The sequence below is a fragment of the Leucopleurus acutus genome, assembly GCF_964270905.1.
Source record: "Leucopleurus acutus genome assembly, chromosome: 6".
Lineage (NCBI taxonomy): Eukaryota > Metazoa > Chordata > Mammalia > Artiodactyla > Delphinidae > Leucopleurus > Leucopleurus acutus.
The window spans coordinates 112,090,460-112,155,145 of record NC_139149.1 but is presented as its reverse complement, the minus strand read 5'-3'; the positions used below and the strand labels follow the sequence as shown (position 1 = coordinate 112,155,145).

At 45.3% G+C, this 64,686-nt stretch overlaps 1 protein-coding gene and 1 pseudogene across 3 annotated transcripts; both read right to left on the bottom strand.

The window, feature by feature from the left end:
• Positions 1-10,518: 10,518 nt before the first annotated feature.
• On the bottom strand, positions 10,519-56,422 carry ATG16L1 (autophagy related 16 like 1). 2 transcript variants are annotated; one of them, XM_082841218.1, is made up of 18 exons: positions 56,181-56,422; positions 52,269-52,362; positions 47,909-48,014; positions 47,123-47,196; positions 46,010-46,261; positions 42,062-42,127; positions 39,573-39,659; positions 38,859-38,915; positions 37,865-37,967; positions 34,840-34,945; positions 30,155-30,225; positions 29,401-29,472; positions 15,452-15,572; positions 15,080-15,185; positions 12,997-13,146; positions 12,806-12,853; positions 11,853-11,954; positions 10,519-11,038 (listed from the first exon to the last, which is right to left on the bottom strand). In XM_082841218.1, exons 1-18 carry the CDS (start codon positions 56,293-56,295, stop codon positions 10,945-10,947), a joined length of 1,824 nt encoding a protein of 607 aa, XP_082697344.1. In that variant the 5' UTR covers positions 56,296-56,422; the 3' UTR covers positions 10,519-10,944. The 2 variants fall into 2 exon arrangements, with proteins under 2 accessions (XP_082697344.1, XP_082697345.1); XM_082841219.1 differs by lacking the exon at positions 38,859-38,915.
• On the bottom strand, positions 44,266-45,039 carry LOC309963080 (large ribosomal subunit protein uL22-like; annotated as a pseudogene). Its single transcript has one exon. The product of its transcript is annotated as a large ribosomal subunit protein uL22-like (transcript).
• Positions 56,423-64,686: the final 8,264 nt, after the last annotated feature.

Genomic DNA, 64,686 nt, shown 5'->3' with positions numbered 1-64,686 from the left:
GTGACCACATACCTTGGGCAACCAGCTGGGACGGTCCCAGGAGGTGAGGAGAGGGTCTCTGTGTCCTCGGGGGTGAGCAGGCAGCCAGCCCTTGCTCTGTCTAAACAGATGACCCCACTTGGGCCCTGGCTGACTGTGTGGGGAATTTGTAGGGAATCTGGAGAGGGTGCCCACACCCAGGTCTTAATGTCTAGAAGCCAAATCCCATTTAAGGAGTAGAGTGGCAACTGGATTAGTGCTGAGACTGGAGAAATGGTAGTTTCAGCAGTTCAAAGCATTAGACAAGGGCCCAGAGGGGCTCCCAGTGCAGGAGCTGTCAAGCTTGAGTGGGGAAGGTTTGGGGGAGGGATGACAGCTAAATGAAAGCTATTTTATCTTAATCCACTTTGGGTTCTGGAAATAGACTGATTATCCCTTCACTCCTGGTTTCACCAGGAGAAGGGATTTTCAAGAGCTCAACCAAATTGATTAAACTCAGCAGGCAGCTAAGGCAACCTTGGGGGTGGGGATATAAACAAAAAGGTCAAGGAGAAACGTCAGCCTCAAGATAAACCCTGGTGTTATGCAAGCCAAACAAGTCATGTCCCTCTCCTCTACCCCATGTGCTATTGATTACATCACGAGTCCTGTCAATTTGCCCCCAGTGTCTCCAGAATCTTAGTCTCCCATCCCCAGCGCTCCCTCTTGAGTCCATACCAGCCCCTTTGTTTTCCTGGTCTGACTACATCCTTCTCCATGCTGCAGAGGGGGCTTCCAAGCCCTGAGCAGTCACCCTCCCGCTCAGCATCTCGCCTTGCTCTCAGCTACAGGCACACAACTTTAAAGCCACACGCTTGAGCCTCCGCCCGCTGTTCCCCATCTCCCTGTACTGCCTCCCGCTGTTTGCTTTTGCCTGGAACCATCCTCTTCTCCTTTCCTCCTTGACTCTTTTCATCCTTCAGATTCCAGCTCAAGAGTCACTTCCTCAGGAGAGCCTTCCCCAACCTCTCCGACTAGGTTGGAGGCACTATTGCATTCGATGCTTGTACAGGAGATGATTTTATGGTCTCTCTTCCCATACTTGACTCTAGGCTTCAGGACGTCAGGGACCCATGCCATTGTGTTTCCCTTATTTTTGTATCCCAGTGCCCAGAACACTCAGCGAATGATTGCATGGGATGGTGTGGCCACTAACACATACATGTACTGGACTTGAGCTGGTGTCTGGGAGTGAAGCCAGTCTAAGCAGAAAGTGACGTTTGGGTTGTTAGCATCTATCGAAACACTCCAGTGGCTTCCCACCTAAGTCTGGAGAATGTCTGCAAGGCCCTGTGTGATCTGGGCCCCCTTCTTCCCACCTCGCCCACTTTGCTCCAGTCCAGTGGCCTCTGCTTTTCTTCAAACCTGCCTCAGGGCCTTTGCATTTACTGTTTCCTCTTCTGGAACACTTTTCCCACAGATAGTCACTTGGCTCACTCCCCTAATTCCTTTGGGTCTTTACTTCAATGTCACCCTATCTATCTATATCCTATTGTGTACCATCTCACCCAACACTTCTGTCCTCCTTCTCTGCATTACCTTTCTCTGTAGCACTTATCAGCATCTGACATACAAGATAATTTATCTTGTTAATTGTCGGTCCCCCCACCCCAACATAAGTTCCAGGACTGTAGAGATTTATGACTGTTTTGTTCCTATCCCATCTCCAGGATCTAGAATAGGGCCTCCGTGGACTTTTGAGCAAATCAATGAGTCACTGGATTGCAACAGTATAATGGCTGGCAATAGCTAAAGTTGGGAAAAATTTTAATTTCTAAGGGAGAAAGCTTTTAAAAATTTTAACGTAGGAATGCCAGCTAATAAATGCAAAGGGAATGATAGAATTGGAAAAACATCATTTGACGAACTCTGATGGTATTAATCATGCCTTTTTGTTTTCTGTAATTCTGATGCTTTGACATCTGAGGCTTTGCTGACCCTGGAGAGACTGCCAGCCCAGGGCTAGCTCTTTCCTAGAGAGAATAAATGACTGCTTTCCATATGCAAACCAACCAACTCAGAGCCCATACACCCCAAAGGCCTCCTTTCCTCCTTTGCTGGGCTCTCACACTCTGAGCCACTACTGCCCTGCCCTAATCACCCTGGGGCCAGGTATCAGACAACTGGAGACAGCCCCTGCACTCCAGGGCCTGCTGAAGTAAATAGCCAATCTTAAGTCTGCTTACCCTAGCTCACCAGTTCTTTCCCACGGAAACCACAAAAGAACTCTTGCCCATGTTTTCTCCTTGATCCTCCTACCTCCTGACTGGCCCTGGTGCTTCCCCGCATGGCCTGCCCCCTCTTTTTGGTAACTGTAACAAACTATCTTTTCAACGGCAATTGTCTCCAGATCTGTTGACCTTGCCATAGCTGACTAATAGTAAAACTTACATTTTAAAATACTGATGACATTATTGACTCAGACAAGGGTTCTTTATTGGTGTGAAAATCATTAGGTGAAGTGTTGAAGGGGAAATGGCTACTCCTGCGGCACCAAAGTGATGCCATATGGATTATGACTCTTCACAAGGTGCAAGCCAAACTATACAACAGGGGATCAGCCACAGTCTAATGTCAATCTTTGCATCACAAATGGTGTTAACCAATGTGATGTGTCACCTTGCAGCAGCTGGAATCCATCAAGCCTTTAGACATCACTTCTCGTTTTTAGGAAATACAAAGAATAGTTAAATGAGACCACAAGAGAGCTACCAGATGAATGTAGAAAGTGGCTGATCTCTTTCCTAAGTAAATGTCATAGAAAAGAGATGCATTGGATTAAGACACTTAAGGGACTCAACATCCAGATGTACTGTGTGGTCCCAAATGGACAAACAGGATGTACAGTACATTTCTGGCCCGTTGGGAAAATCTGAATATGCTCTAATAATGTATCAGTAATATGTCATATGAGCTCTGACACGTAGGATGGAAATTACTGGACTAGGAAGGTAGAGATTGTGACTGAATGAAGAAGGCCATAGGATGGTATGTACAGTATGATCACATTTTGCAAACACACAAGTCTATGTATGGATATACATGCACACATGTGTGTTATCGTACACATTATATGCATAATCTACGAGGACAGACACCAAAGAGCTGACACTGGTGGTCTGTGTGAAGGGAATGTTAGGTTTTGTTTTGAAGAAATCTTTTCTTGTCCCTTAAAAAAAAAAAAGGAAGAAAAATGACTGGGGCCCTTCATCCAGTGTCCCCATCAGAAGGGCTGCCCTGAGCTGTGGGTGCTCCTGGGACCCCCGTTCTCCTGCAGCTGTGTTAGCTCCAGGCCCCCAAGGGTGCAGGTCTCAGTCACTGACCTGCCAATGCTGGGCAGGTAGGAAAATCTGGGGTGGACTGCATGCCAGACCTCACTCTTTTGGGAAACGGTAGTCTCTGGTAGTCATTCCCAGCCCCTGGTCTGTAATGCATTTTTCTCTGCTTGGTGGAGAAATGAGAAAAATAAGGACACTGTTGTCAGTTTTTTCATAGAACCAAATTATTCAGTATAAAGGACTGTTCTTTGTTCTAAGGTTATGAAGTTCTAAATTTTTATATTTGAAGTTTTAAACTTTTAAATATTAAAATGTCCTTCTTCTTCCTCCCAATCTTTATTGAGATATACTTCACATCCAACCAAATCTACCCATTTTTAAGTGCGTGGTTTGATGATTTTAACCACCAATATGATCAAGACACATTTCCATCACCCCTAAAAGTTCCCTGGCACCCATTTCAGTCAACTCCTGGTCCCAGGTAACCAATGATTTGCCTTCTGCCACTAGTTTTGCATTTCCTACAACTGATTATGAATTTAGGCATACAGAGAAAAGCTGGAAAAGTATAATAAACACCTACATAGTCAACATGGAGATTCGACAATGAACATTTCGCTGCATGTGCTCATCTATCTCTATTGCTTTTTTCCTTTTGAACCACTTGAAAGTAAATTGCAGACATCATGACAATCAATAAACGTCAGAATGCAGCCGCTAAGCATAAGGACAAAGTGTCCTTCCTTTTATAGAGATGAGTGTAGATGGCAATTTAGGAAAAAAAAACCCTTACTTGGCCAAAATAAAAAGTTATCCACCTCTTTCTACAATTCTTTTAGAAATCTACTGGTCTATTAATGCTCAAAGTCTAAGAACCACTCACTGGCTATACAATACTTGTTTCTCTGGAGTCAGCATCCAGTGAGAAGCAGCTGTGAGTCCTGTGTTTCATTTCCAACATCAAACGCAGCACCAGCTCGAGGGGGTGGGGGGTCGGGATATGCAGCTAAGAAGCTTAGGGGTTTTGGGGCTAGGTTATCATCTTAGGGGCTTATTAGGGCACACGCATGAGGAAAACTGGTTCAGTCTGCTAACCGTCAACTACAAAATGAAAACCTTGCCTTAGTTTTACTGAAGCAGAGAGCACTTGACAAGTTTGAGGCTACTGTATTTATGCAGAGTGCCAGGGAATCAGAGCTTTTAAAAGCCACCCTCATTTCAACATGTACCTCTTAGTCAATTGGCCTTAAGAACAGAGGGCTGTTGTTATGGGCTGGGCTGGCTAATGTCTGAAATCATAAATGCAACCCAACGGGCAGAGACCCTTGAAAAACATTTAGTCTACACTCCATCCCTTGCTTTGATCTCCTCTACAATAGCCACAGAGGTTGTTGAATGCTTCCAGGGACAGGGAAATCACTACCACTTTTCTTTGAAATGGCATGAAGTGTGAGAAAATTTTTTGTAGGACGGAAATCAGCCTCCCTTCTACTTCTCTGTGTTGTTCCAAGTTAATTCAATCTCTTCCACACGTCAGTCTTTCATGATTAGAACACAGGTGCTCAAGCCTCATGGGCACTGAAACCCTCTCACACCCAGACAGATTTCAAATGTCCATCTTGAAGCATCACACTGACATCAGTACTTAATGCTCCAGGTTTCTGTGCAGAAGCAGCAAGTTGTACGAACGGCCCCAGACTGGAGTCCTGGGCTCCGTCGCTCACTGACGAATCCACTGCGATCTTGAGAAACTAGCTTGGCCTCGCTGCTATTTGCTTTTCTCCATCTGCAGAAGGGGAGCCCCGAACGGCCCTGGCTTGCAGGGCCAGGGAAATGCATCAAACGTGCAGGCAAGGTCTTGAAAAGGATCCTGATGGATGTTCCTTCGTCCTCTCTGAGGCGAGAGCTTCTTCACCCTCCGGTCCTGCCGCATGGGCCCTGACGCTAGCGGGGGTTTCGATGGTAATGAACTTGGAGTTGACCACAAACTGAGCTGCTTACACCTGAAGTTGAGCAAAATTAGGCAGAGCCTTCTGGAGAAGTTTGTTACACACAATGTGTCCCCTCAGATTCACGTGTTGAAGCCCGTTTACCACCCAGTGTGACGGTATTTAGAGGTGGGGCCTTTGAATGAGGTCATCAGTGTGGTTCCGATCTGACAGGCTCTCCACTCTCCTTGTGCACAAACAAGTCTCATGAGCACACAGTTTAGTGGCAGTGAGGCCTCAGGATGAATTGAAGTCTACCCCGCCAGTGCCTGCTGCTCGGACTCCAGGCTCTGGAAGTGTGAGACACTTCTGTTGTTTAAGCCACTCAGGCTACGGTTTTTTTGTTCTTTTTTAAAAATTTCAATGATGTTTATTAAAGAAGTAATAATAGCATGAACAGGGCTTCCCTGGTGGCGCAGTGGCTGAGAGTCCGCCTGCCGACGCAGGGGACACGGGTTCGTGCCCCGGTCCGGGAAGATCCCACGTGCCACGGAGCGGCTGGGCCCATGAGCCATGGCTGCTGAGCCTGCGCGCCCGGAGCCTGTGCTCGGCAACGGGAGAGGCCACAACAGTGAGAGGCCCACGTACAGGAAAAAAAAAAAAAAAAGCATGAACAAATGCAAGGTCTATGATATCTACCCATGCAGGCTACGGTATTTCATTATGGCAGCCCAAGCTGAGCAGGACGAGGGCCCGCACTTTGCTACAGACAGATCAACTGCAATCGATCCAAAGTTTGGGGAAAAAAATGGACACTAATCCAGTTTAAGAAATACGCTTTTTTGTTGGAACTAGGTAGAGGTGGTGCTCGTACAACACTGTGAGCGTGCTAAGTGCCGTTGTCCAGTTTAAAATGGCTGATTCTATGTTAGCTGAATTCCAACTCAGTACATTTAAAAAAAGTAGAAAAAGAAATACATTTTTTACATCGCGACCCAGTACATACGCACATATATACACAACACTCCTATGAAACAATATTTACCCTTGCTAAGTGGTTTATTCTTATTTTTTTAAACTACTCTCCCTCTGACTCTTCCTTTTAGCTGGTTACGATTCACTTTGTTTTTGCTGATTCAATTCTACTAAATAAAGACTGTGCCAAGTACTACGTGAATGTCAAGATGTCAAGGATATGATTCCCCTGCTCTCTTCTCCAGGTCCTAGGGTTGGACCAAATCCCCAGAGCCTGGCACACAGCAATCTCCAGGGCTACATTCCCAAGTGGGACACAGAGCTTACATGAGGAAAGTCAACCAAATCCAGCGTGGCACATCAGCTGCCAGAACCGCCAAGGCGAGTCCCTTCCCTGTCCCCACTCTGCTCTGCAGTCCCACTGAGGCCGGGCTGCGCGTGCCACCTGCTCTAGCCAACGGGGTGTAACGGAGATGACCAGGCAGAGCGACAAGCGGTCCCACAGACACTTGACTTCTTGCCGCATCATCCTTGTTCCCCTTGCTGATGTCACATTAACAGTCAGATATGAGTGAGGCGCCCTCTACCAGTTGCCCCCAATCCAGCCGGCTACGCCCACTCACAGAATCGGGAGAAAAAGTACTTGTTTTAAACCATTCCATGTCATGGCAGTTTGTTATGCAGCAAAAAGCTCACTGATCCTGATTCACTTGTTTCTTTGCTGATTCAGTTCTACTAAATAAAAACTTTACTGAGTGCCCACTGTGTGCCAAGCACTACATGAATGTCAAGGTGTCAAGGATATGGCTGATCCCAAGACTTCTGGCTTACAACTACTTAGAACCACCTGGTTCTAAGAGGTTGTAATTGTAAACAAGGCAATCATAAAAAACACTGGAACAGTCAGGAAAATTTGAATATAGACTGGATAGTGGATAACAGGGTCACTTAATTCGGTGAGGTGTAATTACGGCATGGTGTCCTTATTAGGTTGGGATGCATGCTGATTCATGGGGAAAATGACATGCTTGAACCTTGCTGTAAAGTACTCTGGCAATGAGTACTACTGAGTGGCAGGTAGGTACACCTTGCTACACTGGTGTTTCCTTCGCCTCCTCAGGTTCTGGACCCCCAGAGACGTGGATGTTCCCATCATGCCTGCCACTCAGGGTTGGAAGAGGGCCGCTCGGCCCCCAGCAAGATGAGTAAGAGCAGGAGTGTCTGAAGAGTCCACCATGGCCAGAGCACAGACAGGATGCGAGAAGCGTCTGGAGTGAACACAGGGGAGAGTTCAGCAGCACAGATGGAAACCAGGGCTCCCTGAGGTGAGAGAATCCGATTCTGCCGAGGTGAGGGAGGCAAGAATCACTTTCTGGATCAGAGTCCAATCTTTCACTGGCACGTACCACACATCCTACGTGTTTCTACACAATCTATGCAAATACAGATATATTTCACTTTATTCAAGATTCCCAAAGTTTACTGGCTTGAAAATTTGGGATTTCTAGTGAGAATGAGCCTTACAGTAAGACACGAGAGAACAGACGCAGTGGAATAAAGACAAACACGGGCAGCTCGTCCTCGCCCCCGAAGAGGCACTCCCGCTGGCTCACGTGGAGGGCTGGATGGGGCACCAATGCCCACCTGGGGGCCAGGACTCCGGAACAGCCTCTTGCTTCGCTGGGAAACTTCCCCCCATTTGTGAAGTGGGACACACTCCAGATCTGACAGAATTTGAGCGCCATAGCTTCCTTACTACTATCCAAGACATCTCATAAATGCAAACATTTGTGGCTTCTGCAGCCTGGCAAGCAGTCCTGCACGAGGTTTCATCACTGCCACCCTTCTCTCCCGGTGCTGCACCCAGGCGGCGAGCTTCAGGTCTACATTTCAAATTGTCAGATTCCCCAAGATCACGACTGATCATGCTTGTGCTATAGATGTGAAGACACACAGTAGCTCTGCACACCTTGGTACACTCCAAACCCTGGAATTTCCCAACAAACACGCCCCTGGGGCCTGGGCTGGCCCCTCCCAGCTGAGAGCAGCTTCATCCACTTGCTCCAGTGTCCCCACAAAATATCCTGTGTGCTGTGATATGAAAGGTGCATCGGGGCTTCACAAGATAAAGGTAAAAGTGAATGTGTGCACAGTATGTGCTATAATAAGGCACAGAACGTGATATATCACACGATTTGGGGAAACAACCTAGGAAATATAAATTTTAAAAGTCTTTAATTCTCAGCCCGAGATATGCTAACGTCTGGATCAAAGCCCACAACACTTGCAGGGGAGCACGCTAGCTCTAACCAGTCGGGATCCATCTGGGAAATTAAAAACCCCCATGCCCACCTCCCACCCTGACCAATGAAACCAGCAGCACTGGAGGAGGGTCCCAGATGATCTGAGAAAAAGAGAATGAAGACCATGAGCTGGCTGGAAGCATGTTCCACATGTGGTTCCAATGGAAGCCACACCTGTAACCCAGCCTTGGCAGTCAGGTGACCTGAAGAGAGCTTTACAGTATGGATGGATCTCAAACTGAAACATCTTTGTTAAGAGCAGAGAGCAGTCCTGCTTCCCTCCAAGGTCAAAAAAAAAAAAAAACCCCAGGATAATCAGAGGCTATGACAATGTCTACTTTCAGCCTTTTTGAAGAATGAGACTTACCTCCTTGAAGGTGACTGCAACAGGATCCCCACCTTCCGCTTTTTGGAGATTGCTGGCTGCCTCTGAGACTCCAGATCATGATGGAATCCTGACTCAAGTTGCTGGGCTATCTGGTAATGGGCTGGACAGGGGTCCTTGGGGGTGGGGGTGGGATACATCAGGGAGACCCTAATTTGTTATGGCACACGGCCGCTTGCTAGATATCTAAGCTGCTACGAATAAATCACTCTTCAATGAGGAAATTCATGCCCCTTCAGCAAAGAAGAGGCCTGGCGGCTGGGAGACACATACAGTTCACTATCAATCCTGTGAACAAAGTCTGCAGCGCAGGGACAGGAAGCTCGTACTGCTGCAGTGTGGAGCAGACCGCACAGCTGCAGAAATTCCGAAGAGACCCTTTTCTGGTTCCAGTTAAGATTTGCAAATGACGTGAAACCTAACGCTGATGTTTACAGACAGTAATACCCTGGGCTTAAATGATGAACAATAAGGAAAGGCACGGGGACAGTATTAACCATCATTTACAAATGAATGAATACCAGGAAAACAAATGAAAAAAACCAGCTTTTCGCCCTTAAGGATAAAGAAGAATAAAATAACTACCAAGAGGCATGGAGTGTGAAAAGTACATAACAGATTTCTTTTTTATTTACAATCAAGTTCTGTTGGGCAACATAATTAAATAAATAAAAGACATGCCCTGGCCTGTGAATTTCAACTCCCCTCAGCACGAGTTCCCTGAACAGCAAACTGAAAAGGGGAGGCGAGGGCAGGGGAAAGGGGAGAACAGAGCCACCAACACCATCAGAGGGAGCGCGCAGCCCGTCCTCGCCCTGCTCTAGCCCTCGCTCCCACAGATGTCCAGAGAACAAGTCTGGAAGGAAGAAAATTAAAGTGCGAATGAGTAAGTGATAAAAATATTGGTGTTTCAGTCACTCAAGGAACTAGAATTTTATAAACGAGTAAGATGGTAAAGATAAACGTTTAAAAAAAAAATGCATAGGCCAGTTTCTTCCCGGCCTTACTCGCAAGTCCCGAAATCGAAAGACGGCATTCCCATGCTTCCTGGAATGGGCTTCCTGCACTAAAGCACCGAGGGGGTATTGCACATAGGCTTGGCAAAGGGGCAGCGACCCGGAACTACTGGCTCCAGGGTAATACACTGGAGGCCTCCAATCCCACACCACCGGCAACTGTAACCTCAGCACAGCCGGGAAGAAGGGGGCGGCCCACCTTCTGAGAAGCTACAGATGATCCGGGAATACAGTCTTTATTCCTGCAGCTCACCCGCTTCTCTGGAAAAAGGGTTGTGCACTTCTTCTCCTACCCACTGCCAATTTTTTTTTTTTAAACCAAATTGAGATTTATTTCTTGACCAAGAGATAGATATGTAGAACTGGGGGGGGGAGGGGAGGGAGGAAGGAGTTTTGAAGAACAGTTGCTTTCTAAGAACAGTTTAGGAGACCTAAGGAAATTCCAACTGTGATCAGGTGAGATCAGAGCAAGAGCCTCGTAGTAAAGACACAGACCAGCAGGGGGACCACAGTCCCACCGTCCCCGTGGGCTACCTGAGGGCAGGGGTAATCCCACCTGGGTTTACTGATAATCCATGATTAAAGCAAGTTCCCTGGGAAAATGACCCCAAGGTGACAGGACCTTCATCAGGCCAGAACCGACTTTGGAAGGACGGGAGAAAGCACAGGGGAGAAGCAACACCCGGTGCAGGGGGCGTCTGCGGCACCGCCGCCCAGGGAAGAAGCCAGCAGGTGCCTGCGCTCCCCCCGCTGAGGTATGCAAGATCAGAGCCAGTAGTGTTTCCCACTTGAATCAAGGCAAGAACCTGAACCTCTGCTGAGCGACCGCAGTATCAGGTTTTTCTCAGTGTTACTCTTTCAGGCCACGGGAGCTCAGCCACGACCCTCGGGAGCCCTGCTCAAAGGCAGGCTACTGCGCCCCACGGCTCGAGCTCTTCTCTGGAGGTCAAAGCCACAGCCCAGGCGCCACCTGCCAGGACAGAGCCGTGGGGCCCGCGTGCCCCTCCAGCTTCTGATCCGCTCTCTCCTGACGAGGTGCCCTCAGTACTCTGACCACAGCACAGCTTTGCTTCCTTTGTCCACGCTGACGACATGGGAGCCGGCAGGCGACCAGGCCACGGCGTTGATCGCTGAGCTTCAAAGGGAGAGGTCGGAACACGGGTGAGACATTCGTGGGCCGAGCGCAGGGCTCCCTCGCCATCAGGGCGTCAGGCTTGTCCCAGCGCCCATTTTACTCGCTGGTGTGGTTCCCACGCACAGACAGGCACTTAGAGAGCAAAAGAACTTGGAGGAACCCTGCCTTGATTCTAGGAGGTAGTTTGGAATGAAAGGAATCAGGCCTTATCAAGTCTACCCTAAGGGAGTAGCTCTGAGTTAAGCAAAGAGCCTCTGACGAGCACCTCAGGGCAACTGGCTGAGGAGCGGGGAGGCACCACCACAGCGAGGACGGTGAGGGGTGGTCCCGGGGGGCCCTGGGCCTGGGTTCTAAGAGCAGCTGGGCTTGGGGGACACAACAAAGCCGAGAGGAAAAGGGGCCTGGATGAAAGTAAAAAGCACGTGAAAATCGGCGTTTACAAGCAGTCGACTTCCTGAGGGAAGGGGCTTAGAAGGGGGAGAAGGGGAGCCAGAGAGGAAGGAGGGCGGTGAGGGGCAAGAGCAAGACAGGAGACGCCACATGACGAGAGACAGAACGCGGGGCTCTAACCTTCTCCAGTGGCCATACCCTAACTGCTCTAGCTGGAACGGTCTGAAATGTAACTAAGCAGGACACTGCTGTCTGCTGTCCGGGGAGAAGGGCCCCAGCTTCCCTCCACTAACCTGGCTCACAGTAGAGCGCGTGAGTGGACACTGCCCTCGTGGGGTCGACTCGGGTCCACGCCCGAAGAGGACGTGACCCCTGGGATGGAGTCACAGGCCTGCTCACCACCTCAGAGGGGCTGACATCTTACCTGTGATGCTTTGAAAGGACCTTCTCCACTTTCCCGGAGAGCACGCTCCAGATGTAGAGGGAGCCCTCGGCCGAGCCTGCTGCCACGTAACTGCCGTCAGGGCTGCAGGACACATGAGACAAGAAACGGCGTCTACCACCCACCCCCAACTCAGCGTCTTCCCGGACCCCCCTCCCCAGGAAGTCATGTTTACTCTTCACTTACGAGTCAAACACGTGACCATTCCTGTGTACCCAGAAACCAGAAGATGCTCTTCACAACCGCTTTGGCCAAAGCCGCTTCACCCTATCATCTGGCCTCACCAGCTAATGAAAAATGGTGCCGCTGCATTACTTCTTGGGGCCACAAGTCCCTAAGCATCTCTCAGACTCAAACATAGCACATAGGGAGGTCAAAGTCAACCCCCAAATGGTGAAGGGTTTCTTTCAGTTGATGGACTGCCTCATTATATGGTGCAGTGAAAGCAGAAAAGGAAGGAAGCATCGACTGTAGAGAAGCTTCTCCACGACATTGGCACTGACCATGGCAATGTATTTGGGAGAACAGCCATGCGTGGAAGGGAGAACAGGAAAGGGAAACCACCCCCTCTCCAGAGAGCCTATTCTGCTCTGTTCCAGGGGACACCACCCTTCCCAAAAAGCTCTCGAAGAGTTCTCATGTAAATGAGTAAAGAGAGGGGAACCTGATATACCCAGAACAAACCAACTAGCCATGATTAGTTTTTGAACTGGGACACAGCTTCACGCAATCACAGAAGGGACACTTTAGAAAGGAAGGAAACAGTGACAGTGACCTCTAGGACTGAACGTGCAGCTTCGTTCCTGGACACCTGCGCATGTGGAGGCACCGTACAGATGTAGCTCGTTTCCCCAGTGGGAAGATGCCTCTGCTCTAACCTCTGCGGTGAACCACGCTGGGGGCACGGGCGCGACGGGAGGAGCACCACCACTAACCTGAACACAACTCTCGTCCAGTCGGAGCCGCACTTGAAGCCCGGCGCGCTGCAACAGACGACAGGGCACCGTTATCCCCAGAGTCCATGCAAACTTGGGATGTGCGGGCAAGTCAGGCTTCTGGCCTTCTCACAACCCTCTGAAAAATCAGCAAGACTCAAATGAAACCCAACCAGAGTGTCTTCAGTTACCTGAATGTCTGTCTGACGGCATTTATTCGTAGGTCAATAATTTTTAGCAGGTCATCTCGGGAGCAGCTGAGGAGTTCAGTTCTTTCTGGGTTTAAGTCCAGGGCAGTAATCTTTCCCAAGAGCTCCATCTCTCGGACAATACTCTCTGATCTAGGAAGAAGATGGAAAGTCTGAGAAAACCTAACACAGAAAGGTCAGAACTTCCCCATTTCAACCAGGATGGCATGCCACGGAGAAAAGGAGGAAGGAGAAAAGGCAACTGAACTAGAATACAATACTCTTCAAGGACGGTGGAAATGCTCCCACGCCCACACAAATAATCTCAGCCCTGGCTTTTATTATCTTCCCATCAACAGATTCTATCAGTAGCTGTGAGTACTAGAACTCTAAAACTGGTAAGGATTAATTTCCTTGCCTGGTTCTGAAATGATACAGTAATTGCCAATCAGAGCTTCTGATCAGCATGAACTAAGCAGGGCTACTATTTAATTAGTATTACTTCAATTTTATCATTTCAACTTATCCAAAGGGACGTAAACCGCTTTAGCAGGTCTGGGCTGCCTTATATGGACAAATATGTGGGCTCTCCAGGCTTCCTGTCATACAAAGTAAAGCTCGGGGACACTCCAACTCATCCCGGTGACTCCAGATGTGGAACCGGGGCACCCTGGCAACCCCTTCTCCTTCCTTTTCTTCTCCCAGCTCTCCTCTGGGCTGCGGTCCACACCCAGGTCTGTGCTCAGCAGTCCTGGGCTGGGCCCTGTTGGTGATACAGCCAAAGGAGGTGCAGACCCTTCTGGACTCATTCATTCTGTTGTAAACTTTCAATGAAATGATTTCCCACCTCAAACCATAACCAAGTAAGACAGTTTATCTTACTGTTGCCGCTCCACCTCCCTGGGACTTGGGGTCTTCATCTGTCAAATTAGGGGGGAGACCAGGAGGAGCCTTCTAACATCCAGCTTAGCTCTAAAATTCCTTACTCCCGGTTCAAATTTCTGCCAACCAGTACACCTGAAACTAATCACCAATTACCTACCTCCTAACCAACTGTCCTCATCCTAACAGGACTCCTGTCCCTTCTACTGCCCCCACCTTGGCCCATCAACAGGACTCCAGCTTTCTTCCCCTTTCTGCCACTCTTCCCTCCCTCCTTGGGCAGCTCCCTGTACTGCCCTCCTGTTGCTTCACAGGTGGGCTCTGACTAATCCACTCTCATGTCTTCAAAGTCCTCCTGTGAGGACGTCTCGTTTTTTCTCCCAGCCAACCTCTCAAAACTTTGTTTTTCCAAATGTCTATTAGAAACCTCAAATTTATGTCCTTTTCTGAACATGCTCACTGCATCCTCTTCCTAAATCTGTCATTTATTCTGCATCTTGCTTTACTTCTCTCCTTCCTCACCCTCCACATCCAACTTGTAACAAACCCCATCCAAATCCCCCCTCCACTGCCTTGAGTTCAGATCCTCAATGCTTTACTGATTTCCCGCTCCCCAGTACACCCTTTAAAACTGCCACCAATGTAATCTACCACACTCTCATGAAGCAATCCTTTCCTAAACACCCAACTTATGAGATCAAGTCATCTACCAATGGCGTCCAAAGCCCGCAGCAATCTGACCCCAACCCACCCTACTGGTCTCATCTGCCCTCGCCTGACCTGCCAGACTGCCCTGTTCTGGCCTGGAATGTCCCTCAGTGGCTCTTCTGCAACGTGAAGCCTACTCACTTCTCAAGACTCATCTTGACAGACGGTCTCTAACATCCTTGGACAAGGGCTCCTGGCCCTACTTCAACACACCCTGCAGACTTGTGTATCTGTCTTCTCGATTACACTTGAAACCACCTAACAACCTCGTGTTCATCTGTTTGTAAGTACATAGGGCATGCTCAGAGGTGACTGTTGAATGTGACCGTCTACTTCAGGGTAAAGAATATCAAACTGGGAAGATAATGTGGACTGGAGCTCATTTCTGCCATTTCCAGGGACTTTAAAAACACAACCCACACACAAGACACCATCACAGTTCTGCCACATACAGACCCTCCCATCTGCCTCCCCACCAAGCTCCTGGGTGTTTTACCGGATGTCCCAGAAACGAATTTTCTTGTCAAAATGTCCACTCATCACACACTGCTCTGTGCAGACAATATCATTGCAGCTGGATCCGGCAAATACCGTCTTTATGCCTGAAAGACAACCGAACACGAATAATCAAGCAGAGGCCCCTCTGCGGCTGTGCACGCAACACTGCTGCACTCTCACCCTAAGTAATCAGAACTACTTATTTAAATGAAGCTTCAAACTTGAAAAATAGTCACTACGTCAGCGCCACTCAACGTGAGACTGGAATTTCAAAGTTTATCACACTAAATGCAGGCTTTAACGTGGAAACAAACACCTCTGAGGTTAATATCTAATCGTTCATAGACACAGAGAGACTGAATTTCCTCACAGACTTTGCTGCGTAGATCCCAGAGTTTGAGGGTCCGGTCGTGACTTCCAGAAACAATACGCGCATTGTCCAGCAGGAACTTGGCAGACAGCACTTTGCCGCTGTGTCCCGTGAGTGTATGCTAAGGGAGAGAACACAACCAGGGTAAACCTCCAGGGCACCACACTGGGAGAGTCAGCGGCAAACTGCCAGGGAGCCAGCTTCTCCAAACACCCTGAGATCTGGTCAGGAACACGCAGAGAGAAAAGGAGGAGCAGCTCAGGGCAAACACCCAGAAAGCCTGTCTTTGGGTATTGCCCGGGGTGAGGTCTCAAGAGGAAGAGGATAAAGCTCCCACCGCCAATAAAACTAAAAAAGAAAAGGTAATGAAAAAATAAATGAAAGCTCCAACACCACAGCACAAACTTCACATGACCACGCCCTCAAAATAAGGGAGGAGCAGGCAGAGGACCTGAACAGACATTTTTCCAGAGAAGATATACAGATGGCCAATGGACACATGAAAAGATGCTCAGTATCACTGGTCATCAGGGAAATGCCAATCAAAACCACACCTGTCAGAACTGCACACCTGTCAGAACTGCTATTATCAAAAAGACAACAAGTAACAAGTATTGGTGACGATGTGGAGAAAAGGGAATCCTCGTACATTGCTGGTGGAAAAGTAAGTTGGTTGAAGCCACTATAGAAAACAACATGAAGGGTCCTCAAAAAATTAAAAATAGAAACCCCATACGATCCAGCAATTCTACTTCTGGGTATTTTTCCAAAAAAACCCCCAAAACCACTAATTTGAAAAGATATATGCCCCCCTATTTTCATTGTACCATTAATCACAACAGTCAAGATATGGAAGCAACCTAAGTGTCCAATGGTAGACGAATGGATAAAGACACGGTACATATATACAGTGGAATATAAGTCATAAAAAAAGAATGAAATCTTGCCCTCTGTGACAGCATGGATGAATGTACAGAGTATTATGCTAAGTGAAATGAGTCAGACAGAGAAACACAAATACCATATGATTTTACTTATACGTGGAATCTAAAAAACAAATCAACACCTTACAGAACAGAAAGAGACTCACAGAGAACAAGGTGGTGGTTGTGTGGGGTAGGAGTGGGGGTCTGAGTGAAAAAGGTGAGAGATGAAGAGGTACAAGCTACCAGCTACAAAACGGTCACGGGGATAAAGGTACATATAGCACGGGGAGTACAGCTAATACTGTAGGAACTTTGGTGACAGGTATAACTAGACTTACCATGGTGATCATTTGGTAATGTACAGAAATAACAAATCACTATGTCGCGCACCTGGAACTAACATAGTGTTGTAGGTCAATTCTACTTCAATTTAAAAAAAAGGATATACAAAAACTGTATAATAAAGTACTCAGTAAAGGCTCTACTACAGAAAGTATACAAACACAAATAGGATATCTGTATTTAGTCTTATTAGCCAATGAAATGGAAAAAAACAATGTATATACTAACGGTATCTATTTAATATTATTAGATTTGTGCTGCCACGTTGATCTTACATGTTATAGAAAAATAACATGTTTGTCTTCTCCCAAGTGTTTAAAAACTACATGTAGACATTTCCTGAATCTGTATTCTTTATTGAGGCTTGTCACATTTTAAGCTGTTAATTAGACAACTTAAAAGGGGCGGGGGGCAATCAGAGGACCTTCTTGAAATAAGCTCTATTACAGATACCGGTCTGTATGGCTCTTGCAATTTTCTGTGAGTCTGAATTATATCAAATTACAAAATTTTTAAATCTTGGATTTTACTAATGTCTCAGAAAGTCAGTCTCCTGTTTAAAGTCAGAATAGACAGGCTCACCAGAGGCATAATTTATCAATATAAAAGGAAACATCAGGGGCTTCCCTGGTGGCACAGTGGTTAAGAATCTGCCTGCCAACGCAAGGGACACGGGTTCGAGCCCTGGCCCGGGAAGATCCCACATGCTGTGGAGCAACTAAGCCTGTGCGCCACAACTACTAAGCCTGTGCTCTAGAGCCCACGAGCCACAACTACTGAGCCCATGTGCCACAACTACTGAAGCCCGCGTGCCTAGAGCCCGTGCTCCACAACAAGAGAAGCCATGACAATGAGAAGCCCGTGCACCGCAACGAAGAGTAGCCCCTGCTCACTGCAACTAGAGAAAGCCCGCATGCAGCAATGACCCAACACAGCTTAAAAAAAAAAAAAAAAAAAAAAAGATTCTTAAAAAACTAAAAGGAAACATCAGGACTCTTTCAATAAACAATTAAAACTCCTAGGGGTTTTTCAATCAGAGGTCTCAGCTTGAAATGTCAGATCATAACCACAGACACCAGCATTCCCAACAATCAAATCTTTTCGTGACTAGCTGTGAGATGCCAACCATGGCGTCTTTCCTGGGCTGCCAAGCAACGCAGAACTGGGTCATAACCGAACGTCAGTGCCCTTTGCCCGCCACAGCACTACTGGAGCCCAATGGGAGAGAGGCGGCTGGGGATGGTGAGGATGCCGCACTTTCCCTACTTTTCAGTATGGATCAACATATTCATGTGTGGAAACTTCAAAGGCTCAGAAGATATACAGGTATTCACTAATGATTTCTTTGTAATTTTTAAATAAATAAATAAATAAATTTATTTATTTATTTATGGCTGTGCTGGGTTTCGTTTCTGTGCGAGGGCTTTCTCTAGTTGCGGCGAGCGGGAGCCACTCTTCACCGCGGTGCACGGGCCTCTCACTATCGCGGCCTCTCTTGTTGCGGAGCACAGGCTCCAGACGCGCAAGCTCAGTAGTTGTGGCTCACGGGCCTTGTTGCTCCGCGGCATGTGGGATCTTCCCGGCCCAGGGCTTGAACCCGTGTCCCCTGCATTGGCATGCGGATTCTTAACCACTGCGCCACTAGGGAAGCCCCTATAATTTTTTTTTAAAAAAAGAAAAGGCTTTTTTTGGGGGTGGGGGCTGCGCTGCATGGCTTGTGGGATCTTAGTTCCCTGACCAGGAACTGAACCCGGGCCCTCAGCAGCCAAAGTGCGGGGTCCTAACCACTGGAACGCCAGGGAATCCTTCCCCCCCACACACCCCCAAAAATGAGCAGCTTTTAAAAGACCCTAATATACTTACTATAACTGTCAACTTACTGGGTTTCAACCCTGACCCCAAAAGCCAGACCTCACAGTTTAGAGTTAACACTTTAGAAACCAATCTTTCCTCTCTGCTCAGGAGAACAATTCCACTTTAGCACAGGAAGAGAAAACTCAGGGCCACACGTACTTCCCCTTTAAGAAGAAATTTGCACGAATTCCGAGACTCCTTCTCACATTTAAAACGCTCTGAAACTGGAACAGCATCTTACAATTGCTGCCAGCCAGGTGGCAGCTGTGCTGTGGCTGTGTGACAACCTCCCACTGATCCTTCTGGAAAGATCAAAAAAGTTCCAGCAACAAAGTTTATGCTAAATACAGTATAGGAATAATGCTCAGTATAAATCATTCAATCTGCACAAACCATGGGGAGAGACCAAAAACTTGTGTAGGTACTTCTACTTCACCAAAAAATTCAGTTTTGTGTACATGCACCGTTTTCTTTCTTACTATTAATGTAAAAGTAAAATCATGTTTCACAAACATAGGGAGGAAAAGACACTGCCCGCAAATAGGCGATGCAAATGTGCTCGTTTTGCTTACTCTAAATGCACGTTAATATTCTCATATAGTTCACATGAAAACACCCCTACAAATTTATCCACCGCACTTTTAACTTCATAGCACAAGCAGTTTTTCATGTGACAGGAAAATACACGGGCTTTGGGGTCACGCTGTTTGGCGCCTGAACACCCTGGCTCTCTAACGTCTGTAAAAGACTAACATCTTCCTCACTCTGTTTAGGAGGGTGACCCACGCACCAGGCCCATGGCTGACTGCATTCTTTCTCTTCCTTTCTGCACCACCCTCCTTAAGAGTTTCTGTAATTACTCTATAATAGCTAAACAGTCTCCAAGCAATGAGATTACAACCTAATAGAAATTTCCTTGGCTAGCAGACACCTACATCCCTTTGAAAGTTTCGCGATCACAAATGATGCTGCAGTGAACATCTATGAGTACATGGCTTTCCCCTGACTTACTTCCTGGAATGAAACTGCTGGATTAATGGAATAAAGGAAAGGAATGTTTTTATTTCCTGGCTTTTCACATGTGTTACCTTGCTTTTAAAAAAGTCTGGATTTCTGCTTATTTTGTTCTTGGTGGAAACCCAGCCTGACCGGCCCTGCCTGGGGCTGAGTAGTTTCATCTCCATGCTCTCAGTGGTATGGAATTCAGCCTCCTGCAAGCATTCACTTTTATCACGTAAAAACTGATTATTAAGTCATTTTAAGTGGATCAGATTTATTTTAAATTCTTTTACCCATTCGGTGTTTTTGAATTTATTCTTAATAGTTAATATTTAACTTCTAACACTACTTTAAGGCTTTTACCTTCCTCTTTAAGAGACGGGGCATGGGTTTTGATGTCACAGCAGCCCCGAGTCTCCGAATGGGAAGGCTTAGAGCTCTCTTCCCTCAGGCTCTGCACAGGCTCCCTGGTGCTGCAGGGCAGACCCTAAGGGCCACCCACCATGTAGCAGCTACCATTAACACCAACCAAAGACAAGTGACCTCAGGAAAATGCAGAACTTGACAAGGAGGTTTCTGAAATAAAAACCATCATCTGAAAGCAAGTCCTCACTGAGGCCACTTCTCCACACCAGCACTACAGACATGAGCAGGATGGGTTCTTCAGCCCAGTTCCTCAGTTTTGCAGTAATCTTTTAGATTTTTTTTTTAATTTTTAAAAAAATTTATTTTATTTATTTTTGGCTGTGCTGGGTCTTCGTTGCTGTACGCGGGCTTTCTCTAGTTGCGGAGAGCGGGGGCTACTCTTTGTTGCAGTGTGAGGGCTTCTCACTGCGGTGGATTCTCTTGTTGCAGAGCACGGGGTCTAGGCACATGGGCTTCAGTAGTTGTGGCACATGGGCTTCAGTAGTTGTGGCTCGAAGGCTCTAGAGCACAGGCTCAGTATTTGTGGCACACGGGCTTAGTTGCTCTGCGGCACGCGGGATCTTCCCAGACCAGGGCTCAAACCCGTGTCCCCTGCATTGGCAGGCGGATTCTTAACCACTGCACCACCAGGGAAGCCCCTACATTTTTAAAAGAGTCGAAAACATCCTGTAATGAAAGAAGTCCTCTGGAATGGGCCCCTTTCAACACGAGACTATTTCTAGGACCCTTTACTAAACGGATTTAAAGCAAGCACTTGACCAGCCACTCCTGCATTCTGGTCTCACCCAACACCACCCACCTCAAGTTGAGGAGACTATGACCAGGGCTTGGATCTTGAGTTTCAGAACATGGAGATGCCCATCTATGTCCTCCAACATCCTCTGTAAACAAGGGTCTCGGTAGAAGCCAGAGCCTCCTAGACAGGGAGCCTACTTACATCCTGGGCCCTGGTAAGGGTTCATGCGGTTTCTGTGGGAATGGAGAACCTGTTAAAAGGGCCTCCTGATCTCCTTCACACATTTACCAAGTGATAGCACACAGCTGTGAGCAGACCAGAGAGGCCCTCTGAGCCAGCTGGTTCAGCAAAGGAGGCTACAGCCCTGGCACCAGCCCCTGGCTCGTCAGCACCCACAGCTTGGTGCTCCAGCACCCTCTCCAGTGAGACTCGTCCCACCTTTGCAAACCAGCTCACTTGAAAACAGTTACCAACATTATGACCTCTATCATCCAGGTCTATCTCCGCCTCCAGGGCCTTCTTACTTCAGGCCTAAAAGCTGACGCTTACCTGTTGAGAACTCTTCTACCAATTAAAAATATCATCCTCTTAGGAACCAACATGGTGGAGTAGAAGGATGTGCTCTCACTCCCTCTTGCGAGAACACCAGAATCACAACTAGCTGCTGGACAATCACTGACAGAAAGACACTGGAACTCACCAAAAAAGGTACCCCACATCCAAAGAGAAAGTAGAAGCCACAATGAGACGGTAGGAGGGGAACAATCACAGTAAAATCAAATCCCATAACTGCTGGGGGGGCGACTCACAGACTGGAGAACACATACCACAGAAGCCCACCCACTGGAGTGAAGGTTCTGAGCCCACGTCAGGTTCCCAACTAGGGGTCTGGCAACGGGAGGAGGAATTCCTAGAGAATCAGACTTTGAAGGCTAGCAGGATTTGACTGCAGGACTTTGACAGCACTGGGGAAAACAGAGACTCCACTCCTGGAGGGCACACACAAAGTAGTGTGCGCATCAGGACCCAGGGGAAGGAGCAGAGACCCCAGGGGAGACTGAACCAGACCCACCTGCTAGTGTTGGAGGGTCTCCTGCAGAGGCGGAGGTGGCTGTGGCTCACCGTGCGGACAAGGACACTGGCAGCAGAAGTTCTGGGAAGTACTCCTTGGCGTGAGCCCTCCCAGAGTCTGCCATTAGCCCCACCAAAGAGCCCAGGTAGGCTCCAGAGCTGGGTCGCCTTAGGCCAAACAACCAACAGGGAACCCAAACCCACCCATCAGCATTCAAGCGGATTAAAGTTATACTGAGCTCTGCCCACCAGGGCAACAGTCAGCTCTACCCACCACCAGTCCCTCCCATCAGGAAACTTGCACAAGCCTCTTAGACAGCCTCATCCACCAGAGGGCAGACAGCAGAAGCAAGAAGAACTACAATCCTGCAGCCTGTGGAACAAAAACCACATTCACAGAAAGACAGACAAGGTGAAAAGGCAGAGGGCTATGTACCAGATGAAGGAACAAGATAAAACCCCAGAAAAACAATTAAATGAAGTGGAGATAGGCAACCTTCCAGAAAAAGAATTCAGAATAATGACAGTGAAGATGATCCAGGACCTTGAAAAAGAATGGAGGCAAAGATCAAGAAGATGCAAGAGGGGGCTTCCCTGGAGGCGCAGTGGTTGAGAGTCCGCCTGCTGATGCAGGGGACGCAGGTTCGTGCCCTGATCCAGGAAGATCCCACATGCCGCGGGGCAGCTGGGCCCATGAGCCATGGCCGCTGAGCCTGTGCTCTGCAATGGGAGAGGCCACAGCAGTGAGAGGCCCGCGTACCGCAAAAAAAAAAAAAAAAAAAAAAAAAAAAAAAAAAAAAAGAAGATGCAAGAAATGTTTAACAAAGACCTAGAAGAATTAAAGAACAAACAGAGATGAACAATACAATAACTGAAATGAAAACTACACTAAAAGGAATCAATAGCAGAAGAACTGAGGCAGAAAAACTGAGGCAGAAGAATGGATACGTGACCTGGAAGACAGAATGGCAGAATTCACTGCTGCAGAACAGAATAAAGAAAAAAAAATGAAAAGAAATGAAGACAGCCTAAGAGACCTCTGGGACAACATTAAATGCAAAACATTAGCATTATAGGGGTCCCAGAAGGAGAAGAGAGAGAAAGGACCCGAGAAAATATTTGAAGAGACTATAGTTGAAAACTTCCCTAACATGGGAAAGGAAATAGCCACCCAAGTCCAGGAAGCACAGAGTGCCAGGCAGGATAAACCCAAGGAGAAACACGCTGAGACACATAGTAATCAAACTGACAAAAATTAAAGAAAAAGAAAACTTACTGAAAGCAGCAAGGGAAAAATGACAAATAACATACAAGCGAATTCCCATAAGGTTAACAGCTGATTTCTCAGCAGAAACTCTACAAGCGAGAAGGGAGTAGCATGATATACTCAAAGTGATGAAAGGGAAGAACCTACAACCAAGGTTACTCTACTCAGCAAGGATCTCATTCAGATTCGATTGAGAAATCAAAAGCTTTACAGACAAGCAAAAGCTACGAGAATTCAGCACCACCAAACCAGCTCTACAACAAATGCTAAAGGAACTTCTCTAAGTGGGAAACACAAGAGAAGAAAAGGACCTACAAAAACAAACCCAAAACAATTAAGAAAATGGTCACAGGAACATACATATCAATAATTACCTTAAACGTAAATTGATTAAATGCTCCAACCAAAAGACACAGGCTTGCTGAATGGATACAAAAACAAGACCTATCTATATGTTGTCTACAAGAGACCCACTTCAGACCCAGGGACACATACAGCCTGAAAGTGACAGGATGGAAAAGGATATTCCATGCAAATGGAAATCAAAAGAAAGCTGGAGTAGCAATACTCATATCAGATAAAATAGACTTTAAAATAAAGGATGTTACAAGAGACAAGGAAGGACACTACATATTGATCAAGGGATCAATCCAAGAAGAAGATATAACAATTATAAATATATATGCACCCAACATAGGAGCACCTCAATACATAAAGCAACTGCTAACAGCTATAAAACAGGAAATCGACAGTAACAAAATAATAGTGGGGGACTTCAACACCTCACTTACACCAATGGACAGATCATCCAAAGCGAAAATAAGTAAAGAAACAGAAGCTTTAAATGACACAATAGACCACATAGATTTAATTGTTATTCATAGGCTATTCCATCCAAAAACAGCAGATTAGACTTTCTTCTCAAGTGCGCACGGAACATTCTCCAGGATAGATCACATCTTGGGTCACAAATCAAGGCTCAGTAAATTTAAGAAGATTGAAATCGTATCAAGCACCTTTTCTGACCACAACGCTATGAGATTAGAAACCAATTACAGGGAAAAAAATGTAAAAAACACAAACACATGGAGGCTAAACAATACATTACTAAATAACCAAGAGATCACTGAAGAAATCAAAGAGGAAATCAAAATACACCTAGAGACAAATGACAACGGAAACACGATGATCCAAAACCTACGGGATGCAGCAAAAGCAGTTCTAAGAGGGAAGTTTATAGCTATACAAGCCTACATCAAGAAATAAGAAAAATCTCAAAGAAACACTCTAATGTTACACCTAAAGGAACTAGAGAAAGAAGAACAAGCAAAACCCAAAGTTAGCAGAAGGAAAGAAATCATAAAGATCAGAGGAGAAATAAATGAAATAGAAACACAGAAAACAATAGCAAAGATCAATAAAACTAAAAGCTGGTTCTTTGAGAAGATAAACAAAATTGATAAACCATTAGCCAGACTCATCAAGAGGGAGAGGACTCAAATCAATAAAATTAGAAATGAAAAAGGAGAAGTTACAGCAGACACACCAGAAATACAAAGTATCCTAAGAGACTACTACAAGCAACTCTACGCCAATAAAATGGACAAATTCTTAGAAAGGTATAACCTGCCAAGACTGAAACAGGAAGCAACAGAAAATATGAACAGACCAACCACAAGTAATGAAATTGAAACTGTGATTAACAATCTTCCAACAAACAAAAGTCCAGGACCAGATGGCTTCACAGGTGAATTCTATCAAACATTTAGAGAAGAGCTAACACCCATCCTTCTCAAACTCTTCCAAAAAATTGCAGAGGAAGGAACACTCCCAAACTCATTCTATGAGGCCACCATCACCCTGATACCAAAACCAGACAAAGATATTACTAAAAAAGAAAATTACAGACCAATATCACTGATGAATAGAGATGCAAAAATTCTCAACAAAATACTAGCAAACAGAATCCAACAACACATTAAAAGGATCATACACCATGATCAAGTGGGATTTATCCCAGGGATGCAAGGATTCTTCAATATATGTAAATCATTCAATGTGATAACCCCTATTAACAAACTGAAGAATAAAAACCATATGATCATCTCAATAGATGCAGAAAAAGCTTTTGACAAAATTCAACACCCATTTATGATAAAAACTCTCCAGAAAGTGGGCAGAGAGGGAACCTACCTTAACAGAATAAAGGCCGTATACGACAAACCCACAGCAAACATTATTCTCAATGGTGAAAAACTGAAAGCATTTCCTCTAAGATCAGGAACAAGACAAGGACGTCCACTCTCACCACTATATTCAATATAGTTTTGGAAGTCCTGGCCACAGCAATCAGAGAAAAAAAGAAATAAAAGGAATACATATTGGAAAAGAAAAAGTAAAACTGTCACTGTTTGCAGATGACATGATACTATACATAGAGAATCGCAAAGATGCCACCAGAAAACTACTAGAGCTAATCAATGAATTTGGTAAAGTTTCAGGATACAAAATTAATGTACAGAAATCTCTTGCATTCCTATACACTAATGATGAAAAATCTGAAAGAGAAATTAAGGAAACACTCCCATTTACCACTGCAACAAAAAGAATAAAATACCTAGGAATAAACCTACCTAGGGACACAAAAGACCTGTATGCAGAAAACTATAAGACACTGATGATAGAAATTAAAGATGATGCCAACAGATGGAGAGATATACCATGTTCTTGGATTGGAAGAATCAATACTGTGAAAGTGACTACACTACCCAAAGCAATCTACAGATTCAATGCAATCCCTATCAAATTACCAATGGCATTTTTTACGGAACTAGAACAAAAAAATCTTAAAATTTGTATGGCGACACAAAAGACCCCGAATAGCCAAAGCAGTCTTGAGGGAAAAAAATGGAGCTGGAGGAATCAGACTCCCTGACTTCAGACTATACTACAAAGCTACAGTAATCAAGACAATATGGTACTCGCACAAAAACAGAAACATAGATCAATGGAACAAGATAGAAAGCCCAGAGATAAACCCACGCACCTATGGTCAACTAATCTATGACAAAGGAGGCAAAGATATGCAATGGAAAAAAGACAGTCTCTTCAATAAATGGTGCTGGGAAAACTGGACAGCTACACGTAAAAGAATGAAATTAGAACACTCCCTAACACCATACACAAAAATAAACTCAAAATGGATTAGAGATCTAAATGTAAGACCGGTCACTATAAAACTCTTAGAGGAAAACATAGGAAGAACACTCTTTGACATAAATCACAGCAAGATCTGTTTTGATCCACCTCCTAATGGAAATAAAAACAAAAATAAACAAATGGGACCTAATGAAACTTCAAAGCTTTTGCACAGCAAAGGAAACCATAAACAAGATGAAAAGACAACCCTCAGAATGAGAAAATACTTGCAAATGAATCAACGGACAAAGGATTAATCTCCAAAATATATAAACAGCTCATGCAGCTCAATATTAAAAAAACCCAATCCAAAAATGGACAGAAGACGACCTAAACAGACATTTCTCCAAAGAAGACATACAGATGGCCAAGAAGCAAATGAAAGGCTGCTCAACATCACTAATCATCAGAGAAATGCACATCAGTACTACAATGAGGTATCACCTCACACCAGTTAGAATGGGCATCATCAGAAAATCTACAAACAACGAATGCTGGAGAGGGTGTGGAGAAAAGGGAACCCTCCTGTAGTGTTCGTGGGAATGTAAATTGATACAGCCACTATGGAGAACAGTATGGAGGTTCCTTAAAAAACTAAAAATAGAATTACTATATGATCCAGCAATCCCACTACTGTGCATATACCCAGAGAAAACCATAATTCAAAAAGACACATGGGGCTTCCCTGGTGGCGCAGTGGTTGAGAGTCCACTTGCCGATGCAGGGGACACGGGTTCATGCCCCAGTCCAGGAAGATCCCACATGCCGCAGAGCAGCTGGGTCCATGAGCCATGGCCGTTGAGCCTGCGCATCCGGAGCCTGTGCTCCGCAACGGGAGAGGCCACAACAGTGAGAGGCCTGTGTACCGCAAAAAGAAAAAAAAAAAAAAAAAAAAAAAAAGACACACGATGCACCCTAATGTTCACTGCAGCACTATTTACAATAGCCAGGTCATGGAAGCAACCTAAATCCTAAATGCCCATCAACAGACGAATGGATAAAAATGTGGTACATATATATAATGGAATATTACTCAGCCATAAATGGGAACGAAATTGGGTCATTTGTAGAGACATGGATGGATCTAGAGACTGTCATACAGAGTGAAGTAGTCAGAAAGAGAAAAACAAATATCGTACATTAACGCATATACATGGAAACTAGAAAAATGGTACTGATGAACTGGTTTGCAGGGCAGAAATTGAGACACAGATGTAGAGAACAAATGTATGGACACCAAGGGGGGAAAGCGGTGGTGGGAGAGGTGGTGTGATGAATTGGGCGATTGGGATTGACATGTATACACTGATGTGTATAAAACTGATGACTAATAAGGACGTGCTGTATAAAAAATAAAATTCAAAAATTAAAATAAAGAAATAAAATAAAATAGAAAAAAAAATATCATCCCGCACTCAACTCCTTGCTTTACTCCTCAAAGGGCCTAAAATGTAAGGAATCCTGTATGTCACTCTTCACTAATTACACAGTTTTACTGTATCTCAGTCTAGAATAATCCAGGCCAACTGAACACAGGAAAGAGCACAGGACTCAATCCAAAGTCTCATCTTTCTATTTGTTAACTGTGTGACCTTGGGCAATTCTGTGGGCTTAGCTGAGCCTCAGTTTCCCCATCTACCTACCTCACATGCATCCCCCTGAGGATTAAAAGCAGTAACATGTATAATATACCTGACTCCTGGGTCAAACACAGAAACCACTCAGGTAAAAGCCCCTTTCCTTTAGGAAAAATAATGACTGCAGAAGTATTCATCCCTGTCTTAAGTTTCTGCTAAGCAACTGATGGGTACATAGAGAAGGCATGCCACAGGATGGACTGTAACACTGCCAGGAGAATAGTCTAGGCTGTTACATGGAACTTTTTCCATGCTTACGGTGCAGGACTATAGGGCTTCAAGTGAGAACTCGTTCAAGCATTTGAACAGATGTGTACCATTGCTTAAGAGGAGTCCAGCCCTGCCCGCAGGCATCCACCTCCCTGTTCCTTCCTTGCAACAAGAACACCAGGGAGACCCTTCCGCTTTCAGAAGAGAACGTAATCTTTTGTCATCCTCACATCTCATGCTTTGCACATGGATCCTCTTCCAACTAAGAATCAAGAATTACCACCCTTTAGGTATTAGCTAGCATCTAACACTGGCCATTTCCCACACAGCTCCTTCAAGAAAATGGAAAGCCCAAGTGATAAGTGAACTGTGTGTTTCTAACCATTCTTCTAGCTGCATCCCTGCACCATCGAATCAGACCATCAGAAACTACCTAATGGACCGTTTCTATTGCAGCTCCCCACCTCCCTGTAGATTTATCTTTATGAAGTTCACCTTAACATCACGCTCTCTGCTTTTCATGTGGGTTGACACACAAGTTTGCGTCAAGCTTTTATTTGCGGGTAAAATGCCTACTAATGTCAAGTAAATCCGCCATCTTATCTTTCAATAGCCTTTATTTAATGAGCTCATGTGAAGGTTGCTTCAAGCTTAAGGAGAAAAACATGTCTCTAAATTAAGCTATGTCTTCTATTAGAACAAAAGTGATATAACCATCTAATTTTTGTCTTTGTCTTGGAATCCAAGCGTCTTCTTGGTAGGTTTGGGTTCAGATGCAGATTTCATCAACATCTGATCCCACTGTTCTTGCTTTCCCATACACCTGTTTCCTGGCTTTGAGTTGTTTTCTCTCTCTCATAAGTGTACCCACATATACTTCTATAGCCTACTTTCCAGTTCTACTTTGTGAGGTGCTTTAGTCTTGGGGTGCTTAAGAAACACAGATTACACTCTGGTGCTAAAATAGCTGAAGATAAGCTAAAACTGACACCTACCGAAAATATTTAGTTTTTATGAACAGGAGTGTCCCAAGTCTTTCATGGAAACGTGATGGTTTCCTATTGCAAATATTCTGCAACTGAATATTGGACAAAGTAAGAACGTAAAGTGGAAACATCAATTTTCCTAAGGAGGAAAGGAAAGGGCAGGGGCAATCAAGTATTGGGTTTCAGGACAACATACAATTCTTCTAATCAATCAACCTGCCATTTCCTACATCATGTGACCAGTAAGCAACCACGTGAAGTTTGGAGATTACATTAACTTTCCTCACTGGGTCTTACCCGTAACCGATAGTCATCCACAGTCCAGATGCGGCTTGCAAAATCATTTGACGCTGCTAAGAGGTAAGATCCCTACAGGAATAAAGGGGAGGAGAAGAAATGTTAGCCAAAATAGAAGAACTCAGTTCACATGATACAAATTCCCCGATAATCAAGCCCAAGAAGGTTTAGATGCCTATAACTATACACCTGAGCTGAATACCGCTATAACCAGTATTCTGTGAATTTATCACTCGCCCTTAAGTTCAGACCTTCCTCCCGAGCCTGCTCGACCTCACCTGTAAGCTGTAGATGCCTCCAGCTCAAAATGGAATTCCTCCTCCTGTGTTCACTCCTCACCACCACCCACCTTCAGTAACAGCAAGTACTAATTCTCTGCACCTGTCCAAGTCCAAGAGCTCAGAACCACCGACTCTCCCCAGCCACACCTCCCACCTGCCCCCGTTGGAGACCTGCTTGTCTCTGGTGCTTCTCGCTAGACCCTCTCCTCTCCACCTGCACTGCCTTGGCCCAAACCGGGGCCTTTATCAAGTCTGGCGACTGCCTTGCTGGGGTATCCCAGACCTGTCCCCCTACCCAGTCTTCAACACGGTCGTAATCAGCACAGAATTTATAATCTACCTACATCCTTCTCTAACATTAAGACAGAAAATAGCAGAGAAACCAGATGTTTTTAAATTTCAAGAACCAGATGTTTAAAACTGTTTCTAAAAACCTCTAAACTCACCCATTTCCGCGGATATTAGGTACTTACAGCACTATCGAATTCAATGCTTGTAATTCCTGCATTACTGCCAGACAGGGAGCCCTTGAACTCACATTTGTCTGCATACAAACAAAGGTTAAGAAAGGAAGGTTTAAAAACAAACGATGGCAAATCCAACATATCAATTAAAATGAGGCACTTGAAACACAATGGAAGCCAACTACATGGTCAAAAACAGCTTTCCTGCATCTTTACAGAATCAAGTAGCAGGACAAATGGAATAATGAGACCAAAATATCCGGCTGGTCAGTTCCAAGAGCAATGAATGTACAAGCGGGTGCAGAGCCCAGCATTTTCCTGTGGGTTCTTACGCTGTTCTTTTCAAGAAATTCAGTGTCATCAATTTCCTTTACAAAAGATAAGTGCAGGAATTTAAAAACATGTCAATTGACCCTAGAGACCGAGTTTGTTATTTCTCAGTAAAATTTTCTACTTTCCATAAATACATCTTTGGGTTTGATCAATATTTGCCAACTTAACTATCACTTTCGTAGAACCTGACCATTAGAATTTCAGAACCCAAGTAGGAAAAGAAATTTCTACTTACATAAACTGGCTGGTCCTCAGAATTCTAGTAAAGCTAGTTTGGAGTTTCGGTCACCTCTCTGTTCACTCTATATACGTGAGCCTAAGGTTCTGGCAATCCAATCGCCTGCCAGTGCTCCCCCCTCCCGCTGCCAAGTCTCCTCCACCAAGAGGCCCGTGCATATACCCCCGGGCTGTTTTCAAACAGCTTTGGTCACCCGCAATGAAACTTTAAAGATGAGCGTATGAGTCTCAATGATGATGTGATTCAGTTTCCTTTTTAAAGGGTATCTTTTTTTTCCTCTAAGAGTTTTATTTATTTATTTACATCTTTATTGGAGTATAATTGCTTTACAATGGTGTGTTAGTTTCTGCTTTATAACAAAGTGAATCAGTTATACATATGTTCCCATATCTCTTCCCTCTTGTGTCTCCCTCCCTATCCCACCCCTCTAGGTGGTTACAAAGCACAGAGCTGATCTCCCTGTGCTATGTGGCTGCTTCCCACTAGCTATCTATTTTACGTTTGGTAGTGTATATATGTCCATGCCACTCTCTCACTTTGTCATAGCTTACCCTTCCCCCTCCCCATATCCTCAAGTCCATTCTCTAGTAGGTCTGTGTCTTTATTCCTGTCTTACCCCTAGTTCTTCATGACCTTTTTTTTTTCTTAAATTCCATATATATGTGTTAGCATACGGTATTTGTCTTTCTCTTTCTGACTTACTTCACTCTGTATGACAGACTCTCTAGGTCCATCCACCTCATTAAAAATAGCTCAATTTTGTTTCTTTTTATGGCTGAGTGATATTCCATTGTATATATGTGCCACATCTTCTTTATTCACTCATCCGATGATGGACACTTAGGTTGTTTCCATCTCCTGGCTATTGTACATAGAGCTGCAATGAACGTTTTGGTACATGACTCTTTTAAAGGGTATCTTAAGGATAACCTATATAGACAAGCCAGGAAAACAATTAGGGAATCATTCAAATCAAACTCATAAAATAGGAGCACAGAATAGTATACATTTCAATTAACAGCCTTTTCTCTTAGGACTTCTAGATGCTAATAAATATAAATACTGGTTTGGGGACTTCCCTGGTGGTCCAGTGGTTAACACTCCACACTCCCAATGCAGGGGCCTGGGTTCGATCCCTGGTCAGGGAACTAGATCCCTCATGCCATAGCTAAGACTTCACATGCCACAGCGAAGATTCCACGTACCACAACCAAGACCCAGCAGAGCCAAACAAATAAATAAACTTATATATATATAAAAAATACTGGTTTGGAGCTGTCAAATACACTTAGGGCCAGGACTATTAACCTGGTGGATGAACCCCTGAATTAATTTGCAAAATATGGCACATTTAATGCCTTTCCCTGGATCCTAGCTTTCATTAGATTTTCACAAGTCAAAAAAAGGCCAACACCTACTAATTTAGGACTTTATTTAGATTAGATCTTTATAGACAAAAATATTACTGCAAATTCTAAAAGATATCTCTTTGGCTTATGCCTAAAACACTGGTCTATTTGTTTGGCAGGTGACAAAGTGCCAAAATGTAAGAAATGATCAGTAAGTGCTAGTCTACACAAGAGATTGATCTGAAAAGACCAAAGATCTTATTAAAATCTCTTTTATTTAGAAGGCACTGGGGAGACTATGTCAAGAGCATTTATGTAATTCCCAGCAGAGCTGCTGCTTTTGACAGAATAAGCAAAGACAGGTGCTCCTACTGGATGCAAAGTGGTGGTGGAAGGGTAAAAAAGAGGACCCCCGAACTATTTCATAAAAGGCCTCTTGGACTTGGTCTCTTCCAAGACTCAGTAAATATTAGCCAAGGGGGAAAAATTATAGGCCAAGTAAGCCATTTGTGAAGGAAAGATCCTATAATTAGTTATAGGATATATATATAGGACTGATATTTGTTCCTGAAAACTATAAAAAATGCTGCCAGACACTATGTTATTTCTGTAGACCTAGTAGAAAATTTTCATTTTATTAACACAAATTATGTTCTGGCACAAATTATGTCAGTATTAATGTTGGTTAGTGTTTACTTCCTCGTTAGCAGCAAAAAAGTAACACTATTACTAATCCCTGGTATCTTTAATTTTCTTATAGGTGTTTTTACTGACCAAGGAGTAAAACGAAAATATTTTTAGTGCTATCTGTATTTAATTGCAAGGCATAATCAAAACAGACTATCTGTGTAGATTTTTATCACAAAATCTCTGTTCTTTTTTTTTTAAATTAATTAATTTATTTTTGGCTGCACTGGGTCTTCGTTGCTGCATGTGGGCCTTCTCTAGCTGTGGCGAGCAGGCGCTACTCTTCGTTGTGGTGCGCAGGCTTCTCATTGCGGTAGCTTCTCTTGATGCGGAGCACGGGCTCTAGGCGCGCAGTCTCAGTAGTTGTGGTGCATGGGCTTAGTTGCTCCGCAGCGTGTGGGATCTTCCTGGACCAGGGCTCAAACCCGTGTCGCCGGCATTGGCAGGCGGACTCTTAACCACTGTGCCACCAGGGAAGCCCAAAATTTCTATTCTTATGATATGGTTTTATTATTGTTTTGTAAGTTTCAGCAATTACCATTCATAAGGTGTTTCTGGGTAAAACACAAATTTTGATGGGTTTCAAATAGCTCTACCTGCCAGGGATTTAAGTACTGAGTCATTTTCATGAAAATCAAAGGCCAGGGTAGACAAACTGGGTGCTTTATATGACAACGTGTTCCAGCAAAGGGATCAGTAGATTGCTCTTGCTCTAAATACATCAGCAGTAGTAACACAGGGACTTCCCTGGGAAGCCCGTGCTCCGCAACAAGAGAAGTCACTGCAATGAGAAGCCCGCACAATGGCAACAAAGAGTAGCCCCCGCTCTCCACAACTAGAGAAAGGCCGTGCACAGCAGCGAAGACCCAACGCAGCCAAAAATCAATCAATCAATCAATTTATATATATAAAAAAGCAGTAGTAACACAGATGCTTCTTCAGCAGGTCTATAGCTCAGAGGAGGCTGTTTTGGAAAAAGCAAGGCATCTACAGTCTTAACACTCAAGCTCAGGTCCCAGGTTTCACGACTCCCTGTCCACGTAAATCAACCGTGTAAATCAAGTAGTGTCTCTGAGTTTTCACCTGTCAAACAGGGGTGATACCCACCTAACGGCACAGGGCTACTGTGAGGATCAGAGGAAATAAAGTAGAGAAAGGTATGATGGTGCTATTTATTGTTGGAGAGTGAGCATGTATGTGCTGCAAGTATGGAAACCGGACAAAGTGGTTCCTATAAAACCCTTCAGTCTATTCTTTGACCTTGCCTTACTATTATTATTTTTTGGCTGTGCTATGTGGCTTGTGGGATCTTGGTTCCCTGACTAGGGAATGAACTCAGGCCCTTGGCAGTGAAAGCCCGGAGTTCTAACCCCTGGACTTCCAGGGGAATTCCCTGACCTTGCCTTACTAAATATACATGTATATTTAACTGAATATCAAAATGTTGAAAGTGGGCTATGCCCATGTTCAGAATTCTGGGAGAGGATTTCACTAACTCTCATTTCCTGTTTTAATGCCATCCCATTTTGAGTACTCTGAGGTCATTCCTGAAACAATGTCTAATCAAAGAGACTTCAGTCTTGATTTTAGAATCCTTGTCCAATAAGCTATTTGTTAAATACATTTTCCTAGATGATACACCCCTCTGTTTATTCTCAAGCTTAGATACGATGTTAGTCATTTTTTGCTAGGCTATGGCCACTGGTATTATTAAATGCATAAACCACAGCTTGATGTGTAACTTAATTGTAGAGTCCATGACTATAAGATTTTTTATTTTCCTTCTAAAACCTGTACTGTCTTGGAAGATCCCCCGGTCAGTACGTATTTGAGAAAACACAAACGCTAACGTATCTGTAACTCAACAGCATTCTCTAGTCTACTTGGAAACCCAGAGCAAACATCTACTTGGCTGTATCAGCTGTAAAGGATAACTGAGAGGGTAATAATGCTTTGGTCAGATGATTCCTCACACAAAATACTGTATGTTTCAAGAAGATGAACAATTCAAAGACTGCCTGAAAGCAGGGCCAACCAGATGTCACCAACACAGCTTCCTTCTGTTTCTCACTCCAGCGGGATCTCACCTCCGAACACTTCCCAGAGCTTCACCCTCCGATCCATGCCTCCCGTGGCCAGGAGCCGGGAACCCGGACTGAACTGCACAGCATTGACCTCCCCATCATGAGCGTCCTGCAAGACAAGTGCCCTGTTTCAAACCCAACCCCTGTCATCCCCAAGAAGAAAGGGCCCAATACTGATGAACACTCTGGACCCCTAACCAAAGGTTAAACACCTGTCATTAAAGAGGGGACCCAATCACAAACTTGGGTTCCTAGCCCAGGGTCTCCTGATTCTATTATCATTAAATACTTATAGTTACAGTTCTATTTTTTTAAATGCAGTGCAACCTTCTTAAAAAGCATTCAGAACCTGTGTAAACTAAATGCCTAAAGTTTGTCTTTGCATTAATTTTCCTTCTTCTAAGAATAATGTAATTTCAATCTATACTGTACTATGATCTTAAGAGCTTAAAAGTAAGCCTATGGTTAACTGCCTCTTCTGGCCCAGACTGCATTAATACCACATGTTACACTACGTATCAAATTAAGGTATAGCATGGCTTCTCATGACTTTAAAAAAAGAAGCCTTTTCTTTTTTTAAAAAGTCTTTCTTTTGGTCTCCCTAATACGAATACATCCTGATATGAGTAGATGCTGGTCCTACTGCCACCCATCAGTGTTAGAGTAGAATCCCAGGTAGTTCTTTCTGGAAACAACACAGCACTACATGTACTAGCAGTGAGGCCTCCGCCAAGTTCCTTCACTTCCCAAAGCCTCAGATTTCTCGTCTATGAAAATAGACTTCTGCAGGTTTTGTGAGCTAGGAACATGTCCGACCATGACTCGGCCTTTGACAAAAGTAGCAGGTGTTATTTTGGCAGAACCTACATTCTTCACAGGGAGATGTCTGAGAATGGCATCCACGTTGGAACACATGATCTGAAAAGGTGGTGGCATGTGTGTTCAAGATGAGAAAGGAAACCAAATAAAAAGCACCCCATCCCAGAATGGGAAGAGAGAACACTAGACATGACTATAATCTCCTCTCTTAAAAGACCATGGATACTGAAATATTTATGAATGAAATACCATGAGATTTGCTTTAAGTTGCTCCAGCAAAGTGTGGGCGTGGGGTGGGGGGCAGATAAGATTGGCAAACGTGACTGACTGAAGCCGCCCGACAGGAGGATGTCCGGGAAGTTCTTTTACTCTCTACTTCTGCTTATATTTGAAAATTTCCATAATCAAAAGCCAGGGGCGGGGGACCCTGCAATACATGAATGATAAATACTAGATCCTTAAACCTGTCATCAATCACTTGCCTAAAAGGTCATTTTGGGAATACAAAATCTGATCTTCACATTTGCTTGGGACTGAAAAAGGTGCCTGAAGTATCGAGAACGTGACTCATGAACCGACTGGAACAGAAACATGATTTCTTATTACTTTGCTTGATCTGCTTTCTCTCCACCCTCTCGTGTCCCAGGGCTGAAAAGCTGTCTGACAGGGGACCAAGCTTTTTACCTCCATACAATTCCGTTTTCTTTGTAATGATACCTTTCTACTTCGGAGGTCTCAGATTGAAAACTTGAGATCACGCACCATCACAACCATGGCTGCCTCTCGTCAATCTCCTGTGCGGCTTGTTCTGTTGGACGCTTGTCAGCTGTGCACTGCTCACTCTCAGAGACACACACTGACAGAATCCCCAATTATCAGCTGCTCCATTACCCCATACACACGACTTAAATGTGACAGGAGGGAAAAAATGGGCTGCTGGGAGTTGAGGGCAGGGAAGGCAATGTGACGTTAAGTGCAATCAGACCTTTTACCAATCATCATCGACCTCCGAGGTGCCCAGGCCTGTTAGAGAATCACAGGAGTGGAGTGGGAAGGGGCCTTAATGGTCCCCCGTCCAACTCCTCACCCACAGCAGGACTCTCTTTACAACGACCAAGGTGGCTAATCGCTCAGCCAGTTCATTGTATGGAAATAACTATTAAAGTTCCTCTTTATGCCCGGAACTGAAAGCTCCCCCCATATAAACTCCATCCCATTGTTTTTTTCTTTTTTGCGGTACGCAGGCCTCTTACTGTTGTGGCCTCGCCTGTTGCGGAGCACAGGCTCTGGACGCGCAGGCTCAGAGGCCATGGCGCACAGGCCCAGCCGCTCCGCGGCACGTGGGATCTTCCCGGACCAGGGCACAGACCTGTGTCCCCTGCAACGGCAGGCGGACTCTCAACCACTGCGCCACCAGGGAAGCCCCATCCCATTTTTACAGCAAGCCTTTCTCTCCCCGAACATCAGCTCCTCCAACTCACCCCTCGCAACACAAGAGTTAACCCAACTATTTGGGCTTTGCTCTATTCTTCCATCCCCCACCCCATTTCCTAGCCCTGAGCCAGGGACTCTACAATTCCCCAGGCCGGTTGCATGTCCGCTCAATTACCCCAGCCAGGATCCGGATTATCCTTTAGTACTAGGACCCAGCTCCCCACTCCAGGTGACAGCCATGGTATCACAGTGGCTTCTGCCCAGGAGTTTCTCCGGCTTCCAACTATGTGCTCCTAATGGTCAGAAGTCACATGGACCTGAGTATAATTTGTGAAGCCAACAGCTGCCCTACTGACCTTCCAAAACAGACCACTGACTAGAAACTCTAAATTGGAGCCAACTGGTGACAACAACTGCATGAATTATTCTCTAATTCCTCACCATCCCAAATTAGCTCTCCCCTTGCCCCAGCCCCTCATGCCACCCATCATCTCAGCCAGTCCTACGTTACAGAGGGTGGCTGCAAATAAATTCTGTTCTCTGAAGAGCGGCAAAATACACTAATTTTACTCACCTTATCAAAGCAACTTTGCTTTGCTTTGCTTATCAAAATATAATCAATCCTTTCTATCAGACAGCCAACAGGTTGTCTGATAGAAAGTTCCCTATGAATAAAACAATAATAGAAAGCTTAGCTGCAGCAGGAGAAAGGGTCCTTTGTCAGGCTCTGTTTCTTTATGAAGCTTGGTGGGCTGTGGGGATAAATCATACTTACGAAGACACACATTGCAGTCGTTGGCACCCTCACTTCTTTACTAGAGCCGGGATGAGTATCCACGTTATCCTGGGGAACTGGAAAGGAAGACACAGAGCGCCTCCTAAGAAGTAACATAAAGGAAAACATCAGGATGGCACAGGCTTACTGTCCACCAAACTCTCAGAAGGGATTCAAAGACATCTTTTATCAATAGCTTCTTTTCCCTTCTAGACCATCCAAACCACAGAACGATTCCCCAAATCAGAAGCAACCTCACTCAGTGACAACTGGAAAGACAGTCAGCACTTACCTGTACTCTCCTTTTCGCTAACCCATGGACTCCAAAACTCAACACTGAAAAGCAATCCTGAACAACTGCTGCCCCCGTCAATAAACAGCTACAAATGTTCTCAACTTAATGTAACCGCTAGCTCAGAGGGAGCTCGTTGGTATTTTCATAAAACTATTTTAAGATGATTCCTATGCCTGGTTACAATCATCCTCAGCATACACTTGTGGTCAAGGTGGAGCTGAACACATGCCAAAAGAAAGAGCGACCCGGCCTTGATTACTGTACAGAGCTCAGCCTATTCGCCCGTCTCAGAGGGCTGACAGCATTCCTAGGAGCATGCAAAGCGTCCTGGTTATTAGCACATGTACACGTGATGATTGGTGTAGTGAAGCAGTGATCAGCATAATTATCAACGACCCACACTTGCATGCTGGGCTAAGAGAGGATAATATTTTCACCTGGCAGCATCAGAAGAGTGATGTCCCAAAAGGGGAGACTCGGACAGACTAAAGGGTAAGGCCAGAGATCAGCACGCAGCGAGATTAAGAAAAAGGAAGTTGAGGAAAAAAGGAAGAAGCTAAATGAAAAGCTGAAATTAAGGCATCTGTATACTCTGCACTGAAATTCTGGCGCACGTTTAAAAAACAACAAATCATGTACATGTACTCAGGTATATTTATACACATATTAACAAGGAAAGGTGAAGGTTTTCTAACCTACCCAAAGATATTAGTGATAGAATCCAGAAGGCCTCCAGCAGGCTGCGAGAGTCGCTTACTAAAGAGGAGGGGAGGATAGGTTTAAACCTTAGAAACATTTTGCCCAAATAATCAATCAAAAACAGTCCACAAAAGTACCTGGGAGTGTATTTCCCAATGAGTTCCCAAACCCCAGCTGAGAACCCCTCACAGTACTGAACCACCAGAAAGCATTGGGAAGGTAGGAGGGAAAACCCAGCCTTGAAGTTTCAAAAGAAACACGGTTCCCTAGCACTAAATTAACTTCCCTGGAAATACTGCTTTAGACGATGAACTGTCTAAGTGACCTAACAACAACTTCTAGTGGTTAATGACCAAGCCCATTCTTTTCATCCTGTTTTGGCAAATTAAAAAAAGAAAAGAAAAGAACTCCTGGAGCCCTGGTAAGAATTAAGCAGTATGATCTAAACAACCACCTGCCTAACAAGGTCCATCTTTCCGAAAGCCACTACACTTTTTCTGCTTCTCTTCACAGCTGGTGGCGGCACTAAGGGACGGCTAGCCTCCTGTTAAGCAGAGGTGACCCGAGAAAGACGGAGACACCCTGGAGCCCGCGAGCCCCATGGCTGAGTGAGCGGGGCTGCACGTTCCAGCTGGGGGCGCCGCACCGTTCCCTGGCCCCGCCCACAAGCATGCTGCCGGGCTGCTCCGCCCCTGGCACAGCCCGTCTACTCACGCGGCTGCTCTGCTGACGGCCCGCACCGGAGAGGCCTCCTCAGCGTGATCGGAGGTTTCATCCACAAGGACTTCAATGTCATCATCCCTGGAAAGAAGGGCAAGAGGCTGAGTCTTTGATGCTGCTGAACAGGAGCTTTGTGATGAGTCTGCTCTGCAAAGGCCGACACCAACACCACCTCCTAATCACACACGGGCTATGTGACTTGGCTGTGACAGAGGCAGTCAAGGCTTCTCTGGAGAAAAAGGAGCTGCCATCTGAGCAACAGCGAAGAAACGATCTGTTCAAGTCAAATCCAGAATTCCAACTGAAAACAACTTTACCAGTGAGCTTTTGCTCTTTTTAGGTCTAAACATAGCTCCCACTTGGAAAGCAATGACATAATGGCTTATTAAGCCTATATTCACACAACCAGCACTAAGGTAGATTTTTCTCATCAGAAGTCTGGTTTGTAGCTCAAGGGCTCCCGCATGCCAACTGGACTGCAGCACTCACTAAGAAACAGTTCCCATGAGACGGGCTGAATAACATAGAGGATAGCTAGGGGCAGCTATGGTGTACAAGAAAATGCCAGGATAGGGAGAAGATCCAAGTCAATAAGGAAATGGACTGCTAAAAGGGCAATGAAGTCAACGGGTACCTAAACAACCCAGTTCTAAATATTACTGTAATAGTAAAAGACAGGAAAGCAAGATCTAAACACAATTCATTTTTGACTCTGGGTATTTGAGGCTTATATGTTTAAGCATAGCTCTGGGTATTTGCTGTTTCTGACATTTTAGAGTCCATTATATTACACATGAGATAATCAAGTCACAGGACCATGCTCCTTTGCTGGTGTTTATCCCACCGGATGCAAAGCTCCTCTGGAATTCCCCTTCCTCCCCGTTTTCCTGGTTGCGGGGAAGGCAAGTAATTATTTTGGTCTTAATGACGTCCTACCAAGTTGCTTCATGGAGAAGCAAAATAATAAAATCTAATAACCCAAGACTTTATTACCAAATGTTTGGATTCATAAGAACTTGAGAGATTTTTCCATGATTATCTGGATTATGTAAATATATACTTCAGAACTTGTTACCAAGCAAGTTAAACCAAGTTCAAGTAAATTTATTTTCCTTGGCTATTGATTCTAGGGTCCCGTGTAACTGAACCCAGTCTTGGCCAGGATTAGAGGAGAACAAAGGCAGGCCTGAAGACAGAGAACAGGCTGGGCTTTCTTCTCTTCTCAGTTGTGGTCTGTGGGTCACTTGTGTCCGCACAAGGGTAACAACAGAACAGCAGACATGGCAAGGGTAACAAACCTGAGCTGAGCCTATGTAAATGGTTTGTTTAAGATAGAGTTGTATAGTTATAAAGGTACTTGGAACAGCGCAAAGGCCCAGGACCACGAGGAAATACCAGCATCTGGTAACGCGTTATCAAAACCTTTCAAAGGTGTTAATGTCCTTTCACCTAGAAACTCTACTTGTAGGAAAGAACAGAGATTAAGAACAGGCCTTCACAGTCAGACACCCTTAAGTTTCCACCCTGTCTCTGCCTTTTCCTTTGTGATATGGGGCAGGATGCTGGACCTTTCTACACCTAGTCACCTGTTTATGCTGGCCAATAAGAGGCAGACAAATGATGCTTTTATAAGCCGTTATTTTTAAGGGACCAAATCTCATTTCCGGGTCAACTATTTAGCTACTTTGTAGCTTTGGGCAAATACACCTGAGGTTCATTTTCTACATGTGAAGAGTATAGAAATTATGCACATATGCTACATCTAAAGCAAAGGCTTGGTATGAGATTTGTTTTCTTATAAATCAAGACCTTTGTCTGGCAGATGACTCCTGAGTGAATTTAAATCACTCCCCTCCATTTACAAGGAAGCAAGCAACATTTAAATAAACAGAAGATCAGAACTCTAATACTATATTCCAGAACCTATTTCAAAGAGGGAGAAGACGCCACATCCTGAACCAGAGCAAAGGGAATTTAGTCACTAAAATACCCACTGCTCTGAAAACAAAGCTTCAAATCTCAGGGAAGACCCTCCACCCAATTCCAGATTAGGAAAAACTCCATATTGACTTAATTGCTTTTGTTCCAGGAAATCCCAGTTTTTACTTAGGCCTCAAAGGTTTGCCCAAGCTCCACTTGAAGCCACAAACCAAGAAGAGAGCAAGAGACAGAACCCCAGCCCAGCATCACACTGCAACAGCTCCAACCAGAGGCAGAAAACAGGTCGGTCTCAACAGGAAAACAGCGAGGCTGTCACTGGTTAAGGGTGGAGGAAGTCAGAATTCACACTCACAGCTAATGAGTATAAACTGGAACAACTTTCTGGAAGGTAATGGGTGTTTTTTATTTGCTGCCCTAAGTCTTTTCGTTTTCCTTCTACATTTTGTAAAATGGTTTTATAGAAACAGAATATTATAAGACTATTTCAAAACAGCAAATCAAATTACTACGAGCATAGTTTCGATTTGTACATCTCTACTCACTGCTCAGCTGGGAGAGGTTCCTTTGCTGCTTCTGCGAGCTCCTTCTGCAGCCGGGCTTGCCGCCTCCTATTTAAAAAAAAAAAAAAAAAGCCCACTATTTATGTCTACTTAAAGAAAGCATGGGGTTTTGGCTCTCAAAAAACTACTTAGTAACACATTTGAATATTCAATGCACTTAAAGTAACAACTACCCTGGACAAAGATACCCAAAGTCCCAAATCTACAACTGTAACTTCAGCAAGGATCCTATTATAATGGATTTCAGAGCAAAGCCCTAGGAGGGATTAGAGAGAGCAGTGAACCAGCAAGGGAGAAGCCTGCCTGTGGGGACCCAGGGCCTCTCAGGACAGAAACATGCACCAGGTTTATCCAGGGTTAGCCATGGTCGAGACTTAGTTTTCTGAAGTAAACAGTCTCACATTAACATATCAAGAGCATGAATAATAATAAAAATGTACTTGTACCTAGCATGGTTTTATTATTTTACAGAATTTGACTCATTTAACACTTATAACAAACTTTTTGAGGTTAAGTACTATGATTCCCATTTTATAGACAAGGAAACTGAGGTATAGTGAGATTCTTGAGTCATCAAAATGTACAAGGCTTCAGTTTACTAGGGCTGGACACACAAGTCCTGGCTGCAGCAGAATTTTAATGTCGTCAGCAGCCGCTTCCACTCTCTCCCCTCTCAGAATCATTTTTGTCTTTCCTTCCCAAGTCCTCAATTCAGGAGCTTCCTAACCTTTAAACCTTGGCCTCCCTCTCTTTTCCATGGCAAGTTCACCTCTATCTGTCATTTCTGCCCTCGCTGTGGAGGACCCCCAACCCACAACTCTAGCACTGCTACTGAGCTCAGGTCAAGAGTTCTGCTGGAATTTTAAAAAATTTTTCTAAATTAAAAAACAACTTTCCTAAGTTTTTAAAAAAGTTTCTACCATAGTGATAATTCTCAAAATAGGGCAAAGTCCTGTAGGTGGCACATCAGAATCTGGGATGGGATGAGGCTCTAGCTTGAAAAAGTGCCTTACACTCTTAATCTTATACCTTGAAGATGAAGAGTCAGTTTTACAGGACAAGTGACAAAAATGACAGGTTAACAAATTTTTCTTAGCTGGAATAGATGCCCTATAAACTGTCTTTGAGGGGAAAGCAGAATCCCGGTGCGGGGTGTGTAACACTCCTCTAAAGGAGAGGCACCTGTCTGCAAGGAGTGGGTAAAGGACAGAGCTGGAGTCACGGGGAGAAAAAAACACCCGCAGCCCAGGCTTCATTACAACAGCGGAAATGTCCTTCTTTAATGCTGACAGCTTCTTACACAGCAGCCACCGTGCCTGCCTGTGGGGACACACCCCAGCCTTGCAAGGGAGGCGGAACACAAGCAGCTATTTCAAAAAACAGCGCTCACTATGACCCAGGTAAACAAAAGCTGCTAGGAGAGGAAGGACATCTAATCTGGGAAATAGGTAGGAAGGGGGAAGGCTTCTAAGAAGGAGGAACTAGTTGAGTCAAGTAACGAAAAGAATCCCCAGGTCCCACACGTGCAATCAGATGGTTATACGTGCAATGGTATATTCCTAGGATGACATTCCAAAGGACAGAACAAGGGCAGGTATGTAACGTGCCTCACTCCCCATTTTCACTAGAAAGTTTGGGTTGTCCTTGCCCACGGTGACGATCAAGGGCTCTCCCTCTGCAGGACCACACGCCTGCCCACTTCTCCCTCAGGCAGGCTCTCAGCCCGAAGCCTAACAACTTCCACGGAGCCCCGGTGTCCTTACCACCCCTAAGCTGCCCAAGAGCTCCACATATAAGCCGCGCAATTTTACTTAAACATGAGACAGAAAGAATATAAGGACAGCTCACGTTTTCTTAATACAAACTTAAGACGTATATATATTTTGAAAAGACTTTGCAAAATCCCACTGTATGAAAATATCACAATTTCTCCCCCCACCAAGGGATATACCGCTTCTAATTTCTCACTACTGTGAATAATGGACTATCACAAAATCGTACTTGTGAACGAACCTCATCACTCAGGATAAAGGCCAACAAGTGGGAACCATTTTCAGGTGCCTGCCATCCCCAGGGCCCTCCAGGGGTTAGGGAAACAGCCTTCACATCAGCATGTGAGGGGCCTGTCCCACCTTCCTCCCAACAATCCTTTTTGCCAGATTCACTGAGCTCGTCCACTTCTTTCATGAACTATCTATGTTACATCCCTCTGTCTGAATGCTCACCTGTTCCTTACTGACTCTATACTAAGGATACATATTTTATAATAGCATAGCCTATTTGCTTGTTTTATAGTGTTCTTCGATGTTAAGAAACCTACAATTTTTATACAGTCCATTCTTTATTACCATTACTTTTTTTTTGGGGGGGGGGGTGTTTTTTTTTAACCTTTATTTGCATTTATTTTTTGCAGCATTTATTCCCGGGCCATAAGTTTTTGTTTCTTCAGGTATATCTGTTTCTTCTGGGCAACCTCCTCTTCTGGTTTAGGAACAATCTATTCTTTTTCAGTAAGGATCATCTCAATGTGGCAGGGAGAGCTCATGTATGGGTTGATCCGACCATGAGCTCTGTAAGTCCTGCGCAGCATCTTGTGGGCTTTGTTCACCTGGATGTGCTCAGTGACCAGAGAATCTACATCTAAGCCCTTAAGTTCAGCATTACTCTGCATTTTTGAGCATGTGCAGTAAAAATTCAACACTCTTTTTGGGCCACCAACCCTGTGTCCAACCCCACTGTTTGGCCTGGGCACACCTACCAACTCCATCACTGTAACGACAGAACGGCACACATTGCTTCTTTAAAGTGACATCCTTCAGATACTTGGTGGCTTTTCGGATGTGCATATCCTCAATGGCCTGGGCAGTTTCACAAGTGTTCTTAAAGTGAACATGAAGATTTGAACCTCTTGACTTTCATGATTTTGTGGGGTTTTCTGGGTCAAGTGAATAGCGAACCATGTTTAGAGGTCACCTCAGGCTGCTTACTGGAAAAGCTACCATCACTTTTAATGTTTAGAAAGTCCTCCAATACTCCTATTTAGGAATTTTTCATAAAACAAACAGCAGAGAGTAACATTTTTTGCTTCTACCTTTTGGTTTCCGTTTTTACACAGATTTCGAAATCTTTTTGCATATATTATTTGGTAGGATTAGGGCTCTTTGTTATTCTTTAAGGCTCTTTCCTATTCCATGCATTTATTCTTTTAGATAAACTACAATAATCTTTTCAAATTCTAAACTACTGATGTGGGGATTTAAAATAAAATGTTCTAATCTTTTGAACTCATTACTAGTGAGGCTGGTTCACGGTCCTCTTGTACACTAGCCAGATCAGAGTTTTTGCTATGGGTTGGAATAGTTTTACAAAATGGGGCGGGGGGGGGGGCGGATTATACGCTTTTTCTAACTCTGGTTTAATTTACACTGTTCAAGAACTAGCTTTTCTTCTTGAAACACGGAAAGAATTTGCTGGCAAAAATAGCAACGGGGGCTTCCCTGGTGGCGCAGTGGTTGGGAGTCCGCCTACCGATGCAGGGGACACGGGTTCGTGCCCCGGTCCGGGAGGATCCCACATGCCGCGGAGCGGCTGGGCCCGTGAGCCATGGCCGCTGAGCCTGCGCGTCCGGAGCCTGTGCTCCGCGACGGGAGAGGCCGCAACAGTGAGGGGCCCACGTACCGCAAAAAAAAAAAAAAAAAAAAAAGCAACGGGCCAAAGCCCTTTTGGGAGGTAATCCTTTGCTCAGCTGTAAAAGTGTTCTTATAAATGCAAATCTCTTTCACACCCACCACCACTATTTCTAATTTTGTTAGTGCTTCCTGGTGCCCCCACCCTGTGGTCAGAGCTGCCAGGTTGGTTTCTTTCTTTTCTAAGAACTAGGCTCGACTTCATTAAACAATGGAAATTACTGACTGCCGATTCATCTCCCACCTTGAATCCTTCTCATTCTCCGCATTTAAGCGATTAGCTTCCTGGGCTTTCTCAGCCATCCATCTGGTGACCAGCTCCTGGTTCTCCTCAGTAGTCTTCCTCAGTTTCTCCTCCAGGGCAGTGAAAGTGATCTGCAGGGCATCATATTCATCCTTCAGGGTCTGGTTGGCTCTTTCAAGGTCCTGAAGCTTAGTGCGTAGTTCCAGGCACTCGGTCTCGAGATCAGAGATGGTCTGCAAGCATTCTGCAATTCTGAAAACATGACGGGAGAGGGATACTGCACAAGACCTGTGTGAGCTTGGGCACCAACAATGACCTCAGCCATCACAGCAGGCACCTCACTTGGCCAAGCCCAGCCCCAGGGGTTTACAGGACAATCCCATTAATGGAGAGGAAACACCTAGGGCAAAATTCATCCAGACTATGAATGACTAGTTAAAGTATCTTTTAGAAAAGCAGGATGGGAAGGAAAAGGGAGCTTTTGATGCTGAAATAGTGTAGTAATGGGAGATTAAAAGGAGGCTGGGTATCTTGTGCATTCCATCAGCTCTATCACTCACTGAGTGTGAACGCCTGAGCAGGCTCCCCACCTTTCTAAGCCTCTAGAGAGCCCTCTCTGCGGAGTAAGGGAAAAGGCACAGATGAGACCCAGGCTCCCCTCCAGCTCAAAGATCCTAGGATTTGGAGTCCCTGTTTATCTTGACCGGTAGGCTTCTCCCAGATCAAGAACAACCCTGCCCACAAACTCATCCCCGTTCCCAATGGCCGGGCACTGGGCTATCTTGGTCCCATCCCCACCACAGAAGACACCCGCTCCCCCAGGCAATGGCCATGGGGAGAACTGTGAATGCCTCAGGGACACTTCGAAGAGCGAAGCTGACTTCTCAGGGGTGTGCTGGGGCCCTGGAGGACGGAGGGCACTCTTCTTGCCTTTTCCATCCTCAGAGGGTAGAAAAGGACCCCAGGCTATGTATGCACAGAAACGAAACTTGTGCTGAGCCCAGTGTGGCTACTGTTTGCCACCGATCACCACTGGCCCCGCTCACAAGAGTACAGTAAAACAGGCGGTGAGATCCCACGACCAGTCCCGAAGGAAGCGTGCTCTCTACTCACTTGGCTTCATTCATCTGCATCTCCTTGTCCTTCTGCTGCATTTGGTTATTCAGGTCAATCACCAACTGAGCTAACTGGGGGTAAAGAAGAACACTTTCATAAACAAGAGATTTTAGGACCTCAGTTGGAAACTCATAATTGCGGTTTACTTTAAAGAAAAAACAGGTGCCTGTGCGGTGGGGCCAAGGCACCAAGAAGAAACGAGCTGGGTGGCCGAGAGGAGAAGGGGCTGTGCGGGGGGCATAGTGTGCGCTTTCCCTGTTGAAGGCAGCCTTGGATAGACGAGCAACGCTCCAGGTGACCGCCAGGTTCCTGCTGAGAACGCCTGGCTACCCCTCCACCCCAGCTACCTTTTCCGACTCTTCAGCTGATAATCAATTCAGCTGAAGTAATGGTAAGTTGCACTTTTTCATAACTTGCCATTAGACCACCACCCAGTGTAAACACAGCCCAGGACTTGATTCTTCCTAATGAATTTTTCTGAAATTGCAGGTTTCACGCTTTATGAAGGTATTAGTTAAGACTTTCAGTCAATCAAGGAGTAAGCTTCTTTCTTTTTATGTTTCTCCACTTGTACCTTTCATGCCATCTTGGAGCATGACAACCTGGTTGTTATCTCAATGGCTTGCCCACCTGTTGACAGAGGTCTCACATCTTTTCCGTTGTTTCATTCCCACAGATAGAGCTGGTGATGCCGTATGTAGCCAGGATGGCTGCAAATTCCAGTGGGAGTGCCTGCCCCACCCCCGGACCCCCAAGACAGACGAGGAGAGGAGCTATCTTTACCTCCCCACGTTTCTTGTGTAATTCAGTCAGTTCTTCTTGGTGTTTAATCCTCAGCTGGGCCATTTCTTGCAGCTGACTATCATTCCATGCACCATCATGTCCAGGACTAAATGCCCCAACCAGGCAGATGAAGAGAACGTGCAAACAAGAGAAAAAAAAAAATCAGACCCCAGAGCCCTTCAATCAGGCACTGGAACAATAACCTTAGAATTTCAAACCTGTACATGACAATATAGCCAAGAAAGCAGTTCAGTTCTCCAGGCCAATAGAGTTATAAGTCACTACAAACCTAAAGTAGAAAGTAGGAGATATGAGACACAGGGTAAAACCAACCAGCCACAACCCATACCACCAGCTGCGTCAGGAATAAAGGATGGGTTCCGGAATAAAGTTCAGGTAAACGGGGAGGAGACAACGAGGTCCACTCACCCGACAAGTATCTGAGTGCCGGCTCTGTGCTAGGCCGTGTTTTGGTGCCTAGCGGGGAGAAGGCAGGGAACAGGAAGCTGCACAATCGGCTAAGAGTAGACAGACAACAAATGAGTAGATGGATGGAGTCAGGTGGTCAGATATGCTGTGAAGAAAAACTAAGCAGTGTAAAGAAGGGGACAGAGCGACAGGGCTCCTGTTCCACGTGCGGTAATCAAAGGCATCCCGAGGGGTGACACTTGACTGAAGACTGGAAAGAGTGAGGAACAAGCCATGCGGACCCGGGGGCGGGGCCCTGTGAGTGGAGGGAACAGCAAGTGTTGGAGAGGCTGGGGGCAAGTGTGACCACAGCGCCCAGGGCAGGGGGTGCAGGGAGGATCGGGGAGGCCACGCAGAGCCTCGTAGGCCCCCGAGGACTGTGGCTTTTCCTATGCATGACTGGAAGCCGCCGAGGGTTTTGAGCAGAGGAACGACTTACGTTTTGAAAGGATCGCTACAGTTGCTGGGTGGAGAGCACACTGCAGGGGTTAAGGGCAGAAACAGCGAGACCAGTTAGCAAGCTATTACATATTCCAGACTCAGAAAGTGCAGATCGGGACAAGGTGACGGCAGCGGAGGCGGTGAGACGTGGTCAGATCCTAGCTAGATCCACTCTGGAGAGACTGCAAGACTTGCCTTTGAATTGGTTGTGGGGAATGAGAGAAAGACAGGAGTCGAGGACAACTCCAAGGCTTTTGCCCTGAGTGGCTGATTAAAGGTAGGCGTCACCTACTGAGGCAGAAGGACAGGGGCAAGAGGTTGGGGGAGGCCTGAAGAGCAAGTTCACCGTGGACATCCAAGTGGGCATGTCAAGTGGAAATTGCATATTGTTAAGAGTCTGAACTTCAAGTAAAGAGGTCCAAGCTGGAGGCTGACATATAGAAGCTGTCAGCAAACAGATGTATCTAAAGCCATGGACGGAGCTCAGGCCACCTCGAGAGTCAATGGAATTTGGGAAAGTTTGCAGGTGTTTGCATACTATCTCAGAAATAACAGCAGGTGAACAGAACTGTGGATCTGTAATGCAGGAGAGGGGTCTTGGCTGGAGCTACAGGTGTAAATTATCAGACTACAGTGAGTAGCTGAAACCACTCCCCAGGGAAAGCACACAGATGGAGAAAAGGAAGATGGCTGGCAAACTAGGATGCCACCATCTGAAGTGGGGGCACTGTCTCTTCCCAATGGCCGGTAAGAAATAAAGAGGGAAAAGGCAGCAGAATGATGCTCCCTCCTAAATCTACCCTCCATCTCTAAAAGCATTTTTCTTACATGTTCTAAGAAACACTAATATTGCATTCTTTGAGGCAACATAGTGCTTCCCCAATCTTGGCCCATGAACTAGAAGCCAAGAGACTAGAAAGCGGCACATACCTTATAAGAAACCACCCTAAATTAGGCAGAAGAAGCAACAGGCCTGGGTGATTGATTGCATATGGGGATTAGAAGGAAAAGAAATAATTTTTATCAAATCCCCTTATTTTAATGCAAAGCAATGTGAAATATGCAAAACATAAAACTAGCCTGTTCCTCCAAGGAGCTGAAGAGAATCCTAAGAAAAGGCAAGGATACAGGGCACTCATTCCTCTGCTCAAAGCCTTTTACCACTTCCAACCTTATTCACAATAAAAGTCAAACTTCTTACAAAAGCCCAGTAACAGTGCTTCACTAGGCAGAAAAAAAAAGAATCACCTAGAGAGTAGGTTTCAGATTCTTGGGCCCCATCCCAGAACGATCCATCAGGTCGATGAAGAAAAGGGTCAATAATCTGCATTTCTAACATGCTCCCGGGTGTCTTGGATACTTCACAAGGACTGAGTAGCCACTAAAGCAGTGGTTCTTACATGTTAGAGGTCATCAGAATCACCTAAAGGTTCTTAAAACAAGACTACTGGGCGCCACCCCTAGAGTTTCTGAAACAGGAGCTCTGGGGTGAGGCCCAACATTCTGCATTTCTAACAAATCTCTGAGGCTGTGGTCTAGCAGGCATACTTAGAAAACTGTTGGAATCAACTATTTCTCAGGGATGAGTTTCACTTTGATTTATTCAGTAAGCAAAGGGATTAAAACACTTGAGAGGAGTCAGATAATTAACGAGATAAAGCTTTTTAAGCACAGTGTGTTTCAAGATTAATTAGAATGCGATGGGCAGGACTTGAGAGCCCAGAAGAGAGAGAAAGCAGCCAATGAGATCCCCGTCTTCTGTGAATGCCTGTATCCTACTGGCACTCACCTCACTGAGCTACTCTCCCCCACGAGGCTCAGGTGCTTGCGAACAAGGACTCTTGGCTTATTCATCTCTGTATCCCAACGCCTGGCCCACACTGTAGTCACAAAATGACTCAGTGAACGAGACCCCTGCCATAGTCTAGGAATGGAAGCAACGAAGCTGGTGGCACACAAATGCAAACCAAGGGACAGATGCACAGGACACTCGGGCAAAGAATCAACAGGCCTGGCTGACTGCAAAGGGGGAGGGGCAGGACACCAAGGGAAAAAGGAATCATAGCTGACTTGTGGAAAATAAGGATACCATTAATAGAAACAAGGCAGTCAGGAAGAGGCCTGACTGAACACAAGTTTGCAGGAAGGACGGACTTCCAGTTAAATTACCACCCCAGTGATACTCAGTTAAAAGAATGTTGTATATTTATTTATTGCACCTTTCCAAGCAAATGAGTTTCGCTGACAGATAAAGGATGCAGGAATATAGTCACCAAGAGGCTAACCAGATAGAAATAAAATGTTTCAAGGTTTCAGTTGACTGAATTTAGATGAAAAAGGGCGAAATGGATTCTCTACACCTAAAGTTGACCAGAACACAGCAACTAATATTTTAAATCCTGCAGAAGGCCTCCCAGGACCACAGCTAGGCATGATCTCCTGAATTGTTCTTAAGCAACAATGGAACCTAGGCCGGGCCATCTGTTCCTCTTTCTAATCCGGTCTGCCTGGAGACCACCTCGCCAGATGAGGAAACACGGATGGCAAGTAATTAGCAGATATGGCTATAGGAGTAAATGACAAGCTACACCCAGCATTTCTGTTTTTTTCCTAAAATCCTAAATTACCATCAGCTCTGTTTTTACAATTGCTAAATGTTAGCTGATATGCAAAAAAGCTTGTAGATTTTAGAACAATAATGGGTACTGTTCCCATACAAACCACAAAATTTAATATGCAAACGTGATGAACAAATGGAAAAGGAGGACAGTAAGACTCTAGAATGATTCCATTTAAGCCACTCGCGTGAAGTATGGCTTTAAGGTTTTTTTGGACCATGACCCTCAAAAAGAGATAGTTTACATGAATGACCCAAGTAAAGATACTAAACTCCCCACCATGAACACATACTCACATATTTAGTGAAGCAATACTTAGTCTTCCTATAAAATGCAAATTTCTGCCTAATCTTTCTTAAAAAAAAAAAAGCTTTCTGCAACCCACTGGTTTGACTGCACACTAAGATACATGGAAACAACACTGAACTAAAAAGGATCACATAGACCTGTGGCGCTGATGTTTACAGGCCAGTCAATCTTGTACTGACAAGATCTATGTAAATCTGCTCAAGAATGCTTACTTGTCTGATTATTCAGAAAAAGTGAACGCTGGCAGGCTACAGGAGGAACTGGCCTGGTTACTCGCCTTAAGCAATTTCTCAAGCTCACATCGTACTGATGATGAGCCTTCTAGGTGGGTAGCTACGTACCTTCAAAAAAAACTTAAATAGTTAGTTATTTGGCTTCAGAAGTTTTTATTTGAAAGGAACTGACAAAAAGTGGAGCACAAACACAGTACTTGGTTTGCTTCAAAATAAGGGAAGTGACGACTGAACTGAGACAAATTTCAATTAAAAAGGAGACACAAACAATACAGGATAGTTTCAGAATACCTTATCTCATGCCTGTTTGGTATGTCATGCTTTTCAGCTTGTAGCTTATGGGCCAGCACTGAATGAAGATCTGACTTTTCCAGCAACTTGTTATCTAGCAAAGAAAAAAAAAAAGTTATTACAACCCAGGTATGCTTTATTACTACTTAACATCTTATAAAGATTTGGACCAAAGAAATAACCAGAAGATGACTGGGCAGGTTTCACTTTTAAGAGGTATCAAAGTACTAGGCACTGTACTTTACCACCGATTACAGCAATCGTCCAAACTCCAGGCACATGCGCTCCTTAGACGCTTCCTGGCCCAAGCACAGGCAGCCCAGACAAAGGAACCTATGAAAAATCCCTCCAAAACGCCCCCGTGCCCATGCTTTCTACTCCCACAGCTACCTGTTTCTACCTGGGAAAGAGGCAACAAACATACCAAAACACAATGGAAAAGTGAAGTGCTATGCATCTCTAAGTAAGAGAGGAAACCTTTACCTTATTATATTTGGAAGTTTTTTAGAAAGAAGATACTTTTTTTTTTTTTTTTTGTGGTGTGCGGGCCTCTCACTGTTGTGGCCTCTCCCGCCGCGGAGCACAGGTTCCGGACGTGCAGGCCCAGCAGCCATGGCTCACGGGCCCAGCAGCTCCACGGCACGTGGGATCTTCCCGGACTGGGGCACGAACCCACGTCCCCTGCATTGGCAGGCGGACTCCCAACCACTGTGCCACCAGGGAAGCCCTGGAATTTTTTTTAAAAAGATTTTTTTAATGTGGATCATTTTTTAAAAGTCTTTATTGAATCTGTCACAACATTGCTTCTGTTTTATGTTTTGGATTTTTGGCTGCGAGGCATGCAGGATCTCAGCTCCCTGACCAGGGATCAAACCCACACCCCCTGCAATGGAAGGCCAAGTCTTAACCACTGGACTGCCAGAAAGTCCCTGGAATATTTAATCTAAGATCAGGGCACTAGGGATACAAATACAAACCAGAGTCCCTGACCTCAAGGAGCTAAAAAAGTGTAATGGGGGTGGGGGTGGGGTGGAGGTCAAGTACAAAAAGGAAGAGTGAACTTTTACTCATTTTCTCAGATGGTTTCACAGGTGAAGACAACAGACAGTCCAAGCAGAAGGTCTAGAGAGTTGTTCAGTAAATGGCTAGAAATAAAAGTTTGCACCAACACATGAGAGGGCAGGATGAGAAATTCAGACCTCTTCTTACTGGCAATAGCGAGACAACAGATTTTAAAAGCAGGCAGTGACATGAACAGATATCAATGAGTAAGAAGTCAAAGATTATTCTGAGGTTCCCTGCTCGTCCAACTGGGTGCAAGATCCTAACATGCCAGAGAACACAGGAGCAGAGAGCTCAAGGAAGAAAACGAGTCCTTGGAACTTAATAAATGTGACAGGGAACACAGTGCAGAAATTCAAAAGAAAAGTCAGGGCAAGAAATGACATGCATGCAGGGGGCCAGTGAGATCAGAAGTGGAAGGGGGTGCACAAAGCAGAACAAGAAAGTGACCACAGGAAACTTACAGAAAAGCCACACCTGACAGGGGCTTTCAGATCCCCAACGTCTGGGATTAGCGATGCTTCACAGCAAAAGCTGGAAGGGTTTATGCTAGTGACTATTCCTGTCAGAATAGCTTATCTTTCCTCTTAAAGAGTTGAGTCCTACTTCTTGATATCTAAAAATGGAAATCCTGGGCAGAAACAGAAACACTATCTTCATCAATATTAATTTAATAAATTAGCTCAAGAGAACAGGGAAGTGATTCCAAACTTGAATGTTCACCAGTGTCAAAGGGCTCTAATAAGATCTTCAAAATGTTACAGCTAGGTGCCCTGTGATATCAAAGACATGAGGTATTCAAGAGGGATCCTTCTTACAAGTTCCTCTCACTCAAAGGCCACCTGCTGTCCCCAGAGCCTCTTTTCATCTTTCTCTTCAGGCTCAGAGGCAGGACTGAACGGGAAACTCTGGTTGACTGCTTTGGGAGGCTAGGAATGAAGAGTGAGGCTGTTCCACCATCTAGAAATGACCTCCCAAATGTCAGTCCCCTGCCTCAACTGCAGATTTTAACAGGCCAAGGTTGTCTTGCCCTCTTGCCCCCCCACCCCAGCCTCCTCTCCTAGCTCCCGGGCATGCATTACTCACTATAGCTGTTTTAAAGTCGTGTTCCCTCTCCAGGACTGACCTGTCTTTCTGACTTTCCTCCAACATCCTCCACCCCTTCAAGATGTCCATTTTCAAAGTGCAGAAAAACACTCAATTGTGTCAATGTGATTACAAGCACCTTCCATTTATAGACAGTTACGCAGATGGCTTTCAAAGCACTTATACGCACAGCACTGTGTTTATGAAGCAGGCAAGGTGAGCTTCACGCCTAGTTTATAGATGCAGCAAACCAGACTCAGGTAAGTGAGGCTGGTAAGGGGAGTATCGTCAGACCTCCAACCCAATTTGACCTTCAGTGTATTAGCTTTTAAAGAATAAGCATATGATGAAATACCCGATGACCTGAATTTATGTAACCCATGAGGAATCGTTTCAGCAAGGAGTTTCCTGTGCTTCTGGCTTTCTGAAAGAGCACTGGGCTGCCAGCCTCTTAAGAGTGTAAGGAATCAGCACAGGAGTGGCACATTCATCATCTCCCTTTTCTCCCCATTTTAGTTAAGAGGATGGGCTCAGCAAAAGCAAGAAGGCCATTTCTTGGGGGACCCAATGAGAAAGGCAAAAGTGCAAAAAAGTCAGGAGCCATCAAGTCTGTGTCCAAATCCAGGCCCTATCATTAATCTGCTGTACCTCCCCAGAGAAATGACCTAATCTCTCTCAGTCTCAATTTTCTCATTTGTATAAAGGGCAACAGGACCTGCTTCGTAGAATTTTCGGAAAGATAAAGTGAAACGACACATGCCAAATATTTACGACAGCACTCAAGCTTGTCTCTACCTTAGAATTACTTGGGGATCACCAAGAAATACTGACACCTGTGTCCCACCTCTACTACTGGGGTTTCGTTGGTCTGGGATGTGGCCTGGGCTTTATAATTTTTAAAAGATCCCCACCTGATTGTAATGTGCAGGTAAGTTCAGGAACCATAAATTTAGCACAATCAGAATTCAATAAAGGGCACCCACTATTACACTGAACTGCATCATCAACATGATTTGAGATTTGCAGGCTTACTTCAAGGGGTAGACAGAACCAGAGGTCCGAAGAGTGTCCCGTTTCTTCCCCCAAATGTGTCGTCAGTTATGGTAAAATGGGGCGGAGGGGCAAGGAAAGGCTCTTTAGAAGGCATCTAAGGGCACAAACATTTTTGTACTCAAATTGCAGCAGCGGGGGTGGGTGTGGGCCACCTCTTTCACACTGAAGTTTTCAACGACAGTAAAGACTGTGATGTCCCAACTAAAAAGTACGTTAAGACTCAAGATGTGTAATATGTAACAGTCAAAACACACCAAAGTGGAGGAAGAACAACAGATCTTCAGGAATGAAAGGCAAACATTTCGCTACACTCTGAAGACGACGGTAACGGAGCGAGTTACTGCTTCAAGTCAGTGCCCGTGTCAGTAACAACACGATGCCCGAAACAGGATGTTTCTGGAACCGGCCTATTTAAGTAACACAAGCATTATGTGAGCTGCTGGGATTTACAAACACAGACATGAACGGTGCCTGCCCGTGAAGAATACCCAATTGAGGAGGAAAACCCAGCACAGTCACACCCAAGAATAAAGTGAAAGAGGAAAAGATCTAAAAAGGCGTTTGGGGGTCCAAGGCGCTGGGTACCCGGGGCGGCCTCAAGGCGCGCGGGAGGCGCGGGGGGCTCGGCCTCGGGTTCCCGCTGGCGCCCCGCATGCCTCGGCTGGGCCCGCCCGCCCGCCCGCCCGCTCCCGGGACCCGCCAGCCGCTCACACTGCAGGATGATCTCTTCGAACGCCTGCCTCTGCAGCCGGTCCCGGCGCCTCAACTCCTCCGAGATGTGGCGCTTCCAGCGGGGGAAGACGGAGGCGCGGAGGCCCGACGACATGTCGCGCGCTGCCCCGGCGCCTTAGCGCCGCCAATCCGCACGGGGGCTGGCTGCCGCGGCCCGCACCATGAGGCAACCTGCGGGCGCGGGAGGACCAGCAGCCCCAGGTTTCAGGTCCACGAACAGGCCTCCCCCGATGCAATCCAGGACGGACTTCCGGCTCCTGACGGAAATGGCTTCGGACAGAGCCAGAAAGCCCGCCTCCTCATCCGACGTCTTACGCCACACGCACGCACATGTCCGGCGCCGACTCAGGGCGCTGCCTGATGATAGCATCCCGAGGCCGGAAGTGCCTGCCGCACAGATGCGGCCGCTAGGAGGCGTGCGGGCCACGTTGGAGGCTCGGCCTTGCGGGGTCGGGGGCGGAGAAAGGAAAAGGCAAAAGGGAGGCTTCCGCCCACTTGCTGTTTCCTTTGCTTGCTTTTCCCCGTTTTATATTTTCTTTCTTAGCCTGCCTCCCTTTTCTTCATGTCAGTTTACAAGCAGAAGTAAACTCCTCACATGGTAGCTGTGTGACTATAGATGAGAGACAGCATTCCTAAGCCTCAGTTTCCTAATCTGTAAAATGGGGAAGATCCCTAAACCGGGAAGGAATGATACCTATCCCACAGGATTGTCGTGAGGATTAAAAGTAATAAACTATATAATGCAATTCACACTGCGCCTGTACATAGTAAGCCTAACCTTACCTAGACACTTGGTATCCGTCGAAGTCCTAACCAAAGATTGGTTGCTTTAAGCAAGAGCAACCCAGTGGCCTTCGAAAAAGGTTTTTTTTTTGCAATAAAGAAATGGAATGCAAAGAACCGCTAAAGAAAATGCGAATAGATTAGCTATGTAAATCATTAGAAGCCTAGAAATTATCTATGACCTAAAAGTAAATGGGTCCTTAGAAGGTCATTTAAGGGTTAGGATACAAATAGGATTTTGAAAGAGAAAAAGGACAGTTTGCCAGTAGATGAAAGCAGAAGATGAAAGACAGACTCGGGAGAAGATGACATCTATCAACTCAGTAGAATGGGAAACCTTGGTCTGTAGTAGAATCATCTGAGTTCCATCTGCATTTAACAAGTTAGTAAATTTATTGCATGAAAATGGAGCCGGACAAAATAGGAGGCAGAAGAGAGGAAAGGAATGTCAGAATCTGCCTTCTCTTTCAATATGTCTCAAGTCCAGAGGAAGATCCTTCACAGACAGAGAAGAAGGCCTTTCCTCTCCTGTGGAACCCAGGAGTAGGACAGTTAGGATTCTAGACCTGTAAAGATATTTTGTCAGCAGCCAGTACTGAGTGATCTGAATTTGTGGGAAAGACCCATGGGGATCAGAAATAGAAGGGACTTCCTCACACACTGAAGCAAATGAAGAAGCAGGTTCTGAAAGTCACGAAGAATGCCTCTAAATGTAACAGTGGTACCAACCTCAAAAGAGCCTAGAATCAAATCTTGACAGTTGAATATGCTGATTTCCCAGACAAGATTATGATTCAACCATGTTAACAAATTTGCAGAACCAGCAATTCCCTTTACAGGAATGTATGTCAACAAATATTTGGACAAAGGCCCAGAGAAAACTGTCACAGCATTGTTAGAAATAATGGAGAGTTGGGAAATATCTATTGATTTCCACCAATGAGAATTAAATTACTGTATATTTATTGTTCAAAAAAGTTCATAATAAAAGGAGTATATGATATAAATCTAATTGATGTAAAATTAGTATGTCCCTGGATCTCATAGGCAAAGTTTGTTGAATGAGTAGAGAATATAATTTCTAAACTAAGGATACTAAGCTCTGTAGGTCTGCCCTCTCCCTACCCGGCCAGCTTTGCCCAGTGAGCACTGCAGCCTCCGTGGGCACTCCTCCTCTCTTCTGCTCACCACTCTCCCTCCCAGTGCAGGGCCTTTGGATTCACTGTGCTTCTGTTGGGCAAACCCTTCCCTTCTGACCTTTATGAGTTAACTCCTATGAGTTAATTCTCAGCTCAGTAGTCACTTCCTCACAACCTTCAAGTAACAGATCTTCACAACTAGGTCAGATTGCCCAATGACACGTGGACCTCTCCGTTCTAGCATTTATCACAGTTGCAGCTTCACATGTTTTTTATCATTACTTGCTTAAGGCGTGTCTCCCCGCCACAGACTGTAACCTCCACAGCAAGAGCCGTTTCTGTCTTTGTTCATCATTTTACCTCCAGCAAGGGCGTGAAGTCTTTCATATAATTAGGTGCTCAGTAAATGTTGTTTAATTAATGAATGGAATATATGAAAATATTTTCTCTGGGAAGTAGCATTGCTGGTGTTCTTTTGTTGTATGTATTTTCTATATCTTACATGCATTTTCTAATCGTTATCCATTATATACATACTATATATGCAAGAAAAAGTTATAGAAATGAACATAGATTTATCGATAAAACCATTTCTTCAGCAGAGTGCTAGGTTCTGTGGGAGATAACTAATAAGCGGGAACACTTCTAACAACATTATGGGCCGTGCACTCTTCTGAATATTTCACGTGTTGTCACTCTCTTAATCCTCACAACAACCCTACTCAGTAAGGTTGTTATTAGCTACTCTTAGCATCTTTGTTCTCATTTACAAATGAGGAATCTGAGGCCCGCAGGGGTAAGTCACTGGCCTGAGCACACCTGGCTATTTATTGGCCAGACCTGGCTTCAGACACAGGCAGTTTGACTCTAGCGTCTGTGACTTAATTACTGCACTCCATTGTGCAGTTTCTGTTTCTGCTGACATTGTAGTTTGGCTCAACGAGAATACGTAAAACAAAGAATAATTTGAAATGATTTGAAATCAATTCCTAAATTAGCCAATAGGGAGGGCATCCCATCGAAGAGCAAAGTCACCAAAGTCGGTGGTTCGGAAGCCTCAGGTGTGTTCCCCGGACCCTGAGGGGACTGGCTGGAGGGAGGATGAGTAATGAGTAATAGGAAGGAGGAGGAAATGAGGTTGTCTGAATATTGCGGAGACAAATCATGGATCTTAAAAGAAGCGTTTTTATTTGTTCTGGTAAATACTGAGTGTCTAAAGGATGCAGCATGCTTTGCTGGATAGCGATATCTATGAAATGGATTCTGCCCGCCTGTAATGGATGTAAGATACATGTGAAGTGATGCTCCAGTTCTGAGGAACTCAAGTGCAACCTTCCAAGAATTGTCCTATTTACTTCTGTCCTTTCCCTTTTGGTCCCCCTGCTTTCCTTTATCTTTCAATCAGCAAGTGGTCAAACAGCTGGGTCCTGGTGTGGGTCAGGCACAGGGTGAGCACTGCCTGGAGACAAAGATGGCCAGACTTGGATCCTGGCCTCAAGGAGCTCACTCTTCAGGAAGGGAGATCTGAATGTGATTGTGTATGAATGTACGGAATTATAAAGTCAAAAAGACCCAGCCAGCGCCCAGGGCTTTTGATTCTCTTCTGTTATTTTTTACTCTTGCTTTTATTCTTTTTTAAAAATATAATTGCCTGTTTTAAAAAAATATGGCTCGATCTTTATTTCCACTCCTTTTCAGCTGTTCTCAAAATTAGATCACTAAAAATGAAAGTAAGATAAGCTAACCATGTTCCTGTGTTAACTGCCGTAACCTAGTAAACCTAGTGACTGCTGGAGTAAATGAAAGGATAGCCAAGAATCCAACCGACGTGGATTTTCAGACACACCGATGATCCTTCCAAATGTCACATTTTTTGGCGCTGGACATTTTTACCCCTTGGCTTTTCTTTGTTTCCTTTAGTGTTATTGTGTTTGCAGACATATGAATGAATACCACCTGACATTTCCATTATAAAGACTCTGTGCACGCGGAGTAAAACCCGTACAGGTCTCATCACCCACTCCATAGATGTTGACACTTAGATTTCACATTTTAAAAATGACTGTCTGACGTAGGTATTATCCCTGTACCCCAATACAAGCATTATAGTAAACTTTAACTTTATTAGAGAAAGGCCTTGTTATCCCTTTTATAAATTGACAGCCAAGTGTCTGGAATGGTGGCTGGAGGATTCAGCATGGCACATCTAACAAGCTGGGACAATGGCTAGAGAGAGAGAGTGTCTCTGTGGGAAGTCATCTCCCTTGGTTTGCCTCTTTGCTCTTTAAAGAGATGATAAAATTTCTCCCAGACACTACTGCCCTCTCCTACTATGAATAATACCTAATGTTAAATGAGTGATTTTTGCATGCCAGATACTTTGCTCAACATGGCTTAACTTATTTAATTCTCAAAACACTACCACGTAGGTACTATTAGTATGTCCTTTTGCAGATGAGGAAACTGACACGCAGAGGTCAGGTAGCTTGTCTGATGTCACAGAGTTAGTAAGAGGCAGAACTCGGATTCAGTTGAGGAAGGCTGGTGCCAGAACCCAGCCATATGACCATATGTCCCTCTGCTATGGATCAGGGTATAAAGGTTCTGGCTGTTTTTTTGTTTTGTTTTTGTTTTTTAGGGTGAGATCGAGTATCAGAATGCTTTTGACTGCAAGCAACAGAAGTGCAGTTCGAGCTTCCTTAAGGGAAAGGGGAGGTTATATGGATATGGGGTGCTGCACCAGGCTGGCAGCAGGGATGTGGCTGGACTGGGACCCAGATGCAGGTCCTGTCAGAATGCTCATCTCTTTGCCTCTGCCTCCCTCTGTAAATTGCCACATCCTTTGTCTTGTGGTCCAGCTCTTTTTGTCCAGCTCCTCCAGCATCGCCACAGTACAAGCCAGCGGCAGACCAAGGTGGCATATCCAAGTCCCAGGTCTAATAAATTTCTGGGAGAGGGGACTTCCGTGGTGGCACAGTGGTTGGGAGTCTGCCTGCCAATGCAGGGGACACGGGTTCGCTCCCTGGTCCAGGAGGATCCTGCATGCCGCGGAGCAGCTAAGCCCGTGCGCCACAACTACTGAGGCCTGCGCGCCTGGAGCTCGTGCTCCGCAACGAGAGAGGCCACTGCAGTGAGGTCCGTGCACCACCACAAGGAGTGGCCCCCCCGCTCGCAGCAACTAGAGAAACACTATGTGCAGCAATGAAGACCCAACGCAGCCAAAAAAAAGTAAATAAAGTATAAATAAATTTTAAAAAACAAAAAAAGCCCCCCAAACCCCAAATAACTTAAAAAAAAAAGTTTCTGGGAGAGGAGGCTACTGGACTGGCAGGTGCCCGTATCTAATAATCTATGTGGCAAAGAGGCAGGGTCAGTCTCCTAGAGTGGTTCCCTCTGGATGGAGGGGAAGGGACAGGTCCCAGAAGAAGGTAGGTGTAGAACACGTCTGTTCAGACTGTTGAAAGTTGAAATTTATTAAGTAGATCTTAAATGTTCTCCCCTCCGCCATCCTTTTATTAACACATCCACCCTCCTGACTATAGTCATGGTTTTTCCTGGCCCCATCAGGCAAGAAACTGGTCCCAAGGGTGGGTATAGGAACCCTTGCCAATCACTGTCCTCCACAGGGATTTTTAACCTGGATCTGGCAGAGGGGGGCCCTTTTTCTCCTTCCGTTAGGAAGTGAGGCCATGCATGGCCATGCTAGTAGCCACGTCCCCTCCCAGGTCTCATGAAGAGTTTAGCCTGAAAAAAATGGAGGAAACACACAGGGAGAAGAGGAGACGAGAAACCCCAAATTCTGATGGCATTAGTGTCCCTGGTTCCCGCCAGTCCTGAAAGCAGCCCAGCCCTACCTTCCCAGTCTGGTTACATGAGCTAATACATTCCTGTGTTTCACTAAAGCTGGTTTACTCTGGGCTTTTATTTTCTCTTGCCACCCAAGAAACCTGATTTTTTGTTGGTTGGTTGGTTGGTTTTGGCCACGCCGTGCAGCTGGCAGGATCTTCATTCCCAGACCAGGGATTGAACCCGTGTCCTCTGCAGTGTAAAAGCAGAGTCCTAACCACTGGACTGCCAGGGAATTCCCAAGAGTCCTGATGAAGACAGCAGACCAGCCCAAGAAAACACTAGGGCTGGGCAGACAGAATGGTAGTGTCCCCACAGGTGGTCACTAAGGCTGGGTTTTCCACTTTAAAATCTCGACAAAAGGAGGAAGGTCAACCCACTCTTCTCACCATGCATGTTTTGTGTTCATCAGCAATCCATTTCCACATTTTTGGGGAAAGGTTTCTGGATCTGAGATCTCATGAACGTCTAAGTGAAGCTCTGTTCTAAATAATAGTGTCTGCTGGTCAGAGAAAATTTTAATAACCTCAAAGTGATTAGAGTCAGCCTGGGGATATTAGAAACTACTGTTGCCATATGTTAGAACTGTATTGTCATTTCCCCCTCATCGGAAAGTGAAGGGACACTATTTGGAAAAGCACCATTTCGATGACTCATGGGATATTAATAGTTTTTCAGAGTGTTTAACCACCACTGCATCCTCATGCAGTAGAACCACGTAGAGAGCACACAGCAGTGGAATAGTACTTTGATTAAATAACTAACTAAATAAATATCGCATATATTGAGATGGGGTTCCTTGCTGAGGCATCAAGTTGACGTTCTGTCTTTAAAAAAGCCAACAATTGGAGCAGCAGTGTGTTGAACTTGCTCTGCAAATCCGGATGCCCAGACAATTTGCTTTTGGGAGGCTGATCCCCAAATAAGGAGGGGCCAGCCAGGGATGCAGCGTCCTGCAGAGACGGGGCTCAGGGCTGGCCACTCTGTGTGCTGTGTGACTGCACACACTTTCCAGTTTTTGGTTCTGAACCTCTTCTTTCCAATAAGGACATTTTTCTATGCCAGGTCATGCACCAGACCTCAGTCTCTTAAACTTCCCCACAACCAAATGTTCCTTGCATAGCTCCCTTAATTTTGTCAAAGAGTATGCTGGATCAATGGCTTCTCCAGTTGCCTGGGTAATCCCAGCACAGCCCTCGTTCTTCTGGAGGTGTGGGGCAGTCCAGTCCAGGCAGAATTGTCTGGCCATGAAGTACACCTAGGAAACCGTTCAACTGGCCTTCCCGACAGGTTCATGTGATCCGGTCCAGCCCTTACATAGTCTGCATGGAGGTGGAGAGTCAGGGGTGTCCTCTCTGGTCTTTCCAACACGGCCCTGTGATTCCCGTGGGCCTGGGCCTTGCCCTAGACCTTGGGGCTGCACCACAGCATTACACCCTGGGGGCAGAGTGGCCCTCACCCTCTCCGCCTCTCCCTTCCACAACCTATCCCCCTACCTCTCTCTCCCTCCCTCTAGTTTTCTTAGCTCTCGTTCCCTCAAGGCCCCATTCCTTTGGTGTCCAATATGAGCTCCACCCCTGTGATGGTTAAGTTTGTCAGCCACTCTGCGCTCCACCCATTTCCTGTCAGTTGGGGTGTGTGTGTGGGGGGGGGGGGCGGGTGTTGCAGGAAAGAGTGAATGACCCTCTGGTCTGGCTGGGAAGGGGGTTGGTAGGGATGGATCTAAAAGACAGTCAGATCTTTGATTCTTGCTAGTGCCTCTCCAGTGCCTTATTAAACCGTAAGATTATTGGGACTTCCCTGGTGGTCCAGTGGTTAGGACTCTGTGCTTTTTCTGAAGAGGGCAGAGGTTCGATTCCTGGTCAGGGAACTAAGATCCCGCATGCTGAACGTCGTGGACAAAAGGAAAAAAAACTGTAAGATTATTTTTAAGATTATTTTTCTCCTCTCAGGTCTTGACTTCTGTTACAGAAGCCCTGCCCCCACCCCACACCCATTACTGTAAACTTAAAAGTTACCTGCTTCAGGAGGTGAGGAGTGGACAGGAGGAAAAGGAAAACACTCATTCTCTCATGCAAGCAAGAATTAAAGTAAGATGCAGTAAGTCTGAGTGTCAATGGACTAATTTACAAGGGGAATTAGAAGGACAAGTAGCCTTAAGTCAGCATTCTTGTGTCAGCAATACTCCCCCACTTGTGGAAGTTAGGAGGATTTCAGATGCAAACAACTGAAACCTTAACTTGTAATTTAAACCAAGGGGGGTGTCAGCAAAATATGGCGGGTGGGCCAGATCCAGCCTATTTGTTTCCTTAGCCTTCAGGCTAAGGAGAGTTTTTGCATTCTTAAAATAAAGAAGGGCCTGTGTGTTGGCCTTGAACTTATGCCCTTCAGATCTCCTACTGGGGAATCAAAATTGACTGACAGCCACTGCTGCTGCTCTCTGAATCCACCGCTGCAATAAAGCCATGTCCAAATTTCTGATGGAAACCTCAACCAGGGACCAAGCACAGCAGGGGAACTAAGGCAAAGTCACTCCTGAGACGTGTGAAACTCCTCTGACTGACTTTGCCTCAAGGACACTGTTATGGACTAAATCTTGTGTCCTCCCAAAATTCATGCATTGAAGCCCTAACCCCCAATATGATGGTATTAGGGGGTGCGACCTTTGGGGGGTGATTAAGTCAGGAGGGTGGAGCCCCTGTGAATGGGATTAGTGC

Coding starts and splice junctions, on each gene's coding strand:
- ATG16L1 (XM_082841218.1), bottom strand. CDS start 56,295: ATGTCGTCGGGCCTCCGCGCCTCCGTCTTCCCCCGCTGGAAGCGCCAC. Junction 52,363..56,180: donor CGAAGAGATCATCCTGCAGT/GTGAGCGGCTGG, acceptor TTTCTTTGCTAG/ATAACAAGTTGCTGGAAAAG. Junction 11,955..12,805: donor TGGACGAGAGTTGTGTTCAG/GTTAGTGGTGGT, acceptor TGTGTCCTGCAG/CCCTGACGGCAGTTACGTGG.